At 37.2% G+C, this 72,089-nt stretch overlaps 1 protein-coding gene across 1 annotated transcript; it reads right to left on the bottom strand.

The window, feature by feature from the left end:
• Window positions 1-22,406: 22,406 nt before the first annotated feature.
• LOC131048413 (uncharacterized) lies at window positions 22,407-62,232 on the bottom strand. Its single transcript, XM_057982369.2, has 3 exons — window positions 61,791-62,232; window positions 54,388-54,699; window positions 22,407-22,739 (listed from the first exon to the last, which is right to left on the bottom strand). Exons 1-3 carry the CDS (start codon window positions 61,886-61,888, stop codon window positions 22,649-22,651), a joined length of 501 nt encoding a protein of 166 aa, XP_057838352.2. The 5' UTR covers window positions 61,889-62,232; the 3' UTR covers window positions 22,407-22,648.
• Between the last annotated feature and the right edge of the window lie 9,857 nt (window positions 62,233-72,089).

Genomic DNA, 72,089 nt, shown 5'->3' with positions numbered 1-72,089 from the left:
TGGTTTATTTTTACATACATTTGTGCAGTACATGAGGAACAATTGGTAGGCCATTTAGCAAATAATGTTGTTTGTCCAATAGAGGTCTCAATGGAGAAGAGAAAAGTGGGAGATAGAGAGTGGTAGAGATAGATATATGATATAAAAGAAAGAGATAACGATGTATAAGAAAAGGGATATATATATATATATATATATATAGAGAGAGAGAGAGAGAGAGAGAGAGAGAGAGAGCTTGGGAAAGATAGAGTGGCTAAGAGTCAAATATATATAGGATAGATGAAAGGACAAAATAAGAGGGAAAGAGAGAAATAGAGATAAAAAGAGGGAGACAATGAGACAAGGGGAGATGGAGATCTAGGAAGATGAATATTCGGGAAGCCATAAATAGATAGATATGTATAGAGAGGGAGACACACACACACATATGAGAGAGAGAGAGAGAGATGGATATAATGAAATATAGATAGAAAGGGAGAGGTGGGAAGATAAATATAGAGGGGTAAAGAGTGAAACGTAAAGGAGGTCATAAAGACAAGTAATAGAGATATTGAGGTAGAAGTAGGGTGTGTGTGTCTAAGAATGAGAGATACAAAAATAGAGAGGGAGAAGGAGAAATGGGGTGTGTGTAAGAGAGATGTGGAGATAGAGATAGAGATATATATATATATATATATATATATATATAAATAGAGAGAGAGAGAGAGATGGGTGGTAGAGGAGAAATAGAGAGATATAGAAAGAGAGAGAAATAGGGAGAGAGGGAGAGAGAGGGAGAGATGGAGAGATAATAACTAACCAAAATCTAGTTTCTCTCTCACTTTATAACTTTTAGTTTAGATCTGGAATTTGAATTTTTTTTGTATCGATTAATAGCTGGATAGGTCAGCACATGTATATTGATTATAGAAATAGTTACATATAAGGGAGGTGTTTGTATATCGTTGGCTAGCCAAACCAGAGAGGGAAAATCTGGTTATAGAACTTATCCACTATACTTCATAGTATTTACCAAAAACCCAAACATGCTACAAATTTTATTTCTCTCTCTGTCCAAACACTACCAAAAATGGATTCAAATAGTTGCTAACCTCTTGTACATACCCTAAACTACCATTATCATAGCTAATATAACAACTAATCCCAACAACTGTTCCTATTATATCTATTACTACCATAATGTGTAAATCAGAAAACAAAAAAGAGATTTTCAACAACACAGGTGAGGGAAACTTTTTCAATCTCCCGCAAATGAGCTCTGCTTGTTCTCATGCATCGGATGCGTTGCAATTTCTTTTTCTATCACTAGGCAATCCTGGCCACATTCAGTATGAGCCTCCCCTGCAACGATTTCTTCAATGAGCCTCCCATCGTCTGATATCCATAGCTCTATGATTCCAACTCCCCAGTCGTTCCCCTCCTCTTCCACCCCATTTTCATCCACTCCAATGTCCATGCGGCCCTGAAGTCCCTCTGCCCTCACAAATATCCCTAGATCATATGTATCAAGCCTCACCAAGTTGTTGGTCACAAAGAGTAGGAAGGCCAGGTTTTGATTCCTTTTCGCACAACTGTGATTGAAATTATCTAAATCCATAGTTTGTGCCACTGGGAATTTCTTGACCTCCCTACCTCCATTCAAAGACATGTAATATCGATGTGCCAAAGGGATGCGCTTATGCTCGTCAATGTTATCCAAAATTGCATCTATATTCTCACCCAGAAAGGAGTGTCAGAAGACCATCTAGAAGCCTTTATTTGTTCTAGGTTTGCAAATACCCATTTGTATGCAAAGTGCCATGAACATTGTTGGGATGTTCGAGATCACCTTGTATTTGTGGGTCGCCTTTAAGAATTCGACCCCCAGAACCTTCTTTACAACATGGAGAATCAAAGGGTGGCTTGACTCCAAAACCATGAGCAGCCTCTTCTCTGAGATTTCTCCCAGGAAGGCCATTTGTTTCTTGGTTGCTTCCAGTAAGATAGGGGTGTCCATTGCTACCACTACCGGCTCTCTCAAACCCAATATGGAAAGAATTGTCACTTCACCCATCCTTCTGTGAATAAATAGCCACGAACCAGAAAAGGTTGCAAGCTGAAATGAATTCATATCATAATGGTCGTTATTCCCAACTTGTACTTCATATGAGCCTAGTTGTTACCAACGCTTCTCATAATCATCATCTAATGACTTGGAAGCCCATGATTTTGCCACCTTGAAATCATACCATTTGTATCCTAAACCTGCATTTCTTATGATTTTGGTTGTATAATTGTCTTGACATTCGTCTTAAATGCCATGCGTGAATCCTCAAACGATGCGACATTGCTATCCCATCAAGATTTATCTAGCCATTTGGGGAGATTATCCCTACTGCCCTGTCATCATCATTGTGATCTTTCCAAGAATACTAGTATCTAGTCTTCCATATTCAAGCAACAATGTGATATAATTCAATAATTTCCCTCTTCCTAGTGGCCTGCTTTGCCAACTCATCTGCCACCTCGTTTCCCTCCCGGTAGATGTGGCTTAATTTGAATTCAGTGAAACCATTTAGTGTCTCCATAGTGGGAATGAGCCAATTTATCGACCATTTATTTCTGATAGCATTCATTTCTAGGAGTGATTCTCCTTCCAAGTGAATTCTCTCTACCCCTAGTTTTCTCCCCATTTCAAGCCCTTTAAGGGCAACCCTGATTTCGGCTACATTATTTGTTGTTTTTCCAATATATTCAGTCGATTTCGCTATGATTATTTCTTGTTTTGACACTAATATCTCCCTTGGCATTGCTTGATCCTTCAATATCCTCTAGTTTCTCTCCTTCCAGAGTTCCCAAGAACCAACCAAACCCAAGACCTCCCATGTAGGAGGCTCGCAGTTAACCACTGCGTTATGGGGTCATCCCTTCTACAATAATTAAAATATTAATAAGACAATAATTTAAGAATTTAATTAATTAAAATAGATTTTAATTATTATTTACAATTTCATAAAAATATATAAATAACTAAAAATAAATTTCAAACTTAATCTAAATTAGAAATCAAACTAAAATCAACTAAATGCAAATTAAACTACTTTTCACATTTATTAGAATGGAAATATTAATTATTATATAAATTAAAATACAAATTCAAATTTTTTTATTTTTTTTATATTGATATAGTTAATAAACCGGATTACAAACAAGTATGCAACTATTTTAGCAGTTTGTTATAACTGTACAAAATAGGAACAACTTGTTACTCAGTAACTGTACAAAATTGTGAGTAAGTGATTTGTCAGTAAACGTTATACGTCAGTCTAATTACAATAGTGACAAAAAAACAAAAAAATTGTTCATGGTGTATCCCTGGATTACATCCAGGTGATCCATCCTATAGGTCCTTCCATCCAGAAAAGCCTACGATCATCCATCATCCTGGCAGATTGGATCATCTGTTGTCTAACCTGGTGGCCATTGCCCCTGATTTCTTCCATGAGAGCGTCGAGGGCGTCCACAAAAGGAGTTCTTTTAGCATTGGTTCTTCCCCAAGTGTACCCATGGGATAGCTCAAAAATGAATACTGTGGCATGTCCATCTAAAAGGAACCTCCAAAACTTCTCTTTGTTAAGTCTGAACACCATAGTGACCTGTGTGCAGACAGAGTGGAGGGTGAGACTTCGAAAAGACTTAGTAAGGACCTTAACTTGCCGTTGAAATTTTTCTAAATTCCCAATTTTCCATAAATACCAAAGGATATCACCAGAAAGTAAATTCCAGAACACATTAGTATCTTTCTTAAGTCCTTTAATGACCCCTGTAACAACATCAAGAATATTACAATGCACATAACATAAGCCAAATTTCCTTAGAAACAATGCAATCAAAAAATATGTGTCTACTGGTTTCCCTGACTTTACAGATAGAACACAGGTCCTCTTTAGAGTAGTTCGATCTGGTAGGGAGCTTATCAAGAAGTAACAGCCATCTAAAGGCTTTCTTCCTCGGAGCCAATGGAGACCCCCATAGAGTTTTAAAAATATTACCCCATTGAGCACGCAACATGTCAAAATACCAAATCGAGTTGAGATGGTTGAGGATGTTGCAATTAGAGGAGAGGGTTTTATAAATAACAAGAGGTTTAAGGTTCCCAATCGGGCTTCCATCAGACCAAGTGAAGGAGAGAAGGCGTCTATCATCACAAGTAATGGGAGGCTAGAGGAAATTACATGCATTGCACAAGATGTTATATGTCCTCTTATTAGAAAGAGGCGGATTTAATTTGGCAGAGAGCTTGTCCCAAGGGATCGGAGTTTTGTTTGCTATGGTGTCTTTGAAACAACAAATACCTTTGTTGGCCCATTTTTTGGCCCAACACCCTTGAGTAAGGGCTAGAGGCTTATCTTTATGGGTTAAGTTCCACCAGATTGACCTATCCCCACACACTTGATTAACACGGCTGCTCCAACCATTGCCGGCATTAGATCTAATAATTTCCCATGTTTTCCAAATGGTTTTAAAGATAACAGAGCCAGCGGTAGAAACTGAAAAGGATCCAACTAGTAGATCACTAATGGGGAGGAACTTCCAAGATTTAGCATTCTTAGGAACCCCCATTCTAATATTATTACAAATGAGCACTTTCCATGGTTCATTACCTTCCAAAGCATGAAAAATCCATTTGGCAGCTAATGCAATCCCTTGGGTTTTCAGATCCTTAAGACCCAGACTACCAATAGATTTATCCATGCAGCACCAATCCCATTTGACTGAGTGAGCTTTTCTGTGACCTCTTCCATCTGACCACAGAAAGTCTCAGATGGTTTTCTGAATCTCATTGATCTGGTAGTTATTGAACATCCATACAGACGCATAGTAAATACTGTAAGATGAGAGAATCTTTTGGCACACTTGCATTCTTCCTGCCAACAATAAATAGTGCTTTTTCCCTTTGGAGAGCTTGGATTCAATCTTCCCCTTAATCCATGCCCACATGCCCTTAAGGCAAGGAGAGATTACAAAAGGGATCCCCAGATATCTGACAAATGTGTTTGGTCCTCCCCACTGATACTCAAAGGTAGAGAGCTAGTCTGGAGGTTTCTCAATCCATCCAAGCAGGGTAGATTTGGGCTGGGAGATCTTAGCCCCTGTGGCGTCATAGAACAAGGAGAGCTTGGATGATAGAGCATCCAAATTCTCTTTTGATAGTTCAAAAAAAAGGGCAGTGTCGTTTGCAAATTGGATGTTGATCAGCTCTGAGTCATCTGGGAGGGAGATTACCTTAACCCTAGGGGAGTGGGAGTTGTCCCTGAGTAGATAAAATAGAGCATCAAAGGCAATCACAAAAAGAGAAGGGGCAAGAGGGCAGCCCTCCCTAATAGATATACTGAGCTCGAATGGTTGAGAAATCAAACCATTCACTTCTACCTGGGCATGAGCATCCCTAAGAAGGACCTTAACAAACTAGCAAAAGATCTCGGGAAACCCAAAGGCTTGGAGCATAGTGGTACTGGTGATGAAACTCCATTCAATTATGTCATAGGATTTTTCAAAGTCTAACAAAAACATGGCCACCTTTTGATCTGAGACTCTAGCCCATTCCATAGCCTTCCAGCTTGTAATCAGATTTTCCAAGATGTATCTCCCTTTAATGAAGTCAGTTTGGTGGGGTATATAAAATTGGGGAAGATATTTTCGAGCCTTAAGACGAGCATTTTAGCAAGAATCTTGTAAGAGACATTGAGAAGAGTAATAGGGTGACAATTCTTGATTAGAGCCTTGTCCCCTTCTTTGGGAATAAGCTTGATCAATCCTCTATTAATGTTAATTCCCAGAGTCCCGGTCTTGATGTCTTCATTATAGACCTCAAGAAGATCATCAACGATCCATGCAATATTAGCCTTATAAAACTCTATGGTAAGCCCATCTGGTCCTAGGGCTTTGTCATTATGAAGAGAATTAATAGCTCTAATAATCTCCTCCAATGAAAAGGGTCTACTGAGAGAGATAGCCTCATTGGGAGATACAAGCTTAGGTAAAAGATCCTTACATTTGATCCCTGCAGTCCTTGAAGCGGGAGAGTCCTCGGAGGAGAACAACTGCTTGTAGAATTTTATGAACTCACTCAGGATTTCCCCATCAACAGAAATTTCCTTGCCATCCACCCATAGCTTATCAATATTTTCCTTACATTATTTTTGCTTCAGAATGTTAAAAAATAACTTAGAGCCTTTGTCTCCTTTGTCTAGCCAGAGCATCCTGGCTCTGGTTCAGGCACCTAGTGCCTTATGATGTTGCCTTTTCCGGAGTTCATCTCTAGCTATGGCCACTTGAAGATTTAGATGAGATTTGCTAGGGTCATTTTGAAGGGCTTTCTCTGCATTGAGCAGATTAGAGGATAGAACCAGCTCAACCTCTCTGGCATATTTGGCCTTCTTTTTGCCAATGGTGCCAATTATCTTCTGCCAACTTCTGACTGAGGCATCCCAATTGTTTATATAGGAGCCACTAGAGGGATTCCACTTATTAAACATTCTTACTATATGAATAGCCGCAAGAACATCCTGGTCTTTGAGGAGATTGCTATTGAGGATAAATTTACCTCCATTTTTACTATGAGGTGTGTTCGCACTCCTAGTAACAATTTCAACAAAGATGAGGTGGTGCTTCGAGAGGCAGGAAGGTTTGACCACCACAAGGCAGCCTTGGTGGTCCGTGATAAAGGAGAAGAAGTCCTTATTGATATAAAATCTATCCAATCTGGAGTAGATTCTGCTACCAACTTTCTGGAAATTGCCCCACGTAAACCATATGCCCTTATTAACATGCTTTAATCCTTCTAATGGATCAAACAATCTCATCATGATTTTCATTCTATCCCAGTGAATCTTTTCTCCACCTTTCCACTCATTTGCAATACCCCTTGACTTGTCATCCTTGTGTTCGACCATATTGAAGTCACCACCTAGGATCCAAGGGATGTCAGGAAGAGAAGCAAACCACTTCCAAAGCTCATATATATCCCTGTAGTCATTGGGAGTGTATATGTTGCACATCTCGAATGAAGAATCACCATGTTGGAAAGTAACCCACACAACTCTATTACAAGGGGAAACTCTGGAGCAAATGATAGAGTTTTTCTAATTAGGGTTAATAAGAATGGTAGCCCCTCCTTTGCCTTTCTCATGTTTAGTGAATAATTTGAGGGAGTCCTTCCATATGAAGTTTAGATTGATCTCTAAGGTGAAGTTAATAGCTTTAACTTCCTCAAGAAGGACAAAATCCAAATCCTTATGACTACTCAGCATTCTTCTCACAATATATTTCATGTCAGGGGATTCTAACCCCCGGATATTCCAGGATAGACATTTCATGGAGAACAGATAATTATTTTTCATTCTTGTTAGCCTTGAAGTTGTTAAAGCACTTAGGGATGCTCTCCTTTCGGTTAGATTTTTTGTGCGCGGGAGAGAGTTTATTTTTAGAACCTAAAGGCCTCCCTCTTTTCCTCCTGGTGAGAGCTCCACCCTCAGAGATTTCCTCATTTGTGAAATTTGCATCCTTTAGTTCCTCACCATTAATGGTCGATAGGTTGGATCTTAAATCAGTTTCTATCTCAGACTCATGAATGTCCATAGAGGAGGCATCTTCCTGGGAATCTCCTTCTGACATTCCTATCTCAGGAGCGTAATGGGTTCTAGAGTTGACAACTATTCGAGCAGTCGGGATAATCTCATAAAGGACATTATCATCATCAATCAAGGTCTTAGCTTTAATAGGAGCAGGGGTCGGGGATGTTATGAGGATAGGATGAGGGGAGCAATCCTCATTCCCTGGAGGGTCTAGCGAATCATTTTGCACAAGTGTCGGGTTGGATGGATTATCCCCAACTTGAGATTGACATGTTGTGAGAGCAGATTGAGGATCGTCAAGGGAAGGGGAGGTTGCAGCCCTACTCCTACTAGCATCATCTCCACGATCAATGCCTTCAAAATTCCTGACAATTGTCTTGACATGAGAGTCCTTGCGGGGGTTGATCTTTCCCAACTCCTTCAGAGGGGTATTAGACCCCTCTTGCTCTATGCCTGGTTTGACCGATTGAAAATTCTAATGCCCTCTAGCCCTAATCTTTTCCAGGGCTAGTTGTTGGGCATTCTTTTTTTTAGACCTTTTGTTTCCTCTTGAGATCACCTGGAAGCCAGAGTCATCGATATTTTCCATCTGAGAGACGACTGCAAAAACCGCTGAGTGGGGAGGGGGGTTCTGCATTAAAGGGATTGAAGTTGGAATTGCCATCAAAGTTAGGGGGATCAACGGGTTGAGTCTTAGGGGAGATAGCCACTACATTATTAATGGCTTTACTTAACAAATCCATCTTATCTTTAACAAACGGTTCATTTGAAGGCTTAACTGAAGGATTGGATGGAGCAGGGCCACCTTTATTCCCGCCAGACCCAAGCGGGTTATCGAAAGGTTTAGACATATTCAATAGAAAAGGGCAAGAGCGCCTGACCTGTCCTTCCCTTCTACAAAGGAAGCACGAATTCAGACCCCCTAGGGTTTCCAGAATGCAGGTGAAGGATTCATTCCGCAATTTAATGTCAAGAAATCTGGGAATGTCTACTCCCGAATTGATGGATATCAAGACTCTGGCATCCAAATTGGAGACGAGGTTCGTCGAATGATCTACTCTAACCACTTTCCCTATCGGATCAAGCAATTACGGAATAAAATTCCAAAAAATGAGAGGTAGATTCTTAATTAACAGCCACCGAGGGAAAGATATAGCCATAATTTCTTCATTAATCGCATCAAAAGACCATTTGAGGGCCCTGAAAGTGGTTTGGCCAATGACCCAGAATTGTTTATATAGAATCTCTAAATGTGATTTATTATCTTTAAAGAATATAACAAAAAGACCTTTCTAAATCATTCTACAAAAAGAGAAATTGAAACCTAGCTTTTTAATCCATACATTTTTCATCCAATCATCAAGGAATTTCCTCGTTGGACATTTATCCACATTAGTTACATCAAAGAAAATAGCTACGTCTTGGAGTCTTTTATTTTCAAGTTCTAGGGCATCAGCCAATAAAGAAAGTACAAGGAGCCAAGGCAGGGTCCTTACCTCGTCATTCGCCTTCACCATTACAGTCTGTAGTTGAAGCACTTACCAGAGCAAATTTAGCCTCTTTCGAGACCTGCACTGCATCACCAACGATTGCGTCTTGTAAGGACTTACCAATGAATGCTTCCTCGACGGCTTTCATAAAGGGCACATGGGTCGAGTCCGCCCCATTAATCCCTGCCTCCATCAAGCATTAACTGTCTTTGCCCTCCTTCGTACCTGCAATAAATGCACCCGACTCGGCAAGGGGCTAGGAAACAAGGCTTACCACCGTGGAGGAGGTCATACTCCTCCTCCACCCGCAGGGCTGCTAGGGGTCCACGTCAACCCTAGTTGCAAAGCGCTATCATATTTCTAATCAAAATATAATTTTTCTATAATAATTAAAATTTTAATAAAATAATAATTTTACTTTTTAATCATTAATTGTAATTTCATTTTTTTTAAATCACTTAATCTAAATTAATAAATAATGAAGTGTGTGTGTGTGTGTGTGTGTGTGTGTGTGTGTGTGTGTGTGTGTGTGTGTGTGTACATACCTGTTATATATATTAAAATCAATTTTATATATATATATAGTGATAGGTAATGGGCCAAAACCGATAAAGGTGTACATACCCTACCCCCTTGTGGGATTTGAACTTGTGACCTCTCTAACAAGAGCACAAGTTCTCCACCACTAACCCAACTCAGGATGTACTTATATTATAATATAATTATTATTAAAATAAATAAAACAATTTTTTTAAGTTTTAAATATATAATTTATTATTTATATAGTAAATATAATAATTATAAAAATCTAAAAAACGAGATGATATTTAAAAATCTCTAAATATATAACCATTTTCTTATTTTAGTTCAAATAAAAAATAACTAATATATAATTCTAATAATTATTTATATGTTATATTAATTATTTATATATATTATAATTAAAATAAATTTAAAACTTTATGTTTAAAAGTTAAAATTAAAATAAATAAATAATATGAACAACTTATTTAAAACGTTAATAATTGTCTATTTGTTAATGCATTAAATACACAACAAAACATTAAGTTTTAAATATATAAATTGTTATTTATATAGTATAATATAATAATTATAAAAATCTTAAAAACGAGATTATATTTAAAAATCTCTAAAAATATAACCATTTTCTTATTTTAATTCAATTAAAAAATAACTAATATATAATTCTAATAATTATTTATATATTATATTAATTATATATATATATATATATATATATATATATATATTATAATTAAAATAAATTTAAAACTTTATGTTTAAAAGTTAAAATTAAAAAATAATAATAATATGAACAACTTATTTAAAACATTAATAATTGTCTATTTGTTAATGCATTAAATACACAACAAAACATCTCGAGCATCAAATACTTATTTCAAAAATATATTGTGGATATCTTTTGCAGACATGAAAACAACCACTTTAAAAAGTATCAATGAAATAACGACAAATAGGAAAAAAATATTAATGAAATAACAAAAAAAATACGAAAAAAAATTGTTTTAGAATTTTTTAATCATCTTGCATTCATTCCCTGCACTACCAACCATTGATTTGAGAAAAGAGGTAGTCAACTTCATAAAGGGAACCCCTTTGAGATAATAACAAAATCAATAAAATTAAGAGATTACAGTTAACCTAGTAAGTTAAAAAAAACTAATAATAAAAAATACTTAAAAGGCTTTTTAAAAAATAGGATATAAAGCAAATCGTGACTAGAAAAGAGCAATGTCATTAATGAAAAGGCTAAACTAATGTTTGAATACATGTCCTAATGTGGGTCCAATGTCATATAAACACAACTTTTTTCTTCTTTTATTTCACACGGGGAAAAGGGGAAAAATAAAAAATGCAAGTGGGTCATTGAAGAAACCAAAACAATGTAGAACTAGCAGTTGCACCTTGGTGTGCAATGGGTACGCCGAAAAAGTGTGGAAGGTCAATTTGATATTTTTTTGTCTATTTTTTGCATACATTTGTGTAATACATGAGATCAATTGGTAGGTCCTTTAGAAAATGATTTTGTTTGTGTAACAATGGTCTCAATGGAAAAGTGATAGGTTCAAATCAGCTATGTATCCACTTAGAGGGATCCAAACATGATTTAAATTAAACCTCAAAATTAGGAAGCTAACAAGCTTCATTGCCAACAAACTCATGTTACATCTGCAAGAGGGACAAAGAGAAAGAGGGGGGGAGAGAGGGAGAGAGAATATAAAGAGGGGGAGATAGAGGGGGAAAGAGTGTGAGAGAGAGAGGAGTAAGGAGATAGAGATATAGAGGAACATTAAAATGGAGATGGAGATATAGAAAGATAAAGATAGAGATGGAAAGTGATATATAGATAGATGAAAGGAGGGTGATAGATATAGGTGTTTAGATAGATAGATATATAACAAGATAGACATAAAGGGATCTAGATGGAAGAAGAATGGATAGATGTAGATAGAGAGGTGAACATATATAGATATAGAGGTCTATGAAGATGGAAAGGGTGTGAGAGAGGGAGAGAAATGGATTGATAGAGAGAGGGAAGATTATAGTCTATTATCTACATATATTTGTGTAGTGCATCAAGTGAACTGGTAGACCATTTACCAAATGACATTGTTTGTCTAAAATGGGTCTCAATGAATAATTAATAGCTTCAAAACAACTATGCATCCACTTACAAGGATCCAAACATGACTAAAACAAAACCTCTAAATTAGGAAGATAATAAGGCTCCATTACCAAGAATTTCATATTATGTTTGCAATAGGGAGAGGGGAAATAATGGATAAAAATACATAGAGATAGAGGGGCGAAGAGTGTGATAGAAATGGGTAAGGAGATAGAGATAGGGATGGAGATGGAGATAGAGATGAATATAGAGATAAAGATGAAGACGGAGAGAGAGAGAGAGAGAGAGAGAGATGCATATATATGAAAATAAATAAATAGAGGGGGAGAGAGGGGGAGATAGAAGAAGAAATATGGAGAGTGGTAGAGAGAGACAAAGAGATATAGATATAGAGGTATAGGAAGAGGGAGAAGGAGAGAGGGAGAAGGAGAGAGATGTAAATATATAGACGTAGAGGGAGAAATGTGTCGAGATAGAGGGAGTAGAGGAAGATAGAGTGAGAGAGGAAGAGGGAGACAAAGAGAGAGAGAGAGAGAGAGAGAGAGAGAGAGAGAGAGAGAGAGAGAGAGAGAGAGAGAGAGAGAGAGAGAGAGAGAGAGAGAGAGAGAGAGAGGCGGATATAAAGAGAAAAATGTAAAGATATATAAAGGATGAGGGAGAGGGAGAGATAGAGATAGAGATATAAGGAGATATAGAGAGGGTGAGAGACTCAAAAATAAAGAGAAGTAGAGGAGACTGAGAGAAATAGGAGAGATAAAGAGAGAGGGGGAGAAAGAGGGAAAGAAAGAGATATATGGATGAGAAACAAAGAGAGATAAATATATATGGGAAGAGACTGGGAGGGAGGTAAAGATAGAGGGATAGAGGGAGGGAAAGGGATAAAGATATAGGTAGAAGAGGGGTGAGAGAGAAGAGAGGGGAGAAAGGGAGAAATAGCTCAAAATAAAAAGGCAAAGGGAGAGATACAAATAGAGGGTGCTATATAGAGATCAATTGGAATAGGGAAATAGATAGAAAGATAGAGAAATAGAGGTACATAAATATATTGATAGAAAGAGATAGAGAGAGGAGGGATGTGTAGATAGATAGAGAGGTAATTAGAGATAGAGATATAAAGTAGGATAGAAGTAGTGAATAAGAGAGACTAAGAAAGAATAAGAAAAAGAGATAGTGATATAGATAGAGCGAGGTAAATAAATAAAGGGATAGGGCGAGAGATAGAGAGATAGAGAGATAGAGGTAGAGAGGTACAGATAGAAGGATCTAGAGAGAAGGAGCAAGAGAAAGATAGAGGGAGAGAGAAATAGGAAGATAGTGTTCTAAAGTAGGAGAAATGGAGTGAATATAAGAGGGGTAGAGATATAAGAGATATATATATAGAGAGGGGGAGTGAGAGATAGGGATATAGAGATAGATAGGACACAAGTTAGAGAGAAAGATGACAAAGACAATTAATAGAGAGACAAAAACAAATATGGAGAGAAGAAAGATAGATAAAGATAGAGAGGGGGAAATATAGACATATAGAGAGAGAAGAGAGAGATAGAGGTAAAAGATAGTTAGAGATAACAATGAAAAAATAGAAAGTGTGTGTGAGAGAGTGAGAGAGATATAGAAATAGACTTAGGGAGGAAAAAACATAGTGTGCATGTGTGTTTGTAAGAGATGGGAGAAAAGAGAAAGAGTGGTAAGGAGGTAGAGATAAAGAGGGAAATATAGATGGAGTTGGGGATAAAAGAGAGAGGGGGTGATATAGAAAGAGGGAGATAGAAATAGATAGAGAGGAACACACAAAGAGACAGAGAGATACAAGAAGAGAGATATATATATAGAAATAAATAGAGGAACACAAAGAGAGATATGGAGACACAGATATAGAGGTAGAGAGATGTAGATAGAAAGAGAGTGAAGATGGAGAGAAGTATAGAGACAAAATAGGAGAGGCAGATATGATTAGATATAGATAAAGAGAGGGAGGGAGATAGAGATAGAGGCTCAACAATAGTTAGAGAGAAACAAGGCGACATGGACAAGTAATAGAGAGAGGTATATAGGGAGAGATAGAGAGGGGAAAGATAAAGAGATATGGAGAGAGGGATAGAGAGGAAGACAAATATATAAAAATAGATATAGAGGGAGGAAAAAGAAGTAGATAGATATAGAAAGGAATGATAGGGAGAGAGGGAGAGAGAGGTAGAAGTAGAAAGAGGGAGGGATGGGGATACAAAGGAGAGATAGAGAGATAGAAGTAACTTGGGAATGATAGAGGAGTGAGAGAGAAATATATAAAGAGTGAGAGATGGAAGGAGACATGAAGATAAAGAGGGAGTTGAATGCATATAGAAAGAGGGAGATAATGAGAATGGAAGATGGAGAGATAGAAAGGTAAAGATCCAGGAAGGGATAAATATAGGGAGAGATAGAGAGAGGAATATAAAGAGATTAAGAGAAAGAGAGGGATAGATGGAGTGAGTAATAGAAAGAGAGACAAAGATAATGAGATATAGATAGAGGGAGAGGGAGAGAAGGGAATATAGAGATAGGGGGTCAATAATATGATGTAAAGGAGTTAATAGAAACAAGTAATCTAGAGAGAGAGAGAGAGAGTGAAGGAGAAGCAAACAGTCTATGCGTTTGAGTGAGAAGGAGATATTAAAGTAAAAATAGGGATGGAGAAACATGAGGGGTGTGTGTGTGTGTGATAGATTAGGTGATAGAGATAGAAAGCGAGAGAGATGAAGAGAAATAGAGAGATGATAGCAAAGAAGTGGAGATATATAGAAAGTTTGAGTGATAATGAGAGAGAGGGAGAGGTAGGATAGAATGGAGATAGAGAGAGGGAGAAAATGAGAGGGGAGATGAGGAGATAGCAAAGTAAAGATATAAGATGTGATAACGAGAGAGAGAGAGAGAGAGAGAGAGAGAGAGAGAGAGAGAGAGAGAGATCAAAAGTTAGTCTCTTTCACTCTATAACTGTTAATTTATATTTTGTAGTTTAAAATTTACTTAAATGTTATATAAATAAAAATTCAAAATACAATTTTTATACAATGATTAATATTTTAATAAGACAAATAATTATAAATTAAATTAATTCGAATAACTTTGAATTATTATTTGTAATTTCATAAAAAAATATAAATTATTAAAAAATAATCAAACACAATTATAAATTATAAATTATAAATTAAAATAAATTAAATTAAATGCAAAGTCAAAATACGTCAAATTTCAAATACTTACAATACATAATAAATATTAAACTTATTAAGTTAATAAATAATGGAAAAAGATAAGCATAATTTTTAAATCTATTATAATTTAAATATCAATAATATCATATAAATTAAAGTGAAAACATAAATAATTAAAGGTTAAATTAATTCTAATAACTTTTACTTGTGATTTATAATTTCATAAAATGACATAAATAATTAAAACAATTTTTTAATCTAAACTTAAATTTAAATCAAAATTAGAATAAAAAACTAAATGCAAATTTAAAATATATTGAAATCTAAATATTAATAAAATAACAATTTTAAAATTAATATTTGATACTAAAAGAATATTAAATGAATAAACAATTAAAAATATATTTTTTAATTGAGAATATACTATCTCATATGTATTTGTCATATTAAAAAAAATTCATTTAATATATATTAAAATTAATTATAGATATAAATATATTATGTTTAAAATAAATAAATTAAAAAAGAAAAAGAAATTAACAATGTTTTAAAAATGAAATATATAATTAAAAACTATTTGTACTATGTATTCATGATATAAGTAAAAATTTAAAGATAATGCCCACCTTAAAAGAATATATAATGAGGAACTTTTTGTACTATGTACACATGGTGTACGTGAACTCAAAGTTATAAATGCCCACCTTGCCGCACAGTCAGCGAACATAATCGACGGCGTGCGGTAGCAAAAATAATAAACGACTCATATTTGTATCATTTCGCACCACTCTTTAAGAACATGCCAAACGAAGCGCACGTAGAACGGAAATCGAAACAACTAGAACCGTCTGACATATGTGAAAAGTATGAAAGAAAACTGACGGAAAAATAAACGATTACGATTTATTCAATCGTCTTGCAGTACTTTCAAGCAACTTTCAGCAGTCGATTTGAAAATAGAGGTTGTGCATCTCAAATAAGAGACACCTTCCGCGTAAAAATACAACGAACAAAAAGATGTGGACGATTGGCATTTATTGCATTGATGAACCTTTGAACATAATTTTTATTGAATATCGAAAAACTTTGTAGGCACCAAAAATTGGTATGAGACATATGACGAATTTGGTGGGCGTTCCCACCATGTATAGCCTATCGGCTATTTAAACTACAAAATAGGAACTAACATGCTACACCATTATGTATTTAATAGAAAAATATACACTCAAAAAACAAAGCTCAAAAAGGAGCTCATATGAGAAACTTATGAGAAAATAAAGTTTTAGAAAGCAGGATTAGAGAGAAAAATATTTGATAAACTTAATTTTTAAAAGCAGGAATTTAAAACTAAAAACACTTATGCTATCATGAATCTCCTTAAAAGTGGTATTTGAAAAAAAAACACCAAAATCGAACAAAATTTGTATGAGAACAAAACTCCTAAAATTTTAGTACAAATATAAAACTCCATTTGAGAGGACCTATTCGCCAAGTAGATTAGTAGTAGCATTTGAAAAATATAAAAAATACCACTAGACTTAGTAGAATCTACCATAAATGGCTAAATTGCTATAAATCTACTAAAGTAAAAAAAATCACTAGATAAATTTAGACGATAGCGAATTTAAGAGTCAATCAAAATTGTTGTCAAATGTAACAAACTTATCAAATACCCAACCGAAAATCAATTAAAGGGTTCTTATGGAGTAAATGGAATAATAAGAAAAGGCAGCCTATTGCTTCATGGTTGCATTATATTCAGCCAAAAAACAAAGGTGGTTTAGGAGTAATTGACCCTGATACTCAAGGGTTATGCTTGATAACCAAATGGATTATTAGAATTCTTCATGGAACAACACTACATAATTGCTACTACTAAAGTCAATAATGCTTGGAAAGAAGTTGGATAAAAAGATAAATTTCTCATGGCAAAATACTTTAAACCTCAAGTTTCTAGACAAGTTTTAAGCATATGGAAAGTGTGGCAACAAGTGTCTCCCCTTCTTGAATGTAGTGGACATGACCTTAGCTATTGGATGAGTTTCTCATCTTCATCTATCTAGTGGAATCAATTGATATCCATTCATAAACAACTTCTTGCTATTAAGGCTAATTTGCATAGTAAGTTATTATTCGAAAAAGGCATCACAAAATTCAGGAACATCCAAGATGGAAAAGTGACTTGCATTTTAAACATGAATTCAATGTGTCCAATGCTCTAATCAATGAAATCCACAAAGTACGTGAAGTCGTTCCTCTTATTCTGGAATTAAAATTTTCAACTCCCATTTCTTGTAACTTTTTTAAAGATTGGAGGTGGCTTCCAGGTTATAATATAACATATTTTCCTCTTAAGTTAATCTATCATAAACTTCTTTCCCCAATCCAAATCCAACCAAGATTAATCTTGAAATGGCAAGTGAATTGGTTTGAGGCAAAATGGTTTAGAAAATCATCTATCATAAGGTTGTTGTGGGTGAACGACTCAACTTTCTCTCTATTCATTCCAACAAATGTTTGTTCTATCACAAGTCCATTAAACATGTCTTTTGGTTATGTAAACATGCTCAGCTAATTTGGCAAAAAATTCTCTCTTTTATTTCCTATGACTTTTAACTAGAAAATTAGTTTGGAAATCAGCATAATTGGTGTTGCATTGCTCTCATAATATGTTATCAAAATCCTTTTCGTCAATGTATTTTGTTATATATATAGTTGCTAAGATGCAAAGCTGTTTTTTCTAATTCTTTCCCTCCTACAAAAGTAATTATACATGGTCCATTATCTTGCATTATTTTGCAACAATCCTCTCTTATAAAAGCTTTGAAAGAGAATATCAACATCAATCTAGATCTCAAGTTACAACTTCATCAAGTTCAATCCCAACTAGTAGCTATTCTTAATGACCACTTTGGATTTCTACATACTATTATATATTGCATTACAAAGGAGATTGTGCTTATACTCTTGAAAAAATGATGTCTTTATTATTGTGAATTGCAAGCTGCCCCTCTAATGTTTCACTATAAGGTGGTATGCTGATATGCAAATCATTGTAATACATCAATGTTATTTTAATATGTTATTTGCTCTTTTGTAGTCTCTCGAAGGGCATCTCCTTTGCATATTTATTTTATTAATAACTATATTTTTTCAATAATAAAAAAAGAAAATAATGATTTCCTACATATAGTTGAGAATCTTTAAAAATAGACTTAGACCTTTCAAAAAATAGTTTTCTAATAATTTTCTTCTAAATTTCGGGTGTAGATTATGGACTCAAAGATCATGTCGACTTGAAAGGTAGCCTATAGAAAGATGTGTGCCTTTCTATTAAGGTCAAAAGTCTTATGTAAAGTTGCACCTTTAATAAGGCATTTTTATTTAACTTTTTTAAAAAAATTGAAATTAATATTTTTATTAAAAAATAGTATAATATATAGGTTGTATAGTCTAATCAAATTTCTAAAATAGTCTTATTTATATACTTTTTTAATTTTGAAGATTGAAAAGTAAATCTTAATGTTTTTGGGCCTTTGGAACATGAGGATAGGCTTTATATTTCTTAGATACCCTAAAAACTAGTGTTTTTTTTAAGATGCAAATTTCAAAGAAAATATTGAGATCCTCCTTAAAAATATTGTTTGATAAGAAAAATCTTATTGTCAAACTTTATTTTTGTTTTATTTAATTCAACTATGCACTTAGATAGTGTCCATAAAAAAAAAAACAGAAAAAAAACTATGCACTTACAATTTTTTCTTAAATGATCCAATATTTGAACCAGCTACAAAATCGAAGCATGTAAACTCAAAAAAAATTCTAATTAAGACTTAGCTTTATAGAATCAAATTTTCATGAAATAAAATTCAATCCTAACTATTTCAATCCTTCTAGATATAATTACGAAGACTATATCATTGTATTAAACGCTAACCTAAGAACTAAGATTTCTCACCAGTTCTAAAAATAGGAAATATTGAATAAACTATGGCATCTTGGCTCAAATAGCATGTTAGTTTTTTTAATTAGCAAGAAATCGATAAATGCCCAATTTTATAATGATAAACACAAACCAAATAAATATATAATTATCTATCTCTACCATGGAGTCAATCAACCTAAACTCTCCCTACCTTCCTATTGTCCTTGGTTAGATCCTTTGAGAACGATAAACATTAATATATAAAAAAAGTTATGAAACTTTAATGCAGAAAGTCATATTGTAAAATATTGAACATAACAGTGACCAAAGCAAAGCTTGTAAGTCTGAAGAAAAATGCACACAAAAATCAAAGGAAGGGCATGGAGAAAAAGAGGAAACATAAACATTTACATCAAGGTCATCATATAGACAAGTGGAAAAAAGATTCACATCAATTAAGGTTCCAAGTTTAGGTAAAAAAAGGAAAGAAATAAATAAAATGTGCCATTGTGAAATGCAACAATCAAGGAGATATGGTACTACATAAAATCAAAAGTCAGTCACTTTGCATCTACGTGCAACCCAAAAAAAAATTACAAACATCACTAGGACCATAGAAGCAATGGCTGCGTCGAGCAAACCAAGAAGAATTAACATGGAGAAATACGGGATATGGCTACGTGGAGCAAACTACGAAGAATTTACATGGAGAATTATGAGATAATAGTGATGCAGCAAAATATGGATCACGGATGGGCTAACAATACCATCATGAACCCATTGAAAAGATCGCCTATGGATGCTTAGGTGATCGAGCATGACATCCTATATGTACAGATTCTCAATACTTCTACTTTCTGGTTGTTTATCATGTTTCGAGGATGGAATGTAATGTACCTAGGGATATAATAGTAGGTGTATTAAATAATAAATATGGATGGATACAATGGTTACTAGAATACATAAGCTTTGTAAATCAAAGCACTAGTTAATGGTCGATAGTACTTGAATATTATATGGGATGTTCTAACTTACAATTTATTTTATTTAGGGGAAGGGGCTCAATTACCCTTAGTATGATAACCATTAATTGGATTAATCATTTAGTAGGTCAATAGCCACCCACTGATAAATAGCAATAGTTAAAAAAATAGTTAGTAATTAGATCAATTGTGCAACTTTATTGGTCCTGACAGTGCACATTTACTGAGACATTTGTGCAAAGTATTGGATCTGTTGTGCAAATTTTGTGGTGGTCAAAGCAAACAGTTAATGGAGCAATAGAAAATATATAAGGGACATCAACTCAAAATGACCACTTTGTGACCCTTGTGCACCTAATGAATCTCACCACGTTCATGATAACTGTTCATGATAACTATCCAGTCACATACAAAAAAATCGAAAACAAAACTATCAAAACCCAATGTGCTATTTTGGAGCTTAGGATGCAGAATATAACTATACCAACTACTGCTATCTATACCTCCACCATGTAAACGATTTGAAAGCGATTGTTTCTATTTGTCCCCAATACAGTCAGTGTAATAGAGCAGCTGAATTTCTGGCAAATACCGATGGTAATCGGCAATAAGCTGGATGAGTACGGTAACTTATTTTCTACTAGTGCATGTTCAACCCCTTGTTAAAATATGCATATCTGATTTCCTCTGCCCCCTTACAAATCCTATCCTAATATCAATAATGACGTTCATAGGGAGGTTCAGATGCCTCATATTTCTTATGCAACACCCTGGGGGCTTTGTGCACATATAGCATTTATGTCTTGTCGTCATCGACCCATCCGGATTGAGGTTGTATTGAGTTGGAGCGTGCAAACAGCCGTTTAAAAGGCAACTGTTGCTTCTTTCCTTCTTACGATGTGATGCAGTTTATGCTGAGTTTTTCTTTCTTAATTGGAGGCAGAGAATTTCTGAATGCAGCACATGTTCTCTAGGGATTCAGCCTATGGAGAGGCTGTTTTGGATTTGTCTACGGTGCAAGACTTTCGCATTCCTGATTTTGATACCCCAAAATTTGTTTAATTGGTTCAATTGTGGAAGATTTCAAAATCGAATCGGATACTAGGCCTCCCAACAATGAGTAAGGATTGGATTTTAAACAGAATTCTTTGGGGCAGGAAGAGTGCTATTCTCTACAACAGATGAGGAGGGATTTGTGATTGTAGATGAAGACCCTACTCGTGTTCCAAGTAGACGGTAGCTCTGCAAAAGGAAACCCGGAGCATGTAATCTCAGAAAGAAGAGCTTGCTTGTTTAGTGGGGATTTGGCGTTATATCAACAGGCTGTGTGTTATTCAAACGAAGGCTGCTTACAGGTGTCGAACCTCTTCACATGCTAGCTCTATCCGAAAATGGAATTCTACAAGCTAGGAAGAGAATTTTTCAAGAATCAAGGTCTAGGTGATTTGAAGCGTAGATGTCAAGGGTTCTGATAAGGAGGCGGTGGGGTTCAATGTTGTTCTCGACATGGCCACAGAACCAAGCCCCTCTGACTTCTATAGATAATTTGTTAGTGGATGTGATTTTTGCTTGTTCGTGTGCGAGGAATCCCAAAAGTGGCCATTTTTTCTTGCTCGAGAGATTGTACTTTTCTATCTTCTGTAGGGGTGGCTTCTGGGTAGTTGTGCTCTATCCTGTAGATGCAGGAATTTTGTTTGGATTGTCGATAGCCATTTTTATGATATTTTGTCCCTTGGCTCTTCAAATGTAATATGTATTCTAAAATTCATTGGTGAGGGTTCACCAGTCAAAAGAACATCACTCAATATGAAAATCACGTCGAATTTAATGGTATCTCAAATTCATCTACAAACAAAAATTTCAAGCTTGCTCCACAAGACTAATAGAAACGACTATTAGAGTTCTATCACAAGAAAATATGAAAAGAATAATCGAACAAGTAATAGAGTAAAGCACTTAAACAGTCAAAAGCCAAAGCCAAAGCTGAACTTAAATTGAGCTGATTCAGTTTTAGAAACAAACAAGACTACTTTTGCAGGTAGACAAATTCAACGAATTAATCAATTCATTGTTTTCCGTCTTGAAGCTATAAATATGCCTGTACACAAGGAGACCCTCATTAATATGTAAAACAAAACGACGATATATTGTAAGTTGTAACAGCTTTTTTTTGAAGAAATATGTCTTATATTATGTCAAGGAGCACAAGGAAGATCTCTCCCTATAAATGCCAGAAAGATGAGCACCCTGTCTTGGGTTCCAATGGGGTAAGTATTGAATATATTTATAAAAATAGCATTGCCAAGTTTGAATGATCTAAAGAATGGAATTTCACTGGATCCAAAGTTTTCATAGACAAAATAGAACATAAGCATAATCTTGCTTAAGCCCAATTGAATGACAAAACAGAAAACGAAATGTTAAACACACAGCTGATTTGAAACAGTCCCTAGTATTTAGGGTCTCGCATAAACTATTACCTATACAATCAAGAATTAGATAAAAGAACACAATAAATGACACCAACTGCTGCATGGAAAACAGAAGCCATTTCTTCTTTGGCATACACAGTGTACAAACATTATTATTTGCATTGTAAGCGCAAAAAGTCTGACAGCCATTCTATGGTGATAGGGTATTACCTTGGCTCAAGTGAGAAAACTAAGAAGAGTTCAAATTAGAAGGCAATGTAATTTAGATCAGAAACTACCAGTACAATTTCTTCATGTTACAAGGAAAACATTCCATGAAAGAAGCTTTTATCTCCATTTACTAAATGGCAACTGAGGGAGCACTCCTATCATCCTCAGTTCTTTTTCTCCTCACAAACAGCTTGTCAATGTCTTCTGTTACCACATTGCTCCTGCAGATAGGCGATCTTTTGCATTAATAATTAGAGACATAAACCTTCAAAAATGGATGCTCTAATTTTAAAATCATAAAAAATAATAATTGGTATTCATCTTGTCTGCTTATCCACAAAAAATGGATAAGTTTCAATTTTAATAAGCATATTGGATTCTATATCTCATCATTTCACCGACTGACAGAAAATATTTCTTTGGCTCCCAGGAAACCATATTTGATACAAGCATTCAGCACAGAATAATAAAAACTAAATCCAATTATGTCTAGAAACTACTTCTAAAATCCTCCTGTCTCAATTCATATTAAACATAAACTCACTAGACAGGGCAACCATCCTAACATAAATAATTAGAAGCTACATAAGAAAGATATATTTTTTCTAACAAACAAGTTATCTTTTAAAGCCACAATGTATTCGTATTGCAAACTTTACATTTAAATTTCCAAAGCTAAATGAAAACTAGGTGAAATCCACATACTTCAAGCATGAAAAATGTCCATTAAAACCTATGAGTCCGTAGCTGTATTCTCCAGTAGAATTGAAAATCAAATCGAAGCTAAAAGATTAACTTATCAACAGCTGCAAAAGGCAAATAAGTTCGCATCCATAAATTCACTACTAAGAGATAAATCATTGTCACAAAATGGACATAAAGATGAGCACCTGCTTTGTGAAACTCTTTAAGATAGTAGCAAAATGCACAGAAACAGGCAATTGAAGTAAGATATGATACATAGTTTCACATATGCGTCAGCTCATTTCCTGGATCCATATAGAATGTTTCATGAAAGGGCAGCCGATTTCAAAAAGAAATTAGCTTTGGTCTCCATGGTCTATTTTACTGTCTATTCAAGCTACATACCATATTGTAGTTTGTATTTTCTTCAGTGGTGTGTCTTGTCAACCTTCATATCGTTCAAACTGATTCATTTCGTTTTCAAATTGTAAGTTGTGTGATTTCTTCTAGATGGCAAAGAGTCCTTGTATTTGCTGTAGTTGGTATCTCATAACATAGCATCCCTCCATTTTATAAGAGCACGCTACTACAAACGGCCTTGCTTATTCTATGTACCTTAGTAAACCATTATGTAGCACCCATTTCAAGGACACAGACACAGCTAGTGCATCTCTAGACTGTATTATTATTATTATTTTGCCTCCTGATGCTTAGTACGACTATTTCTTATATCTTGCTTCCCTATGCTTAGGACTTACATGTTTTGATTAAATTGGATTTTATTTCATACAGGCAGGCATGCTGAGACATGCTATGACTTTATAGGCTTTATTTGAATATCAAACATTGCATATGCAACATTTATCATGAATATCATATTTTATCAATTGAATTTATTTGAGTATTTAATGATTTGTGATAAGTTGATTTGTTCGATGTCTTGTGCTAGCATTTGGGATTTTCTTTTGTCATGTTATATTTGGGATACCATGATGACATCTAGCTTATGCACAGATAATGGGATCTGTACCAAGACTATTTGAATTGAATAGAGATACATATCTCCATGGGCACTAATGGAGACCAGAGCAAATAAACAGAAAAATTTTTTAATCCATTCCATCCTCTTCCTAAGATCATGAAATATGGAAGTATGGTGAGAGACATGGGAGGCCATGCAGACATCAATAAAAAACTACAAAATTTGTTGCCCTTTGGACCATGGAAAAGAAAGAGAAACAATACATACATTTTCATTATTCCTTCGTTTAGATAGACAGAGCAGATGTAAGAGTTTTCAGGGTTGAAAAATGCCACTTTAAGACGCAGCTACTACAGAGGAGAGTAACAGACCAGTTTGGATGATTGACTGAATAAAAGAAAGCCTGTGGCCCACCCTTCTATTGGTGACAGCTACTCAGTGTCTCCAACCTTCCTTGACCCACAAATCTTTAAAACTGGCCCATTTCAATTGGAGGTAATTTCTATTTTGTTATTCTCGCAGAGGCATGATAGTTTTTTTCTTCTCTCTTCTTTTATGTTGCAGAAGTTTGTTTGGTGTTGCTCTCTTCCTCCTGTTTCATTTAATTGTTTCCATTCTTCTGCGCGAGTGTGAGATGACTGGAAAGAAAGAAACTTAATTATAATGCAAACTCTGCATTCTTGTATTGGAAATTTTTATGTTGAACATAAAAAATTTATTTCAAGGCCTTGTTGGATGTGGAAGCCGGGGAAAGTTCCATTATATGTCTTACTGTTTGATCAACATAGGAGAGGGGGGGGAACCATCGCTACCTAATTCTAGAAAATTATATTGGGTGCGAAGTGAGCAAAAAATCCAATAGCAGCACCATTATTTCCATGCATAAGAGAAATGAGATTTCTATGTTGTGCTAGAGATAACTTTGTGCATGTCAAATGGCAACCAAAGGGCTTAATTCTTTACTGTATGTATATATTAATATGTGTGTGTGTGTGTGTGTTTATTTGGGTTGGTAAAACAACCCTTTTATAGAGATTTTAATGTCATCAGGATGATGGATCTTGTCAAACAATCCCTACATTTGAAGTAACCTACTGTAACCTAATTCTACTAACTGCAATGCATCAAGCTGAGTCATATGATCCCGGGCCTCCAAAGTGTGTTGTGCAAGATAGTTATGTTTTCTGTTACCTTCGTATGTGTGAAACCATGTCTAAGGAAACTTACAAAGAAGGATTACTTGATTAAGTCTAGAACCTAAACCTTTCACAATTTCATAACTAAATTACCAGGTTCACCCATCCTGGTCCACATAGCCCGCCTGAGCAGGTCCAGGTCCAGGTCCATGGTCCCTGAGAATCCACCACATGTACATCCCAGACAACCTTGGGTCTGCCCCAGGTCCCTGGGGTACCTAGGTCATCCAGGCAGTGCCCTGGGCAAACCCATTGGACATGGGCCCTCTGCAATTCACATTATCACTAACTTACACATTGGACATTTATCAGAGATGCTAACCATCACACCAGTTGCCAACCATCACCCTGCTGATCCAACCCTGTGACATTTATCTGCAGTCGTTGATTTTCAGCTTGGATTTGGTAAGATGGGTTGCAGTCTTGTAGCTACCAATAACATGCTGAACCCAGCCAGACTGCAAATGGAGCTTCAAAAATGTAACGGCCTGGACATCATAACACCCAAACCTACATTCCAAATATTTTAATGATGCATTTATTATATTTTGAGTGAGCACCAGCTGGGCCATTGAAACTTGCTTTCCAAATAAATATCTTTGGACTGGATATTAGACTAGCAAGATGGTGAATACTTTCTAGCTCAGACATCAAAGTGCAAAATGTAAAGAACATTTTAGGGAGTTGAAGCAGCTGGAATTTTGAAATTTGTGTGTGAGGGCAAAGAAAATATTGGATGAGTTATGACTACAATAAAATATGGTGAATGATGAAGTTGACACATGACAGAGGCAAACCCTGATTAGGGTTTTGTTCCAGAAGATCAGCTATAATATCAGTACCCATGTTCTCAGATTTCGAAAATAAGGTCTCCAAGTGCAAAAAGCAAAATGGAAATCCAGATTAGGGTTTTTGTTCAGATGAACCAGCAAGGTCTAAACATGGCATGAATACTGTTGACCAAAGTCAAAAGGAAGGCAAGAGAAATGGCACATTGAAAATTTCGCCCAAGCTGAAGAAGTAAAAATAGCAGACAAGTTCGACAAGGCTCAAGGTCAAGCAAAAGGAATGGCAGATGATCAGTCAAAATCGTCCAAGGATGTCAAGCATGGAAGATGTTTTAGCAGAATCAATGTCTGCCAAGGCATAGGAGAATTGTCCAAGTAAAACTGTCCGACAAATGTTAAAATCCTACCAAGGGTTAATTAATCCATGGCAAGAGTTATTCAAACTCCTACCTAAGGTGAAGCTTATTCATACATAAAAATGTCTGACAAATCTTAAGTGTACTTCATGGCCAAGCTAAAATTGTCCAACAAATGGCAAACTCCTACCAGGAGTCAACTAACTCATGGCGACAGTTAACAAACTCCTTCTCAAGGTTAAACAAACAAGAAACCAAGGCGTAAAAATGGTTAAGTATATGCAACTTTCACCATGTCCAACACTTTCAAAGTCCACCTTAAAAATATGGCACAAGGAATATAGTTGGCTCAAGAAAACATGTCCAAGATTATTCAAAGTTCGACTTGGCATAAACACTTAAAAATATGCCTAGGCAAGGTTGACCATGGCACAAGAAATATGAACAAGGTTCGCTAAAACTTGAAGAAGAATGTCTAAGGCAATGAAAGGCCCACTTAGGCGAAATTGAAGATGACATAGCAATAAAAGATGACATGGCATTCCAAAAGGATTGAAGATGGCAAAGATGATGACTTGGCAAATAAAGCAATAAAATATGTGACATGTCTTCCTCAAATTCGAACTTCTAGAAGGAGATTTAAAACAAATAAAACTTTCTAAAATATGATGGAAGCTTCTAAAGAGAAATTTGAACTTCTTCGAGGATGGAATAAAGCATTAAAACTTTCTAAATTTGCAACTCCCTTCTAGAAGAAAGCAAAGAGAGTTCGAACTTCTAGATGAAACAATAAAGCTTCTAGAAGCAATCCAAGAAGCCATAAAGACGAGGTTTTACCATCACTTCTCTTTGCCAAGTTCAAGAAGCATAAGTTTATCTCCAAAATCGCTGAAGAGTGATCAGGGAAAGCAGCTCAAAACATAAAAGATTATCAGATTCATGTCAAAATCTGATCATATTATCAGATTAGCCTTTCAGAAGTAAAGCGAATTCAAGGGTTTGAAGGAAAGAAGTTCGAATTCTTCCTAAAAATCACTCCGAAGTCTGATTAGATTTTCAAAAGGATTGGCCATATAAAGAAAATCTAAGGGTTTGGAGGAGACAGTCAAGAGGATCAACAAGTCCACCATTTACAGCAGACTGAAGGTTTGTTGATAATATTCTGATTCCATCATTAATCATTCTTGAATCCGCCTTGGGAGAGAGAGAGAATCCAAATCTGTGCGCAGTCTTCTTAATAATCATTCAAGCCTGCACTTCACCCTGTCCAGAAGACTATTGAATCTGCCTTTGATAAAGAAGACAAATCTGGAGAAAGATACATATTTAAAACTCATCCAAGATCATCATAAACAGCAAATTGAGGGTTTGCTAAAGATAAAGCTTTCATAAATTCGCCTTGTTTGCCATAAAGAAAGAAAAAAATTCTGACAGATTCCTTGATCCTCTTCCAAGTAAAAAACGAAATTGTCTATCCAAGGTTTATAAAATCACTTAACTGTTGCAATCCAAATTTGCCATGATCAGCAAGGAGATAGCAGATTGAAGCTTTAAAAGTCCTCTAAACCCGCCTTGGAAGAGAAAGATTGTTCAAACCTGTCTAGAGCCTATAAAATTTGCCATGGAGATGAGAAATAAAGCACCCCAAGGGTTTGGAAAACAAACACAAAATTCGTCCAAGAAATTGAGAACTTCGCCTTGTCAAGAGGAAGACATTCAAACATAAAAACTTTTCCATAAAAATTTGACATCATCCAAGTCCGCCTAGGGTCGGACAAAATGAAGCATCACACAAAAATGAAATAAAAGATATGACGAGAAGAAAGACAAACTGTCTGATCCATCTTGAAATTCACCATGGACAGCAAGCACAATATCAAGAACAACTCCCACAATTCGCTAAGTACAATAAGGTTGGTTCATGACAAAGGGAAAGATGATTGTCCAAGCTCACCAAGACATGCTGAATGAAGATTCACCTAAAGATAACTATCCAAAAGTTCTTCCAAGAATCGATCCAAGACAATCCAAGACATGAATTGTTAGGACAAACAAGATTCAAAATCAAGAAAGTTAGGGAAAGATGATAAATTCCTTCCAAACCCAAGGCATGAACAAATTGTCCAAAACCTTGCAAGACACATCGATTCATTCACGCATAAATGGAATATGTGAAGATACCTAGCCACAGACTCAAAATTGAGAACAAGTTTGCCATGCCAGAAAGATGAAATTCTGATCACAATTCACATAAAATCAGACCAGCAAGTTGGAAAATAATTCTATTTTCCAAATTATTTTCGACGCTTAGAAAAAAATTTCAAAGTTCAAAATTTCTAGAAAATTCTAGAAGATTCTTGGATAAAATCGAATTTTTGAGAGAAATAAAACTTTCCATTTTGGAAAGATTAAAACAATAAAACAATAAAAAAATTATTCAAAAATTAAAACAAAAAACAAAAAAACAAATCAAAAACTTCTAAATTTAAGAACCCTAAACTCTATATATTTTCAACCAATTCACTTTCACAATTCATTATTCAGGTTGAAAATTTTGGAGAGCATTAAAAAGAAGTTTTCTCTCATATTTCATAAATTTTGGATTTTTGAAGAAGAATTGTCCAAAAGAACATTCTTCTAAGTGTCAAGGGTCTAGAAATTAAGTACTTTTCTCTGATTCTAAGGCAGATTTTCAGAATCAGAGGTAAATTTCAGTCATAAAGAGGATTCAAAAGCTCAATTTGACTGAATTTCCTCATCTTTCTGTCTTATTTTTCATTATTTTCTTGACCAAACCCTTCAAAGACACAGCCTTTTAACAGGCTGAAAGTAAAATTTTCATAAAAGAGTTTAAAATCAGAATTAAATTCTGAAAATAACATGGAGTTTTTATGTGTTTTTACAGGTGACAATGAAGTTCGCCAGCAAGGGAGTGCAATTGAAGTCCAAACTCAAGTCCGAGTGGAAGAATATCACTAACACAGATCTTGGGCATGTATGGAAGAATTTAAGAAAAGAATGTATGGACATGATGGACACATTCCCACACCTATTGCTCGCAAGATGATGCAAAACGGAATTGTCCAGGCAGCTGGATTCCCACAAGCCAAAGAGTGTGTCGAGCTGATTGTCAAATGTGCCTTGCACTATAAAGCACAATCTAGAGACTTCATTGCACCAGATGGAAGGGTCCTGGCTAATCTTTCAAAATTGTCCATCCAGGAGACATCTAGTATACCAAAGCACAGCAAAACCACCTATAAGACTAAGGACCAGGCCCAGAGGGTCTATGATAGTCAATCTAAACTTTGTGCTATGAATGTAAACAAGTCTTGGCTTGAGAAGAAAAGACCTCAAGGGAAGGTGCCGAAGTATTTATTGCGTCCATTCTTCAAGGAAAAGTATGGTGATATCATCCTATTGTTGAATAGAGTAATGGGCAGCCCTAAGGGTCAGCTATTTGAGACATGGATGTACTATTTCATGGATGAAATCACCTCAAGAACCAAGATATTCAACTGGTCTCGCATAATCAACGATAGCCTTCACGAACAGTTGATGAACTTGGAAAGGACAAAGACATTCCACATGATTTCCTACATAATTTATTTGCTGGCAGCAACTTACAGATATTCAGGATTGATTTGCAAAGGCATAGTAGGAGGTGGTAAGAACGAATTCCGATCATATGATTGTTATCCTCAACTGCAGCTCAAGGAGAAAAAATTTCGAGCCCATGACGCATTCTTGATGTACATAACAAGAGCACTGCAAGGAGGCACTCATAACCGACTTTCTCATGAATCCAAAAGTTTGATCAGCCGATATGGATCCTGGTTTATCCAGTTTCCGAAGTTCACCTATATCAAAATCCAAGGTTTCACTGGCCGTCCTTACCGATTCCCAATCTACCTAACCAACAGGATGGTCCTGCTAGAAGTTCTCAAACAATTGGAGACATATCAAAGTTTCAAAAGAATAAGGCGAAAGGCAGCCATATCTTTTCCATTCTTCATTGGAAACATGGAAGAATCTTGTTCAACTGCGGTGCCAGGCTTGAAATGCAGTGGTATCCTTTTACCTTCTACCAATCCAAAACCAATTATGATCCTCACAATAACATCAGATCAGTAAAGGAGGAAAGATTCAAGCATAGAGTAGATACAGAAGATTTCTGGGCAAATGCGGCTGATGAGTACGAAATCAGGAAAAGGTTACATTCCAGGCTATCTGTGAATTTCATCAAAGAAACTCAACCTTATCTCATACCAGATCAATTAGAAGATAATGGAGAGAATACTCAACTTGGTTTTGATGAGCATGCACCTCTTCCTCCTATCAAGTGGTCAGAGTCGGATCATGCAGACTTAGCTACCCTAATGCGGCTAGTCATGAAATATACCAAGTGGTAGGTTAATCAACAGTGTCACAAGCTGAAGCAGAAGAATATAACTTTGACATATAATCTGATGGGAGTAGCAGAAGGATATTCTTCAAATGAAGAAGCAACACAAAATGCCAGATCAAGCGAGAATGCTAAAAGGAAGGGGAAGGCAATTGAGAATGAAGAACCTGCTCAAAAAAGGCAGAGGATGGAACCATCTCATTCCGCCACATCAAGGAATGAGAAATACATATTAAATATTGATGAACCATTAGTTGAACTAGAAATTCCTTCTTTAGTTCATGAGGAAAATGCAGAATTGGTCCATTAGGAAGATGAATAGCCACCATCACTTACTGGCACAAAAATCCTAGAATCAGAGCATGACACAAATATTGAAGAGGAAGAGTTCCAAGAAGGGATGATTTCTGCTCTCCAGGGGATTGCACGTGACAATAGAAACAAAGGATGACCAAGAGGTAGAAGGCATTGAGCAGCCCACAGTTCCTGAATGGCTGAAAGAAAGATTGAAGATGAACATGCCAGTAATAGAAGAACAAGAAGAGGATGACATGGCAGACTTCTTGGCTAGGTTAGAGCAAACTACTGTGAAGAAGCCAGCCAAGAGATATTCTACCATCCAAAGAGACGAGACAGGCAACCGCACGGTGCAAATAATTGTGCCTAAGGTGAACAAAGCAAAGGGAGACATTGCTCCTCATGAGTTCGAGATCACCACTTTTGACTTGGGCCCTATCACAAAGACCCAAGCAAAAGATGACTTAGATAATTCAGTTGCTTCCATAAAGGCAAAAGTGGATGAGGAGACGGAAAAGAAGAATGAGCATAAGAGAGAAGTAGAGCGCCTAAAAGAGTATATTCAGCAGTTAACTACTAAGCCACTTGATCAAGCCAACCCATAAGCTCTCTTACTTTTGGATTCACAGCAGGTAGTCAAAAATTCTAAGGAAGACGCAGTGACAACCAGAGAAACCGGGGATTGGATGGAAAGTACAAAAGAAGACTCAGCTAAGTTCATGGAAGAAATATCATCAGCATATGAGCAAAGTTCTTCTTTGCTTTCCAGGATTGAGAACATGGCAGAAATGTGGGCCGACTTCCAGGATGCCCAGGAAAGAATCATTTCATGCCTTCGAGAACTCAAAGGAATCTCATCCCAAGAGTTGATTAATCACAAGATAATTGAAGCAGGGGCTGCTTATGATTTTCACAGTTGGCTCTAGACATTGGTTGCACGGAATGAGGTCTTGGAAAAGGTGCGGATTGATGCTGATAAAAAAGAGGAGCTGATAAGGGCCTTTCAGGATAAGATTTTTCTTATAGTTGCAAAAATACTTGAGAAAGAAACAATCCGAGAAAGGGATATGCAGCTGGAGAATCTAAAGATCAAAATACAGGATATCTTCTTTGCCATCACAGGACCGGCCTTGAAGAGCAACCTGGCTAAAGCATCGAACCTCCTTTCAATCAGAGATGCCTTTCAGAAGCAGCAACCAGACTAGGAATTCACCTTTGCTCTTTGTGCAGATGACTTAGAAGGATTGGAATTCAAGGTCAACTTATTGCCACATGTCACAATGGAGGAAGTGGACCGAATTGTGTCCAAGTTCAATGAATATCAAAAGAAAGGGATACAATCCTAAAAAAAAGCATCTTGTGACACTTGTCTCTTTTGTAATTGATCTTTGATATTATTTTGGGAAACTCTATCTAGGGTTGGGTTCTTTAGATCTTAGTCGTTGATCTTAGATCGATCTCGGCCATTCATTTTTCTTTCAAAACTATATATAAACCCCCATTCTCTCATTTCATTGTGTTGTGGAGAGATTTATGAAATTGTTGCACACAGCTATTTGAGTAATAAAATATTCATTATCAGTATTGTTTTGAAATCTTTTTATTGCAAAATGGTTGCATGGTTACATATTCCCTTCAACAATTAGATTAGATTTGCTTAAGTAATTTGTTTTCAGATTTGATTAGATGAATGATAGATCTGATAGTATTGATTGGTGAAATCTTGCTTAAACTTTTGTTGGATGGATGATTTCCTTTCAATGTGCAAAGTTAGTCTGAGTTGTTTTAAATATGGATGTTTAACTTCTACTTGGAATGATATTGTCCAATTGTTGGTATTTTTCCTAAGTGTGAAAATCTTAAGCATAACCCTAGAAGATTGCACCCGCTTTGTGTAGTTGTCCAAGTGTGGCGAAACAAAGCATCGTTACCAGTTTCACCCAATCTTTACTGTCTCTTGAGTTCATAGGAATAGCCTAGAAGTAGCATAGAATCCCTAAACCCTCATTCCTAAACCAGAAAATCCAAAAACATAGAGCATAAATTGTAAAATCTGCCTAAGTTCAACTTGTGAACGTCACCAGTCGATAAATGTAAGTCCCTCTTGAGATTTTCAGCACACACTACCCAAGCAGCTATCCCACTAAAGTCGCTTGTTCGCACATATAGACCTTGGAGTCGCCTTGTGGTCTTTCTCGCAATCTTGGCACAAGTAGTGATTGAGGAGAGGATAGAGTATCCTCGTGGTATTTTATTCTAAGTGTTTGGTATATGATAAAACGTACACCAACAGGCCAAAGAACACAGAATTCAATGAAAGACGCACAGCAACTCTCTGCAGTTGCACAAAACCTGTTCGTCACCTACACACAGAGATGGGGGGAAATGTCGGGGTTGTATAGTGGTTTGCCTCATACAGACGCCCGCTTTGGTGTTTCCACCTCCACGGACAGCCAAATAGATAGATTGGAAAAAAGATAATAGATAAACATGCAAATAGAAACTATACTTCCCTTAATGGAAGCAAACCCCTATTGCAAGTATATAAAATGATATATATTGATAAGCTAAATGTACCTAGATGATAGATACACTTAGAGATATGATAGATAAGTTGCAAGCAATGATAAAAGATAGATAAATGATAAAGAGAAGACAAGGCGTGTAGCCAAACCCTCCTTTTCGAGATACAAGCGTGATGAAGCTCAAGATATGTGCTTGTTGCAAGATGATTGCAAGAGTGTTGTAGATAGAAGTTGCTTGATAGCGCTTGTAGGGCCTTCAAGAGAGCATCAATGAAAGAGATCTAAGAGAGCCAAAGAGTAGAGCCAATTGGGAGAAAATAGAATAGAAGCCAAAAAGGTAAAATGTCCTTCCAAATGAGCAAAGAAAGACTTTTAAAGTTGGGAAGAGGCATGGATGACCGTTACAGCCGCAAGGCGTCTAACCAGATGCATGATGCAAGATTCCACAAATCTATTGGGAAGTTAGCGCAGCGCGCAAACGTCTTCTCAAAGATAGGCCCAAATGGGGTTTTAGGGAAAATGGGGGCACTTTGTCTTCGGGGCCCATGATGTCAAAATGATGGGATTTTGATCATGGACCTGCCATTAATGCACCAAGTGCCATGCATAAGTGTCATGAATGCACTAGGCGCAATTTAGGACACTACATTTTGCCCCCACTTTAGTTGACTGATCGACTCAGGGAATCAGGCACACTAACGTAGTTTCAAAAAGATGAATTCATTAAGCCCATGCAGTGCAATGAATGTTATAAATGCAATAAATACTTAGCCCAAAAAGGATATTGTAGAGGCCGCAGAGGTCAAGTCGGCAATCACAGACGATGCCCCCAAGTCTCCACAAGAATCCATAGTATTTAACGTGATAAGTTCCATACTAAAAAATTTGAAAATTTGTCAATGCAAAAAATGGAGGAAACTACTTTGACGAGAAGAATGCTTAAGGAGTGTTAGTATGGATAGAAACGAAAAATCAAATAAAGGCAACTATATGCCCCCTCATGTTTTACCCCCAACGAGGTGGGGAAAATAGGAAGGAAAACGAGCCAAGATTGTCCCAAAATGGTCAAGAAAAATTTAGACGAAAATTAGGCTATATACTCGAAAGTGGGCCTCGGGAAAGGCCATTTTCACTATTCACTGTGAGCATTTGAGCTGAGATTTATATAGTCTGGGCGAAAATGCCACGCAAACAAGAGCACAGGATGAGCACGATCGAGGAGCTTCACACCACAATGGAGCAGGGCAATGAGCCCGAGCAAGTAAGCCTCAAACCGTATTCTTATGCTTGGGTTTGTGCATTTTTTTAGCATTTTCATTTTTTATGCTGAGTAGGCATCCAGGGGACGCATTCAGGTTCTGGCATCGCGCGTCCGTCCAGGGCACGCGCTATCGTTCGAAGACTGCGCGTTGGTTCCTTCGAGACACTGGCGTCCATGATATGTGCTGACGTCTCCATGACGCGTTGTAGTCCTGAGCAGAGGGTTGATAGTCTGATGAGAATTTCATGTTTTCATGCAAACCTTGCCGAGATGCGAGAGAACACGTCGAGACATTTGATACAAACATTGCGGGACCGAGGGGAGAAGTTGTCAGCCACAGACAGACAACTACTCCAGAGAGTAAGCTTGTGGTGGACTTTTCGCCTACTAGAGTTCCAGTTTCACGCACCGATGTTGCGAGCCCTGATGGAGAGATGGGGCACAGATACCATGTCCTTCCATCTTCCCACAGGGGAGATGACTGTGACCTTGATCGGTGTCTACCGCATCCTCCCACTACTTATCCAGGGGCAGAGAGTATCTCCCGCCATCCAGTAAGGAGCAAAATTAGGGAGACAGCAGGAGTGGACCCTCAGTCAAAGAGTTGATGCGGCCAAGCACATTTACCTGCGACCGTTGGGCAAGGGCAGAGTTCCGATTCCCCTAGTTCGACACATCATAATAGCTACCGTGGCGCATCGAGTGCTAACTGATGGTTGTGGATGAGAGTTGACTGTCCGATTCGTGCCGCTAATCCAAGAGATGGAGGAGTGCGAGACTGTAAATGCGTGGGGGCAAAGCATGCTCGCACATCTTTACTACAAGCTCTCTCGCTATGTCCACCACGAATACCAGAGCCTGACAACATGCACCCTGCTGCAGGTTTGGATCTTTGAGCATATCACGTGCACATGACCAGTTGGATTCCTAGTGTCGATGCCTCTAGACATGCCAAGGGTACACGGCTATCCATTGCGGCGCGGCGAATGGCCGACCGGGAACCTCACATACTGGAGGGTCACCATCGATCAACTCAGGATTGGTGACGTCATATGGCAGCCATTCCGTGATATGGGGGTCAAGACCATAGACCGCATCTAGCTCCCGCGGATGCAACATGATCGCTTCCTGCTCAGTCGCCAGGACCATATTGTGATGCCCTACTACTAGCGACGGTGTATGCAGTAGTTCGAGCAGGTGCAGATCATCCCACCTGTCATGCCCACATATGTTCATTCGGCCAGAAGCGCGGTGCGACTGCAAGACCTGCCTTGCCCCACCATTGGAGATGTTTATGACAACTCCGAGGGCAATGACGATGATGACATCGCACCACAACTAGATATTGATGATGTTGGAGTCACCTAGAACTTCGCAGACTGGTGGTGCACAATAGGGCCTACTCCGATTTTCCCACCGAACTCAACAAGAGGAGAGGTCGGAGCTCTGGGAGGAGACAGCGACAACTAGTCCTCCTTGGGCAATGAGGATGAGAGGTTGGCACAAAGACAGCAGGTGGGGAGCCCGAGTCCAAAGAGACCAGCGCCTGTAGTGAGAGGGCTCCCACCATCACCTGTTGCACCATCATCTGCACCACCAGCGTGGGCACTAACGCCAGCAGTAGCCGCGAGGGCATCCGCTAGTAGGGTGCCTCCGTGGGATCTAGATTGGCAAAGGGGCGATCCTAGTATGTATTATGATTTCAGTTTGTACATTTCAGTCTTTCTCATACATGCTTTGATACATATGTATATACATGCAAAGATTTTGATGCCATTGATACTGATAGATTGATATGTTTTGTGTTTGCAAAGGGTGTTGCCAAGTGGCTGAGCTTTATTCACCAGGCACTCGCAGAGATCGTCCCTGACGTGCAGACCTGGGGCCCTGTACTGGATAGCTACCGGCCCCTCCGGACAGCAAGGAGACATGCCCACCTGTTCGAGCTAGTAGCACGGCTTCGAACAAGATATGAGGAGGGCCAGGTGGAGCTGGTGCAGGGAGCAACACAGCTGGCCATTGTGACAGGGCAAAGGGATTAGGCTTTGCTAGAGGTCCGCTTTGTCCTCAAAACGCAGTGAGAGACCGTGGCGGAGTTGTGCGAAGAGCTGAGGGGCTTGTGGTCACAAAGCACTACTGTTGTGAGATCGCAACCCACCTCAGTAAGACAACCATCACGCCGAGATCAGGATACTCCGACTCCTACGACCTCAAGGACCCATCCTCCTCGGGGGTCATTAGACATTTTGAGTTGTACAGATTGATTCATTTTTTATTCATCAAATGTACAGCATTCTTTTGATTTATATATGGATGTACTTATGTAGTTCGGAGACACATATGCCAGCATCACATGTTTTTGTAGTGATGTGATACATGTACATTGATAAATTACATTGACATCATACATATATATATGAGATTCAGTGTTCCGATCTTATCTTGTGTCATTATGGATGGATGTACTTTTTGCTTTATATACTTATTATGTATGCTCATGTGATGGATGATTTAGAGTAGATGTACATCATGATTTAATTTACATATTGTTGTTTATATGCATGATGATCATTGTATAGATGTTTTTGAGATATAGAGAGAACATGTATACACACACACACACACATACGCGCAAAACTATATATGCATAGTCACTTCATAACACAGATAATTACGCAGTGTTGATGAAGATATATCATGACATGACTACCATAGAAATCTAAGCATCATGCACATGATACACAGAGCTTTTCTTCTATGCATAATATCTACACAGGTGCAAAGCATTGACAGATTCCTTGAGGTGTATCATCCATATGAGATAAACCATAAGCACCAGAACCATAGACGGAGGTGACAATGTACGGACCCAACCAGTTCGAGCTAAACTTCCCTCTTTGAGAAGGTGGCGCAATGACACTTCTCTGATTCTCACAAAGAACCAGGTCATCTATCTTAAAGGTTCAAGGTAGCACACTTTGGTTATATTGTTTGACTTTGGACAAAGACTTTTGATAAGCTTGAAGATATTGAAGGGCCTTCAGACGGTGCTCATCCAACAACTCAAGTTGATTGAGACGAAGGATACGATAAGAATTCATCAATAAGCCCTTTCAGAGAGATGCGCAATGATGGAATTTCAAACTCAAGAGGCATGATAGCATCAGCACCATACACGAGGTTGTAAGGCGTTGTCCCTGTAGCCGTTCATACACTCGTGCGATAGGAACACAATGCATATACCAACTGAGTATGCCAATCTTTACCATGTTTAGTAACGGTCTTACATAGAATTTGTTCAATAGTCTTGTTAGATGCTTCCGCTTGACCATTAGATTGAGGGTAATAAGGTGTAGAAAAGCGATATTGGATGTGAAAGTTTTCGAGAAATTGCTTAACCTCCTTGTTCTTAAATGGTGTAACATTATCAGAAACAAGGGTAGCAGGTAAGCCAAAGCGAGAAATGATGTTATACATAATGAAGCCACAAACCATATCGGCAGTGATGGATCTCAATGGTATAGCTTTGACCCATTTTGTGAAATAATCAGTAGCAGTGATGCTAAAGGTATTGCGGCACGCAGTCCAACAATTAAGGCTTTGTACTCGGCGATATTATCAATGCAATGAAATTCTAAACGGAATGAAAGAGGGACAAGTTTTCCTTCAGGCGAGACCAAGACCACACCCGCTCTTGAACCATTTTGACATCTTGATCCATCAAAATACATATCCCATACAGGTTCTTGACCAATGGTTAATAAATCTTCATCAAGGAAAAGATCTAAGGTAGGAAAAGATTTTTCAGATGGGGCATCAGCCAACTGATCAGCGATGACTTGCCCTTTAATTGTCTTCTAAGTTATGAGCTTTAGGTCAAACTCAGAGAGCAGCATCACCCATTTAGCCAACCTTCCTGAAGGATCGGACTTTGAAAAGAGATGCTTAAGGATATCATTTTTAGCAATAACTCGTGTTTTTGCATTAAGGATGTAATGTCTTAATTTATGCGTTGCAAAGACGAGAGATAGACATTGTTTCTCCACAGCAGAGTATCGAGTCTCATACTCTTTCAAAGTATGACTAATGTAATATGCGGCCTTCGTCATCACGCTGAGCTAACAAAGCTGCTAGAGCGTGAGACGAGGCAGAGATGTACAAAAAGAAAGGTCTATCAAACATAGCCGGCATTAGGATAGGAGGATTAGCCAAGTAATTTTTAATAGAATCGAAAGCTTCTTAACATTCCTCATTCCATTTGAAATGAACATCTTTCTTCAACAATCGTGTAAAAGGAAGGGTACGATCAGCCAACTGCGCCATGAACCTGCGAATGGCCCGAATCTTCCCTTGCAGACTACGAAGTTGAGAGACGTTTTTAGGTGGAGGCATGTTTACAATTAAGTCGATTTTATAAGTGTCTATCTTGATTCCTCAACAACAGACAATGAATCCCAAAAGTTTCCCGGCATCCACGCCGAAGACACATTTAAGGGGATTTAGTCTCATCTTGTATAATCAAAGCCTTTCAAAGACAAATCGAATATTTACAATATGTTCTGGACGAGCAAGAGATTTTACCAAGATATCATCGACATAATCTTCCAAGATTTTATGGATGAAATCATGGAATATTAGGGTCATGGCTCGTTGGCAGGTTGCTCCTGCATTTATCAACCCAAACGGCATGACAACATAGCCAAAGGTTCCCCAAGGAGTCGTGAAGGCAATTTTATACTAATCTTTTGGATTAATATGAATTTGATTGTACCCCGAGAAACCATCCATGAAGGAGAGCAAAGCGTAACTTGCGGTTGAATCCACAATCGTGACAATGTTCAAGAGCGGAAAATCATCTTTGAAAGAAGCTTTATTCAAATCCTGAAAGTCAATGGAGATGCGGATTCAACCATCAGGTTTGCTAACTAGAACAATGTTCGAGATCCAATGCGAATAGTCAATAGGACAAATAAAACCAGCCTTTAAGAGCTTTTCTATCTCGGTCTTGACTAATAAAGCCACCTTGGGATACATTTTTTGAATCTTTTGCTTCACAAGTTTAGCATCAGGACTAAGTACAGTATTATGTACCACACTTGACTCATCAATGCTTGGCATTTCTTCATAAGACCAAGCAAAGATGTCAGGGAACTGATGTAGAAGATCAGAATATTCTTTGAATTCTTCGAGGATAAACACTTCCTAAGCTTGATGACCTTATCTGGAGTTTTATCACTCATAATGACATCAGTAGTTTCTCCACTAAGGAGTGCACTACGATCTTCTAGATGAGACATGGGTATATGCTCTTGGATTCCCCAAAATGCGCTTGGATATTCAAACAATAAGGGAATCGACATTTATGGTGATAAGAGGGCAAATCACTATAGGCGCCTAGAAATTCCTTCAAGGATTCTTTCGAAGGAAAAAGGTCCAAGGGAATCTCATTAGGTGGTACACCATTATCAATGAGTTCTGGATGAATAAGCTTAAGAGGAAGAGGATCGACAAAAAACCATGTTAAAAATTTAATATGGCTTCGTCCTTCGACCTGTATGGCGATATCCTAATCCAATGTTGTGGTGACGAGGTTCGGCTTCCAAAGGAATTCGAATACCTTGTTCATTAGGTCCACAACCTTTTCCATCATAGCTGAGTTGTAATACAAGCTTATACACAGGACCATAAATATCATGCAACTCCTTAAAGGAAGGAGGCTTTGTATAGAAAAGGTGATCAACATGATAAGCGTCACCTGGCTTTATAGACACATAATCATCTTTTGTGGCCGAGGTGTATGAAATCTTAGGAAACTTCAGTTGGACAGGATCCACCTTATATTCACCGACATGAGAATCAATGAAATCTAGGGAACCCCAATCATCACCCAAGCATGCATTCACTTTGGATGGAGAAAGTGATTTGTTAGGAGTAGACTCCAAGGCTTGTACTCCAAGGGATCTACTTTCGGGGAGTCTTCTTTTAGAGAATCCTACTCCCTAGGTAGTTTTTCCTTCACGGAATCTTGCTTCTTAGAAACTTCCTCCTTCGGGACTTCTTCACTCTTCTACTCTTCCTTTTTAGGGGATGAAACAGAAATAGAAGTCGTCACTAAAGATGACAAGGTAGGTATACAATTTTGAAAAGAAGGTGCAACCGAGGCTTGACCAGCTGCTGCTATTTGACAAAAGCGCATAGCTTTGGGGTCAGCCCTGATTGTGACAACTTGGTTGTTAGCTACAAACTTTACAAATCCATGAAGAGTAGAAGATACAGCCCCCAAGGCGTGAAGCCATGGTCTACCCAAAAGAAGATTGTAAGACAAAGGACCTGGCATCACATGTACAAGGGTTGGAATAGTGATAGGTCCAACCTTCAAGGACAATATGATCGTTCCCACTGCGGTTTTACCACTGTTATCGAATCCTCAAATAAACAGGGAAGAAGCTTCCAAGGTGTTTGGATCCACCTTTATTTTTAGTAACAAATCCAAGCTACAGACATTAAGTGTCGAGTTTGTGTCAATGAGCGTTCATCTAATACCAACACCGTTTGCACGAACAATTATCATTAGAGGATCTGCCAAATTTCTCACTTCTGGAGGTGGAAGCTCATGAGGATAGAAAGTGATATTTGGCAAATCCGTACGAATATGATCCATCAACACATTCACATCCGCTGGTCTCACCGAAGAGGGCAATAAAATCTTTTGCAAAGCTTCCTGTAGCATACCTTGATACATCGGAGCAATTTGAAGCAAATCCCATAGTGAGATCTTAGCGGGAGTAACCTTAAATTGCTCGATAAGATCATAATCACTAGTTTGCTTATCTGTCGATAAAGGTGCTTGAGGAAGACTAGGCTGAGAGGGTGGTAAAGAAACTTGTGGTTGATTAAGAGTTTGCTTATTCCTTTGAGTATTATACGTATGAGCTATGGTGTTGTAAGATAACTGTTTAGATTGCATAAACCTATTGTATAAATCAGAAGTTCCTCCTTTAAAAGGTTTTCCATTGATGGTTTTTACTTTCTTTGGAGGACTTGTTGCGGTCACATGAATGTAAGGTCTCTTAGGCCTTTGGGGGGCTGCGGAAACAACAATAACATTCATGGACTTATCATCTTCGAATGAGGATGTCGTGGAGGATGACACTTCTTTTGCATCTCTTTTGGAGAGAGGTGCTTCTAAGAAGTCATCTAAAACTTCATCCAACAAATCAAAGTCATCCTTAGAGAATGCCTTGTCAAAAGCATCAAACTCTAAGAGAAAGAGATCCAACATTAGGCAGCCGCATCAGGTTCACCAAAATGTAGAGGAGGAGATTTGTCACCTCTAAGATGATAAATCCTAGAGAGCAAATCAGTCTGCCACTACCTCACTTATACTGGCGCTAAGGGTGAGCCAGGGGATAACAACAAAATAAAAACTATACTAATAGGGGAACAATTAAACGATTAAAGTGCAAAAACGATGAAATATAGAAATCTGAACTAACGGTGCGATACAAAAATTAAAAGTAGGTTATACCACAGAACTAGGAAGGTCTCAGGTCTCGGGCGCCAACGTGGTGTGCGGACGACAGCGCGGCGCACTGTCGTCTGTACGGCCAGAGAACACAGAATTCAATGAAAGACGCACAACTCTTTGCAGCTGCACAAAACCTGTTCGTCACCTACACACACAAAGACGGGGGAAAATGTTGAGGTTGTATAGGGGTCTACCTCAATCAAACCCCCGCTTTGGTGTTTCCACTTCCACGGACACCCAAATAGATAGATTGGATAAAAGATAATAGATAAACATGCAAATAGAAACTATACTCCACTTAATGGAAGCAAACCCCTATTGCAAGTAGATAAAATGATATGTATTGATAAGCTAAATGCACCTAGATGATAGATACACTTAGAGATATGATAGATAAATTGCATGCAATGATAAAAGATAGATAAATGATAAAGAGAAGACAAGGCATGTAGCCAAACCCCCCTTTTCGAGATACGAGCATGATGAAGCTCAAGATACGTGTTTGTTGCAAGATGATTGCAAGAGTGTTGTAGATAGAAGTTGCTTGATAGCACTTGTAGGGCCTTCAAGAGAGCATCAATGAAAGAGATCTAAGAGAGCCAAAGAGTAGAGCCAACCAGGAGAAAATAGAAGAAGTAATAGAAGCCAAAGAGGTAAAAAGTCCTTCCAAATGAGCAAAGAAAGACTTTTAAAGCTGGGAAGAGGCGCGGATGACCGTTACAGCCAGAAACAAGGCATAGGACACTTGTTGGAAGGCGTCTCACCAGCTGCAAGACACGAGATTCCGCAGATCTATCAGGACATTAGCGCGGAGCGCTACCGTCTTCTCAAATATAGGCCCAAATGGGGTTTTAGGGCAAACAGGGGCACTTTGTCTTCGGGGCCCATGATGTCAAGATTATGGGATTTTCATCATGGACCTACCATTAATGCACCGGGCGCCATGCATAAGTGTCATGAATGCACTAGGCGCAATTCAGGACACTACATTATCGTAGTTGCACAAACATCTGTGTAGGCATGCTAATATCCCACAACAATATTTGCTTTGTTTGGCATCCAAAATCCATATCTTGTTGACTTTCATTTTGTTCATAATAACCTAACCTTCAGAATTTCCAACAATCTTTCTCTAATTCTTTTACCAAATATTGCCTCTTTATTAATTTAGAACTTGAATTGGCATTCTTCCTCCATGCTTTGAAACTGGTTTTTGGCTCCAAGTCTTCTTCTCCTCCAATCTTCTACAAGACTCTACAGCATTCTAACACTCTATAGCAGCTCTTTGCTTTTATGAGCATCCTCCACTAGCATTGTGAAACTTTTTATAAACCATTGATCTTGGGACAGTTTATTGTTCTTTTTTCTCTTTCCTTGTTATTGCTATATTGTATTGTTCACTTGGTGCTTTTGGACTCTACAACTCCCAACACTCTTCCATACATGGTATTGTGAGCATTCTCCACTACTATTGTGAAGTTTTTTACACACAATTGATCTTTGTTTTCTTGGGTAAGTTTGTTGTTCTATTTATCTTTCCTTTTTATTTCTGTATTCTATCGTTCACTTAGTATTTTTGGATTCTATATCTGTATTTTATTTTTTGCTTGGTATTTTTGGATTCTACATCTCCCAACTCTCTTCCATATACACAGGGATAGTAATAGACACAGTTATTATTGTTCCTTTATCATTTACATTAATGATCTTAGTCCTAGATGCACTTAGGATGGGGGTGCATATTCCCCAATCTTACCTTTGACTGTTTGTGGAATTCAAAGGACCACACTAGGGGCTTGACCATATTGATACAGATACAGATATTTCTAATTTTCTAAAGATCTTCACACAGGGAGCATTTCTGTTCGTAACTTTTCTTTGTCATTTCATCGTTTGATTTAAATAAATCTAGAAAAGATTGATTCATTATTATTCTCCAACCTTCTGTGTATTATCTGTATCATGTGCTTTTTGTTTCCATTTTCCTCAAGTGCAGACATCCCAACTTCAGTGCAATTATCTTATTTTTCCAGTAGCTCCGGATTCCAACAAACCTCTAGGACTACAATGCAACTCACAAGCAACAGTGCAACAGGAGGACTTCAGCACAGGCGTGATAGATTCTGAACAAAAAACCCTCCAGGTTTATTCTCCCAATTTTCATTCAGTCTAAGTTTAAACTCCACAGCTCATTTTTTAAATTTGCTCTCCATTACCAGATCTCTCATTTTCCTTGGTCAATAATATTTCCTTTTCTTAAATACAAAAGCAAAAAACAATTTTAACTCCATATGTTTTAATCAGGTCAAATTGTTAGTCTAGTAAGAAAGTAATAAACAAGCATAACTTTTTTAATTAGGCCTAGTAAGAAAATGTTCACTCCATGTGTTTTAGTTAGGCCGATTTGATATAAGAAAGTAATAATCAAGCAAAACTTGTCTGATACTGCTATAGGCTATAGCAGCCTCTGACATTAATCATCTCTTGAGCTCTTCCAGTGTATTAATATAATGTCCTAATTATGATGTTATCTTTTACTAGCTTGTTTAGTTGTTGATATACAGACAAGGCACAAACTCTCTTAAGTGCACCAAGATGTCTTCAAACACAGTGATTATCTGATGACTAATGTGCAACTGCGCCACCACATTTGACAGATTTAGGTGTCTCCGGTCTGCAGGCAACTTTCAGACAAACGCTCCTCTGGCATTGCAAATTGAATTGGCAAAGGACTATGGAATGCATCATGTTAGCTTGTCAACTTGTTACTATAAGCTACTAATGGAATGCTTCTATCATTATATGAATATATAAGATGTTCTAATGTAGCTTCTTGTTAACAGAAAGAACCTAGTTATAATTAAGAAAAATGAAGTGTTTTTCATTACCTGAAGCCCAGAATTTTTTTTATATTTAATGGGTGGTGAGTGTGTCTATAGTTGCGATGACATCACAAGCACACACAGTCACAACCCATGTTAATTTAATTACACATGTATGGGCATTCTTTCATGACTGAAAATGAGTAAAGAAACCTTGTACCAAGGTGAGAAAACTCGTGTGATAATTAGATCTATATTCTGAATGCAGATTTATGAGAAGCATTTAATCTTGCTCCAATAAAGAGAATCATCACAACTACGTACATGCACACCCCATGTTATGCTTCCACCAAAATAAGAAGACTCTCTTGTGATCTCTGAATTTATATTATGAAAGGTAGTCGATTCTTACTCTAATATAGTTACATGGTTGGTTATAACACGAGATATTAAACAATTTACTAGCTTCATAGTGCTGCATTGACAATTATGATCATCGAGATACAAACAATAAATTGAGCATGGTTGGTTCCATTGGTACAAATGATTCATAAACAAGTTGTAAGGCCTTAGGCCTGTCATGGACACTTGTCATAGTATAGTGAACCATTATGCAATATATATTTCTTATTATCATTATGTGTGTGCATTGGTGTGTTTAGTTTATTGATGGCAACTTCTACAAAAAGCAACAATTCTCTAATAAGACTACAGTTACTCATGAGAAAGAAGCATCGATCAGAAAGTTTTTTCTTTGGAGAGAAGATAGGATGCAATGAATTGTTGTTTTGTTCAACTTGAAGTGGCAGTTTGTTCAAATTGCTGCCTCCATATCTTATCTTTGCTACTTATTTCTATTCTATTTCAATTTAACTTTGTCAGAAAAATGGACTAAATACAATTGTCTAATTACGAATCTGAAATGTAATAATGTTCATTACAAACCTTGGAACTTTACACTGCTTAGCTTGAGGGTTCAATTACTTGGTTACTATGAGTGAACTTTTGATACAAGAATATGTTTAGAAATTCACTGACATTAAATATAATTTGTGAAGTAGTGAGCTTGCATATATTTAGAAATTCAGCGACATTGGTAATAGTTTGTGAAATAGTGAGCATGCATTATATCTATACTTGACTTCGGCTAATTTTTATGGAAGGATTTTAGATCAGGTACTGCAAGATTTGATTATAGACTCTATAGCAAGAAAGGAAGCAAGTAGTTCAAGAATGTGCTTCATAATGCCAGTTTAAATAGCATATTGGGCTGTCAAAAAGTTACAGCACTGTAACTTAGAAACTGAGCTTGAAAACAAATTATCCTTGTGATTGGCCAATGGGATAAGTAAATGAATATGCTCAGGCCTTCCCAATAACATAGCCATTTGGCTTGTGTGATATTGTAAATTTGGAAAAACAATTCAAACTTCATCTAGCAAGCTATAGTATAAACCATGACACAGATAAGGGAACATTTATAAAATATGGACTTCACCTGCATTTGTGAGTAGATAATGTACTCATCGTTGTCCTGAATACATTAGCAGAAATTCTTTTATGTACAAGTTATTCACTTGAGACTGCAAAGTATCTAGTTTACTGTTTTATTATAGGAAAAATACCATCTTTTAGTTGTGGCATTGGCTAACATTTACAAATCTGCTGAACTTCATTAGCACACGATCATTCAACGAGGCATGAAACCGTTCTTTTCAGAAAGCACGAGTGGCTAAATTAGATGTTATTAATACTCATATAAATGCTCGTCTTTCAAAATTCTTAATCTAAATAAATATTGAATGGGTTGGCATAAAAGCTTCCTAGAGAAATGCTATACCAAAACAAAGATTTATATGATTCTTCCAAAGGCCAGGTAATCTTAGATGTACATATAAACTATGACTACTCCACATATACTAAGCACATTTTTTGCAATAAAGGACTGTTCGATGACCTTCTGTCCAGCTATCTACTTGTACTCTTGGTTAGAGGTAAATGTTCTTGTACAGTCTTATGGATTACTGTGTTAGTTAAGTGTTTGGCACTACTTTCCCCATGCTATTGATCATTCTTTAAAGTGTTTATATTAAATAGGACATCATAACCTGTTCTACATTGCTAGCATTGGACTGAATTAGCATTAATAGCATTAATATCCCTGAAATGGGTTTGTGTTATCTATCTCACAATGTAAATTTGTGACTGAGCAAAAGAGATATCAAACCTGCAATTATTATCGACAGTTGAGAGAAGAATCCATTTGAATCTACAACAAATGCAGACCAGCAATTACTAACTTGCCTCGGATTACCTTGTGTAGTTAAAGTAGGCAATGAACTGGTACTTGTAAGGACTTTAGTGATGTATGTTATTGTTGCGATAGGATTGTGAGGACAAGATTTAGTTAAGACTTAATGAACAAATGGTGCATTACAATAAGATAAATGCTGGGTTGTAAGTTAAAATGTAAATGTAGGCTGATTAACACCTGCAGGGTAATGAGTTTTGTGGCCCTTGTGGTGGCTACGTTTGACCTTGCTCTGCCCTACGTCTATGGGTGTGAAGCTGATTCGGAGGATGGCTTGATCTTTCAGATTGCTCGGTTATGGGAGGGTGTTTCAAGTGCAACTTCTGCCGGAGGTCCTGCTGGGGTTGTTATTCCCTCATGCGCTTTTGGGTATGTGGCCTTGCGCCCACCTTGGCTTGGATGGGCTGTTTGGGACCCAGGTGGCTGCAGATTTATTAACAATATGGCCATTGGTTGGTTTCTGAAGCTGCAGGGGACCTCTGTTCTAGAGGTCTGCCTGTCTTTGTTTTGTTTTCTCTATGGGTTCCTTCTTGCTGTGTTTGAATACGCCTCTCTTTCTATCCTTTGCAAGAGGTTGCAGGATGCCTTTTTTCAACTGTCCTCAGTCCGTCCTATTGAGGAGGACCTTTCCTCTATTACGGGGAAGCGTTGGCTAAGCTGGTTGGGATGGTTCCTGTTGGGGGTTTTGATAGCCCTTTTTCTCGAGGCTGGTGTGCTTTTTTATCTTTCCTTGTTGCTGGGTCTCTTTCCTATTTCTCCTATAGAGGTGGAGAGTTTGGTGGAGCCAGTCTGCAGAGATTTTGATTGGATCAGGCCTCTTCTTTTTTGTAAGGTTGTGGGTGCCTTTTCAAAACCCAGCTGTCCAGCAAAGCTTCACTGTGCCTTCTCGTGGTTGCTGGATTTTGGTTTGTGGCCAGCAGATTGGGTCTCTCTACGGATGATTTCCCTCTTTTCAGCCCCTATGGAGGTGAGTCACTATCCTATAGAGGTGGATGGGTGTTTTGTTGTTAAAGGTGCGATCAGATACTTTGGGATTGTTGGTTGTTTCTTGGTGGTTTTGGAAGCCATTTTAAAACCCAAATCGAAGGTTAGGGGAGCCTTTCAAAACCCCCTTGCTTATGTCTAGCTGGATGCTGATAGTTTTGAAGGGCCCAGCTTAGATAGTGTTAGTTTTTGGTTAAGGGCCGAGCTAGCCTTTTGCTGCCTGAATTTTCTGTATATGGGTTGGGGAACCCGGAAAATCCCTAATGTTTGGATGAGGGAGTCTATTGACTTCAGCTAAAGGCTTAGGCTGTGTTGCCAGCAAGTTTTGTAATGATTTTCTCTTAGTTTGGCTGGCTTATTTCTGCTTGTGGTTGTGCTAGCTTTTGACTGGCACTAGCCAAATTTGTTGAAGTGGTTTGCTGATTTTAGTTGCCTATCTTTTTTGGCAGAAGTTTCATTGTAGGTTCCAGATCCTGGTAAAATCTGAAGGTTTCGGGTCCCTTCAAAAACTGTTGTATGGGTTTTGGGTCACCCTCAAAACCTGTTTTTCCCTTAATCAAAAACGATGCTACCTTATGTCAGAGACAATATTTTCACTTGGGTTTAAATTTACTATGGAATGAACCCCAACAACAATACATAATTTTGAAGATGACAACAATAATTGATTTTGATGACACTACCTTGTGTCAAAGACAACGTTTTCACCTAGGTTTACAGTATAAACTTGGTGTGCTTCATCTTCTTTAGATTTAAATAAATAAATTGTTGGTCTTTTAAATTGAAGTCTACTCATGCACAAAACATAACATAGTAATTACTTTCCAATTATCACTTAACAATGATAAAGGATTGTCCCTCCAGACCAACTTAGTCAATTCAATGTTGTGTAAAATGTAACATATTGACTTAAGACGTTTTGAGGACGTGAGAACATAATGAGGACATCAACCAGCATCCCTTTTTTCCTGAACTTTTTACTCAAATCCTGGAAGAGTTTCAGCATTTTTTTGGCATTCTTGGTGTGTTTCCTCTTTCAAGAGACTTATTGGGGATGCCCAAGCTTCACAAAGATGTCAACAGATGTATCCAATCTATTGGTGGCTTACTTGGAACATCCTGCCACCCCCCACACACCTGTTGTTGTTTAAAAGAAGGATTAAAGAAGTTATAACATGTAAGACAAAAATATGAGGGGCATTTCCATACATTTATTTTCATGATAATTGATAAATAACCAATCAAGTGTTCATATTTCAATGTCAATTTCCAAGGATCAATGTTCAATGCCATAGATGTCAATTACCAACTTCGGGATAGGAGATTAAGTGATTCAGTTAGATATATAAGGTCATATATATAAACACGTGTACTTACATATATATAAGTTTTTTACATAATGTATATATAAAAATATTTTCTTTTGCAGATATATATATATTAATTATAATTTTTGTATTTACATATACATAAATTTGTGTATATATATATGGCTGAGTTGGTTTCCTGTTAGGACCACACGTGCCATCCGCATCGTATTGGCTAGCGGCAGATTAATTATGACTAGCAGTGCGAATACTTTAACCACCCCATAATTGACTCTTACGCACATGCCGGAGTATACTATCATAATCTTGCAAGGTGTAAGATATTGCACAATAACTCCAAGAAATGGTTGCTATTAATAAAAGAGCAAAGTAGGACTTCTTCATTCGGTTCTATTGTCACTTCATAGATGTTAGGTTCTGCTAAAATCAGAATCATGGAGTCAGCCATCTGCCTGAACCCAGAAGATGACAGTAGGATGATGGCTTTTAGGGGTAGGGTAAAGCAAGAGAGATGGAGCAGAATTATTAACAAGCTAGATGACTTGGCTATGAGGGCTGTAAAAGAGATTATGGGGGAAGAAACAATTAACTATGACTATAGGTCCAGGGTAAAGTGTGATATCCCTGCAACCTTTGTGTCTATCCTTCTAGTCATGGAAATTCCGAAAGATGAGGCAATTCAGCTCTGCAAAGATATTTTTAGACGAGATTTGCTCGAGGGCTTAGACCAGGCAGTGCTGAGCGTCGATGATAATCTCATGATACCCTACCTGGAAGATTATGAGAACAATAATCTAGAGGAAGGGCGGGATAGGGGAGTAGAGGTTCCGAAATGCCCAATCCTGATTATTAAGGATGTGGAGACCTTTGAAGCAAGAAAGTCCGCCATTCTCAGGAATATCAATTTCTTGCAAAAATGGCTGCACTTGAAGCCAGCCTTGGGATCAAAATGGTGGTTAAATTACATGCAGAAGGAGGGTTTTGAACCTCCCCAAGAATTCCCAGATTTAGGGGTGAAAAGGCTCCAAGTTCTGCCAATGCTGATCATTAGGGCCACCCATCTCCAAGACGGGTCTGAGAAGACTGGAAAAACTTCTAAGAGGAAGTTGGCGGCATCCAAGGAACCAGCAGAATCATCTGGTGCTGCAGCAAGGAATTACCCTCCTCATGATGACCGTGTCTATGTGGAACGTAGTTTGATGGATTAGTTTTCCGAAGTAAAGTCTTTTAGGTTTCAGGCCATCCTCTGCTTAGTCAGCAAGGGTAGTTAACACTGTTTCAGCCTATTTTGTACTCACCCTTTGTGGAATTTTCAATATATCCACCATATAGTTGAAAAATAAATTGAATGAATGATTCAATAATCGGATGATGTATTCAACAATATACAAGCGTATATATAGAGATTACAAGACGACGTTCTAAATTAAGAACAAGTCGTTTAAAGTGAACTACTAAAAAGCTAAACACTAAATAGAGCTTAAAAGCTAATTAATTAAAAAGAAAAAGCTAAATGCTAAATAAAGCTTAAAAGCTAAATGACCATTAAACAAGGAACTAAATATAGGTGACTAAAATATAATTAAATATTCTAATAATAGTAAGTGCTGTTTTTCCGCTTATGGACTTATTTCTGGCTATGTTACCCCGAGTTTCCGGGATGGGGACGACAGGGGACAAGGGTACACGTTTCCGGGACGGTGATTTTTTTTGCCAAATTTGGGGACAGCTAGGGGACGACAAAGGGGACAACCATATAAAAATAGGGAAAATTAAAATATATAGGGAAATTTAAAATATTCATATGAAAACATGGATAAAGCATGCACATATACATTACAGAACCTTAACATATAGAAACTAGCAGAGTTCTTATGCCAAATTTGTGTTAAATTGAGAGTCAAAGTCGAATTGCTTATAGAATTCATTGTCAAAATTCACTGTCAATATGCAGAATTTATGGGGACGTCCCCTAGAAGTCCCCTGTCCCCAGGACGGGGACGCCTGAAAAAATACTGGGGACACGTCCCCGGGTAACATAGATTTCTGATCTTAGCGTTTTTCCAGTTTAGACATTTCAGCATTTTGGCTTCCTATCCTATTAGGCCACTTTTTGCTGGTTAGACCTTGTATGACACCATAACTGGTTTAAGTATGCTTAGTATTAACAGTTTACAGTTTTATGGATTGTAAAGGAAGTAATCTATAACACAGAATACATTATGAATTCTCTTGGGCTTATTAAAGATTTTGTGGAATACTATCTGGCTCATGTATGATTTTATGGATAGCAAATTTGATTTAGATATGGTTAAATATTTTAGGAAGGCACGTACAAATAGCTTATGTTATCTTGAGAATTATCATGACTATACCTGTATGTTTCCTGACTATGGGTGAATCGGCCTAATATGATAACAGAATTCATTACCTCATTTCTGCTTCGGACATACGGACTAATTCAAGCAGTATTTATTTATAAACATATTTTCTCTTACATATATATATATATATATATATATATATATATATATATATATATATGTTGGATGATCGAATATATTATTTAGATGAAATGTATTAACTGTGGTCTCAATGTCGTTCTTCCGCATTTATGATCAATGGTTATAAACTCTGCCGGTTTTTAAGATGCAGTGTATTGCACGGACGGTTTGTAATTTCCCAGATGAGATTGGTGGTTGGTTGGATCAGCAAATATGTAGAGAAGACTGAGTTTTACTTTGATCCATGTCATAAATCTGGTGCAGGTATAAGGTAGTATCATCTATTAGCAGTTATAGAATATTTCGATATCAATATGAAATTATGAATACAGTAGAGGATTATTAGGTATCAGTTCAAACTCTCTGATCCTTGGCTTCTACTGTAGTATGCTCTTCTGCTCCATTACCCATGAATCTATACATACATACATATCTATACACTATGATCTCCTTAATATACTAATATATATATATATATATAAAGGTATACACACACACACATATATATATCGGATAATGGATAATTCGAAAAACAGAGAACATTATTTATCTTCTGTCTCGGACATATGGTGTGATAGTTGGATCCATCTATCATATGATGGAATCATTATTTGCAAGGTCAAGAATAATGGTTTGACATATGGATCCCTTTCAAGAGCATTGGACAATCAGGCGACATTGGTAGAATATATATGTATATTCTATTTTAATTTAAAGCTCTAATCTGCAAAGAGGACCTCCTGGGAAGTGCTAAGTTAAGTTACAGAATGGAACATTACCTCATCAGTTCAGAGGTATTCTGTCAATATAGTGGTATGTTGTTTTAGAAATGTGGAAAGACTCAGTAGGTAAAATAAGACTCAAATAGTTAATGGATGTCTATTACGGAGATAGAAATGGTCACTTGTAGTATGATTAGCATCTCCTTTATACTGCAGTTTTGGTAAGTTGGAAAATGAATATATTTGAAATAGCTAATCTTCAAACAGTTTATTTCATGACTTTCTCTAAACTAGAATAAAAATATTATGAAGGGTTTTGTTATGAAATAAGAAAAGGTGCTGTTTATGGTTTTCGATTACACTAATGCTGTTCTAACCTGCGAATTCAAGTTGTTTAGTGTACTTGAAACAGGATCTCAAGAACCAAGAAGAAGCAACAGGTCTTCTATTCTTTGTAAAGGTGGTGTACAAATGGTTCGGAGGCAGCTTAATAGCTTCTATTAGTATCTTGTACTAAATGTATGGGTGGCTGGCCTATTGTTTTGGGTTTGTACTATCTGGTTGTAATCAAACACACCTTTGTTTCTGGGCTCGGCAATATGCCATCTTGATGTAATCATGTTTAGTTTTTAGGTTTATCTGAGCTACAACCAGAGGTTTTCTTCCCGGTTCTTTCCTGCAGATATGCTCTCTTGAACCAGGACTGCTGTAAAATTCTTACATTTGATAAATAATAAAATCTCGGCTATGGCCCCTTATCTATCAAAAAAAAAAAAAGTTTAATCATATAATAGAAAAGCTATGATTGGATTGCAGTTTGATGCACACGATTACATCACTTTCTTTAAACTATACATTTGCAATATGCTATAAAATTATCTGAATTTGTTTCCAACTGCCTTTAAAAGATCTCACACAAAAGCCATTTTAACAAGATTTTCTTGTGTTCCAAGTTTCTTATCTCCTAATGATGGATAATGGAGTGTGATCCAAAATGTTGATTCAAAAACAAGCCTTTGAACTGATTCACTGTGACTAAGCAGGACACACTGTTATCCTTAATGAGAAAAATGTACCTTGAGAAAGCTCATGAACATTTGCCACTTCATTACCACCCAAACTTGCAACAAAAAGAATAATAAGCCATAAGAAGAATATGTAGGTAGAAAGACTAACCTGCCTCTCAGTTGAGGTGGTATCAAAACACCTCCTGAAGCATCAGAGGGAAGCCTTGAAGGTGACAAGCTCTGCCTTGGGAGCTTTCTGTATGGCAATGGTCCAACAGAACCATTTGTCTCTGGCCTCTTCCTGGATGCACTTGCTGCCATAGCTGCAGCAACCCTAGAAGAATGGTCATTACCTATCAAATTAGCTGGCCCTGTTAGTGACCCGAGCAACACCGAAGCATCTGGAAGTTCTGTTATGGGCCCTGTGGGAGAATTCTCTGCTGCTTCTGATAGTTGACCTTGTAATGAGCCTGTTAGATTACTAAACATGCCAACACCATCACTCAGCATCAGAACAACTATAAAGTGAATTTGAAAACCATATAAATCAGTAATCATTATGTGGAGATGGCAAGCATGTGGAGGCAGTCATTCTCGCATTTTCTTGATGCAAAACATATTACAAGAACATCATTATAATCAATAAAGGGCACAGGAAAAAATATCTAAAAAAGGTGTACCATGGAACAAGTCAAAATTTCTTGCATCTAGGTAAACTTAGGACTTAGAACATTATTATGCTCTTAAAATAATTATTACAAAATATTTGGTAACCATGGAAATACAATCAGAAATATGGTACAGTAAAAAACTACAAGCTGTTTTCGCAGTGTTGCACCCAATGTTCAATGGCATATGTACCTGAACATCTCTCTACATCAGAGATGTTCCAGGGTAAAATTAACTCTTACTTGTAGCCACAAAAATTAATAACCATAGGCAAACAAATACATAATAGAAACTAGTATGGCAGCTCTAGAGATAAGCATGATAAGCATATTTATAATAATGTTAAGTAATAATGTTAAGTAAGTTTCATAAGATTGGCACAAAAAGAATTTCAACAGCCTACAGGTCATAACTACCACAGACCAAGTAATGTACAACACCATCTGGTTTACTCGGAATATAGGCAGACCAATCACAACAGCATGGCTCTATCCAAAAGATGCCCAAAACTCTTGTGTTGACTAAGGCAATAAGATTCTAAATGAAAATTCCCTCCATTAAGAAAGCTCTATTTATGTAGGGAATCAGAACTATTAAAGCCTATAACATTCTATTTTCAGTTTTGAGTTGCATCTTTTGTCTATTTAAATGGATTGTTTACCTTATTGCAAACATAGACATATCATGCTTTTCTTATTTGTTTAATTATTTGTATTGATCAAATCTGATGTTTGAATTTGAAATAAACAAACTCATTTGTTGCTAAAGATTGAATATCTTTTCATTTGCAGGTTAATCAGAATGTTTGTTGCACTTGTCTACATAGACAAGGACTTCACATTTGTACAATCTATTCTCTAGAAACAAAATATGAATGTATGTGTCTGTGTATGTGTGTGTACATGTGTTTGAGTGCATGGGTATGTGTGTGGAATTTAACAATATCTATGTATGTATGTATGTATGCCTGCATGTAGAACTTAACCAATATATATGTTATGTATGAGTGAGTGTGCATGCAACTGTGCTCATGTGTTTGCATGAGTTTGTGCATGCCTATCGTCCTTAATGAATTGCCAAGATTTTCTAAAATGCTAAATTGTAATATTGCTATTGATCATAGTTTATAAGCATATACTATTTAGGGCCTTACATAACAACTGTTTTGGTATCATACAACCTGATGCTTAAATCAGCAATCATCTTGACCTCCATTGCACATTTAATTGACCTACACTCAAAGAGGTGTTGGTGGTGCAACATAGAAAAACATAATGATCTAGAATTACATGTCCAACTATTGGATCAAAAGAATAAACAAATTTGCACATGAATATACAAACTGTTATTGCTCAACCCATATTGGCACTCAAAACTTGAATTGCAAAAACCCCAACCTTCATTATGTAGCCTAACATGGAAAATCAAAACCTGAGTGAGCATCATTGCCACTATTTAGCTCTCCTGTTCAGCTGCAACCCCAGCCAGTGGTGGACTTGCTTGACAAATGTCAGGATGTACATCCCTTCTTATATTCTCAATTTCAATGTATAAACTCTTTACAATACTCATATATCACTTTTTAAAACAAAGACAACAACTCATTAACCTTTAATCAATCCTTCAAGCACCTCTTGTAGGGTACACCAAGATACTTGGCTGGTTTTGCAAAGTACACCACTTTGAAATGCAGAAAGAAGTGCTTCAGATTATGTCTGGTTTTTTAAACTTGTTCAATGACTTAGGTGTATAACTTTGGGAGACGTTTTATACACTACCTCACTTGTTGAACCCTGTATTTTATATCATTATGTCCTACAAAATCCACTGACTACTTTGGAGTTTGGACAGTTCAACCTTTTCAAGATACATTCATAATTTCATAGTAGTCGGAACTGACATGGGAAAAATATTATAATATCAATAAAAAATTACTGATCTGAAGATCAACATCAATAACTCCCTAAATGACAAGGAACTTGAAAGAGTTATTAAGATGTCAGAACTAAAATAGGTCAAATTCATGTGTTACAACCCCAATTTTCAGGTTAAGCCTGCCTAAAATGACACCTCTAGACTCTCAATGTGTTATAAACTTATACATTTGGATCTATAACTCAAAACCTAAATGGGGAAAAGAGAGTGTCAAATAACATGGCGAGTGGGGATCAATAACAAGGTATAAAGATAAAGAAGACAGATAATGAAGCACCACCCTTAATCCAACAAATAGAAAACAAGGAAAGTTTACATGTAAGAGAGAGCACTCGCCTTTGCAGTCAACATAAGTCAAAAGAGAATATTGAAAAATATGCTGTAATGAGAAAGAAGAAGATCTCTAGGCATAAACCCTAGGTATTCTTGAAGGATTTTAAACTCCTATTATCAACATTCCTAGAGTCTGTTACATGACTTTTGCATGGATTTTACACATTTGATGCAAGGATTCAAGTATGTGCAGCAGATAAAAAAGGTATTTGCAGGGGTAGCGATAGCTAATCAGAAGAGGGGGAAGTCCGGTGCTTGATTTAGCACAGAACCTTATTTTGATTTGGCAGAATGGATTTTAGTTCTCTTACCTGCAGGTATCAAAGGCTCCTAAGGAAACCCTCCTATCCCATAGATCAAAACTGAAATAATCCTCAGCACTTTCACAAAAAGCATTTCCTGTGGCATATGTCATGTATTTGGGCCATGGCTACAGTGACACATTAAAAGATCCGCAGTAGCTTTCAAAAAATGTAGTGTTTCAGTTTTTAAAAATGTGATGGAGGAGTTACAATTATATAACTTGGCAATAGCATCTCTTTTATTCTCAGTTGCATTAATTTTCAAAAAGACATTCATGGGGCCTTTAGCTGTAGAGCCATGAAATGTGCCACAGCATTAGAAAAACATGTCCAACATTAGATTGTAGATGGTTATTGTTGTCATTTTATGACACCCTTGGTCCATCAGTAAGAACCGATCAGAGATATGTTTCATGGACCAGCGCTGCCCCAGTTGATCAAGGATAAAGGCCGTAGAATCATGGTTTGAAGTGTTGCCTTGTCGAAAGTCCCTGGGCCCTCTCTTTCCCTTTCTCCAGAACTCCGAAACCCCGAGGTTCCGAAGTTCTTTGCCCTTGTCTCCTTCCTTCTTCCCGCTCCAGAACTTCGGAACCCCGAGGTTCCGAAGTTCTTTGCCTTAGCCGCTTTCTTTCCTACTCCAGAACCCCGAGGTTCCGAAGTTCTCTTCCTTCCTTGGCTTAGCCCCTCTTCTCCTTAGCCTTTCTCCCTCTTTCTCCGGAACCCCAAGATTCTGAAGTTCCTTCTTTTCTTCTCCCCTTTCCCGGAACCCCAAGGTTCCGAAGTTCCCTTCCCTTGCCTTCCTCCAGAACCCCAAGGTTCTGAAGTTCCCTCCTAGCCCTTCTTCCTTCTTTTCTTCGAAACTCCGGAACCCAGAGGTTCCGAAGTCCTCTTCCTCGCTTCCCCTTCTTCTCTCCGGAACTTTGGAACCCCGAGGTTTCGAGGTTCCTTTTCTTCTCTTCCTCTCTCTATCCCGGAACTCCGGAACCCCGAGGTTCCGAGTTCTTTTCTTAGCCTCTTGAAGTTCTCCGAAACTCCGGAACCCCGAGGTTCCAAAGTTCCTTGCTCCTTCCCTTGTCTTCCTCACTTCGGGAGTCCGAGCTTCCAAAGTCTCCAGACTTCCTTCCGACTGGCGACACTTCCGGATGGCGCGATCAGCACTCAAGGCTTTTAATGCTCCAACAGTTTTGGTGACTTGTGCACTTTCTTTTGTGGAGCCACAAGGGTGCATTAAATGTTTTTGGCAGGATTTCCATCAAGGGAGGTACGGGGCCATGCTTGGTGACTTATGTCATGTCTGCCTTTGGAAGGTCAGTCAATCAATCTTCTCAGGATTGCCCTTTGGTGGTATGGCTAGGTTGCGTGCATGTACAAGTCAAGTGCATGCACTTCCCTGCACTCCCACACTGACATGCAGGGGTAATAATCACCCTTGTAACCTTTTTTCTATATAAGGTTGTTAAGCCTCATTGTAAACGGTTCTCTCCCTACTGGCTTGAGCTTTCTTATGCTCTTTCTCTTCTCTTGAAGACTTGTAATTATTTTTGCATTTCTGCAACTGTAAGATTGGCTTTTGGCCTTATAATTAATTAAAAATCACCATTCTTGCCTCCTTCTAACCTATGTATGTTGTGTATGCTTTTCTTACCTTCATCATAGGTGTATGTCTTGTGGCTTTTCTCTCCATATATGCTGTGTTAACTTGTTTTCTGAGTGTGACTTGTGGGAATCCTTCTCCCCTCTTGACACTTAGCAAATTCTAACCTCCATACATGCATTTGGGTCACTTATGCAATTGAAGTTGTCCATCTCTTGGGTTTTTTAGTTGGTTCCTTGTGCCATTTCGGTAGGGAGAGAAACAATCTCTTCTTGGTGCATCACCTCCTTTCATTTCAAGCATTCTCTCTCCCCTTTACCTCTGCAAATTGTTAGGATAGGCTTAGGAGTCAGCTTTAAAGTGTTGAGTTGGTTCAACACCTGCACCTATTTGAAGAAGGAAGTTGGCCTTCTCCGGAGATTCAACCCCTTGCGCAAGGTCCCACACTTCGGGGTTGTTTCCATGTTTCACAAGGTTGCTGAGTTGATAGCTTAGCAAGGGTGCAAGCTTTTGTGATAACAATTATATACAATGAAACCATACAAGGTCGAGTTGCTCAATTGTCCTGAATGGGTAAATAGAAAATTTGATTGAAGTGGAGTCATAAGAACTAAACATTTTAAAGTGGAGTTCTTCAAGATGATATAAAGCATTCAACATGGTATAGGTGATAACTAATGCAACTATTTCCTGTTGTATACCTGGTTTAATGGCCCACAGTAGGAACAAAGATATTTTGACATATTAGACCCCATGTTGTGAGCATGTGCTCAAAAACAAATCATAATACATTTTGGAGGATTCCGTAGAAATTTGATTTGATATTTGCTGCTAGGAATTGGGATTTGGATTGTAAATAAAAACACATCATAGTACATTTTGGAGGATTCCGTAGAAATTTGATTTGGTATTTGCCGCTAGGAATCAGGATTTGGATTGTAAATATGGTTATCTTCAACCAGCATTTCTTCCTAAGTAATTACTGAAATTGTTATAGCACTGAAATTCCCAAACCCAAAATCAACCAGATACAAAATAGCTTACATTTTCTGGAAAGAATGATGAAGGTGGAAGAGTCCTTTCTCTCTACAATAATGTCAAGTTCAACTGACCGCTTAAGTGGAGGGAGTCTAAGGCAAAGCATGTGAAAAGGTGAAAACCACCAATCACTAAGGCACCTATCATTAAAAATCATATTCTTAGTCTCAAAGAAATATATCCACCATCTGACAGCATGCTTGGACATGTTACATCCATCATCTATTACTGATTTTAATGACAAACTTAGAAACACTATACGATAGAGGTAGAAACAGAAATGACAGTCTAGGATAGAAACGTTGATTTAATTTGAATACAAAATGGAAAACATTATATGATAGAGGTAGAAACAGAGATGGCAGTCAAGGGTAGAACAACGATTTGATTTGAATACAAAATAGAAATTCCTTTTAAAGAAAAACATTCTTTCCAGGGAATTTGCAGCACTTTGGGGATGGGGACAATAAAAACATCTACACTACATCCTATACATAAGGCATAAACAGGGATGTTCCCTATTGTCCGTTGATCCCTACTCTCTCAGGGAAAGAGGGATATGTTCCTCAGCTTCAAGGATGCATCCCCATAACGCATGGTTTTCTGGTAAGTAATAAAATTTCTTGTAGATGATTTTCTATTGTATTTTATGAGAGCTCCTAATATCCCTATAATTGCAGCCTAAAAGGCTATGCTGTATCAAATTATGATATAAGAAGAAAATGTCTGATGGGAAATGATAATTTGGGCACAAAAGGCCTAAAGAGCAAACCAAGTGGCTCAACTCTTTATTGTACACTGAAAAACTAACACTTGCTGACAGAGAGCAACCTTCGTTCATCTCAAAGGTATTTTAAATTCCAAAAAGCGTAAGTTTCATGGGACGTAAGATGTGTTTTAACCCCTCAGCACCTAGGAAATGCATCCCCATCCACCATCCATCCCCGCACCTGTGATACCTAACTAGGATTCTGTGGGAATTTTCCCGAGTCTCCTTTTCGTGTCCTAGTGTTCTTACATTCCTCCAAAAAGGGGACTCTGGTATAATTGCAATGTTCCTCGTAAGGAAGATGATATCTACATTAAATGTTTTATTTTGAGCTGAGGGGATTCAGAACCCTTATTTTATTCCATGATTATTATGATGCCAAATTTTAGAACTTGCCTATGGAGAAATCTTTGAGCATAAGTACACACTAGCGGACAAAGGAGGGAATTCAGATAATAAGTACCATTAGATGTTTCATCCTCCTCCTCCTCTCGCGTACCTGTGTGCCTTGTAGATCCCTTAACTTGCTCGTAAGTGTTCAAAAAGTATTAGAAGCTTTTTCCAAGCGAAGTAGCATATACGACTAGTTGAGGATTTATTTCCACTAATATACCCTAACTTTCTTTCCACTACACTACCTAACTTTATCTAGCTAGAAATAAGTGCAATGAAAACAGTGCTGTTATAACAATTAAATAACAATTCGGATCAAAGCACTTGTCAATCGGTGGAATGAATACATTCGAAGCAAAGGCGCACACTCTACTTGAAATGGAACTTAAACAATTAAAAACAGAACAAAACATCAAAATACCAGATGTTTTTGCTCAATTTTAACATTAAAAAAAATAGTAAATAATGACCAGATAAGCAATTAAACAGAATGACCTAAAATTCAACAACAGATGATAATTGATAGATTGAGCACTTACTCGCTATAAGATTGTTGCGGGCCTTGTTCTTTGACTTCTTCATGTTGCTGTTCTTCAATTTCCTCGTCGGATGAAGATGCGTAATCCACCAACGACATGGTTAGAGTTATGGCCTTACCGTTACACACATGACAAATACAGAAAACCCTTCAGATTTGAACAGTATGTGAGGTTTTTTCAGAGGATAAATATGGCTTTAGCAGACCCTAAGCATCAAAGTTTTGAGATGTGTCCAGACTCGAAGAGAGATAGCAATTACCCAGAAACGAAAACGCAACCTTCCATCTAAAATTATGACGTAAAGGTTTTTAAAATAAAAATAAGATAATTGTATTAATAAATATACCAAATAGATAACAAGAGCTGTGAGACAGCATGAGTCCCTGCCTTCAGCTAAAAACATGCTAGCAATGCAGTTTCAGTTGTCATTAGGTCACAAATGTATATAAAGAGGAAGAGATAGAAGCAAACTAAAACTATTATCTAGATCATGGCATAGTTTTGACATTTTAAAGAAAGATTAAAAACTACAAGTTGTACCAAAATGAGGTACAATGGTTAAGTTGGTAGTAAAATATACTTCGAATTAATTTTAGAATATAATTCTATCATTTAAGTTAAAATTAAACTAAAAATATTTAAACAAGACAATAAACATAATTGAAGTCCTTTGGATGTTTAAACAAGACACAAACACAATGTATACTTTTGATAAATAATAAGTCAAAATCTTGTAATAAATTTATCAAGATTATATATGACAATGACAGTTACATAAAATTTACTAACATACCAAATAAATTAAAAAAAATAAAAAATTAGATTATAACTTGAATAATAGAATAAAATCAATTTTTTATATTTATTTATTAAATATAATATTATAAATTAGATTAAAAAAATTGATTTATAATTTTTATTTATTTTAATATTGTTGATTATATTATCATTATGATATTATTTTTTTAATAAATATGACATTATTATTATTTTTTTGATAGGTAATTGGCCGAAGCCTTGAATAGATTTTGACTGGAGCTATGAACCAGTGGGGCCACAGTAGGGGGCCCCATCCCCATTACATATATTTGAATTATTATTATTATTATTATGATGTTTGATTAGATTGACCCCAAGAGCTTCCCCATCCTTTGGAAGGTCAAGAGTCACAATTTAGAATTTCACTTTAGATGTCCCTATTCGGAATTGAACTTGGGTCTCCACAATGAGAACCCAGTGTTTTAACCAGTTAAGCTCAACCCCTTGGACAAATATGACATTATTATTATTTTCTTATATAATTATTAAAAACCCAAAGTGTATTGCATATCTTGGAAGTGTCCTTTCTTTTCCTTTATTACCATAAATCAATTCGAAATGACGAGAGTAATGTAAATTTACTGCAAGCTTCATTTAAATTTTCTTTAACCAACTTAAATTTTCTTTAATTTCTTTTTTATATAAAATAATATTAATTTAATAAAATAATTTGTAAATATTACATTTACATATATATTATCTCATATAAGATTTCAAGATAATAAAAAATTTAAAAATAAACTTTTATAGAACATGAGGAAATTAACTTTGTGACAGATGTGCATCAAACTAAGAGGGAAAGAAATTTAAAATGTTTAATATTTTTAAATTTTTCTTCAACCAATTTAAAATTTCTTTAATTTCTTTTGAAAAGTGCATGCAAGCTTCAACGTGTTATGGCATTTAATTCTGCTATAAAGCACCCCTCACCTGAACAAATTTCCGGTGCTTTGTATCTGTTTCAAAGCTCCTCGAACAATGTATAAGGTCTCACAGACAGTAAGAGCTGGTGAAATAAATGCGCTCGTACCTTAGTAATTAATGAATTCCGTGGAGAATGAGTGCGTATAATAAATTTGTCAATATCCATTATATGTCATGATCAATAGTTTTATAGCAAATATTAAAAATAAATAAATAAATAAAATATACCCCAGCAAAAAATGAAACAGCCAATGACAAATCAAAAAATTAATAATTTTTAAAATAGTTTAATAAGAATAAAAATGAAACTTTGATATAAGATTTAATTTTTCAATTTACACAGTTATCAAAGCATACTAATGTTGGAGATGAAAACATTAGTTCCCTGCTTAAGGTAGGGACTAATAATTGTTTGATAAATATACCAAATAGTGAGACTATATTTATGTAAATGAATGAGCAATTCACTTAATTGCAGTATCTCATAGTATCTCATAATTTTAGTCTAATTCGTGATTAAAAGAAATTCTTTTGTAGCAGTTAGAATGTATGTTTTTATTTTATTAGAAAATTGATTTCTTTTTATAGTGTTTCTTAAGTTTGTGAAAATTATTTTTTGACTATTTAATTGGTCAAAATATAGACTCTTAACAACCTCACTTGCTGATTTATCTTAGTGATCGTGATGTTATTGAGAATTTGAATTTGGGGAAAGCAGTGGGGTTTTAATAGCTAGTAAAAGACCTCAACATGCAAAGCAGAAGATTCTTCGAAAAGGAAGATGGCTTCCTTTTTTTAGAAGAGTCTTAAAAGCTAATGTTGATGGGTCCTCTCGTGGGAATCTTGGTCATACTAGGATCGGAGGCATTGGGAGGGGTAGTGATAGTGGTGTGGTGTTCTTTTTCTCTATTTATAAAGGACAACTTTCTAATAATTTGATGGAGGATCTTACTATTTTACATGTTATTGAGAGAGGATGTTCCCTTGGTTGGAAAAGGATTATTTGTGAGTCTAATTCTCAAATTATTATGGATTTATTGAATGATCATATGCTGGATGTGGCAGCTTGCTTCTATGGCTAATCAAATTTGGCATCTTTGCAACTTGTTAGATTCTATTTCTTTCTGTCATGTTCCTAGGGAATGGAACAAGGTGTGCAGATTGTTTCCCTAAATGGGCTTTTGAGCATGGTGAGGGTTGGGATGTTGGGGATTGGGGGTTGTTACCTCCAAATTATTCAGAAACTTTGGAAAAGCTAATTATGGAGGATGAAAATATGTAGTTCTACGTCTGGTTGTTTTTCCTGCTTTATATTGAATAAATTTTACCTCTCTTTTTCAAAACAAAAAACAAAAAACAACCTAGTGTTGCTAAGAAGTTGTCAAATTGTGGCAAGATAATTTTGTTAAGAAATCTAGTGCCTTAAAGATAAAGTTATAAATTTAATTCATTTTTCAAATAATATTTGTTATAGTTAATATATTTATTTGAAAAGGATTTAATTAGATAATTTTTTTAAAAATAATTAAAGTATTATATAGATTCATTTTATATATGATGTCATGGTTATGGATTGATTTGGTTTTAAGTAGCCAATGTGTCCCATGCAACTTTTTATTTACAGGAAAAGGATAAATTGGAATCTCTCCCTATTTTAGTGGAGCAGCTAATGCTTAGAAATTAAAAATAAGCTTTGTAAAAAAATGGGGGTTGGAAATAAGGAGTAACTGCTTATGAAAAACATGATATGTGGCTCCACAAATTTATTTCCCTCATTTTTATATGCCTCCAATCTTTTCTCCTAAATTTACTCCATAAATTATTATTAATGCTTTTATCTAAAAATAAAATTTAAGACAATAGTTTAAAACATAAGCAACAAAAATAGATATACATGGAGCCACCAACTACACAAATTGCTCCTAAAAATATTGAGTAGTGGCTCCTAGCAAAAATAAGCTAAGTAGAAGCATGGGGACCTGCCCTTAGTTCACAATTTTAATAATAAGTTTAAGTAATAAAAATAATAATATAATATAATAATAACATAGTATAATATGATAATAATATTATAATAATTAATAACATGTAATAGTAATATTATTATTATAATATTAATATATAATATATTTTTTTAGTGAAATATGTTTAATATATAATTAAGCTAAAAATAAAAAAAATGCTATATTGATAATACTTACACAACAAAGAAGAAAGTATATCGCTCTACAACTTTCCCACTCTACCTGTGTTTGAATTTGAATCCCCGCATGTATGTTGTCTCGAGGGAGGATCCTTCCTCCCTACAACCTGACCCCCCCCCCCCAAAAATCGTTGTCAAATCACATGTTCCTCATGAGGACCCAGTGTCTGCCTCTGGGACCCCACTGTCTGCGAGTACTTCAGAAAAGTTTGACAAGAACGGAGTTTCTGGTAGTTCATCCCCTTCGGTACTGACGGAATCTGGTCAAAAGGATGCGGACATAAAAAAGGTTAACCTTGAAGAGGGTAACAATAAATCCCCTTCTATCGGGTCGAAAAATGTTTATGGTCATAAGGATGCAAAAGTGGATAAAAATGGGTCTAAGTCCAACTGGAAAAGTGCCCTTGTTGGCTCTTCAAATACGACTCTAGAGACAGCCTTAGCTAACTTTATCCAAACTGAGGAGGGGATGGAGATTAAACTACTTGATAATCTCATGGATAAAATTGCTTCATCCCTACATCTGGCACTCGTTGGACGTTTCTTCTCCTTCAAACCATCTATTGACATGGTTAGACGTTGGGCTGGTGCAAGGTGGAAATTAAAGGGAAGAATGGATATCTTGGCTATGTCGAGAGGTCTCTTCCTTTTCAATTTTAATACTGAGGAAGACCTGATCTTTGTCCTATCAGGCTCTTGGGCATATGGGAAACATATTTTAACTCTCTCCAAATGGGAGCCTGGTTTCGACCCCTCTGCTGAGCTCAATCGTATGGCCCCTGTTTGGGTCAGGCTTTCTGGCCTCCTGCTGGAATTTTGGGATGATCAGATCTTCTGCTGGATTGGGAACTCCTTTGGCAGCTATGTCACTGCTGATTTGATCACCCTTGCTAAATCCAGGTTAGTTTATGTATGTTTATGTGTTAATGTTGCTATTAACAAAGCATTACCCAACTTTGTGTCCCTCAAATCAAAATGGGGTAAATGGTCTCAGTCTGTTGTCTATGAAAATGCTACTCTTTTTTGCCATAAATGTGCTAAGTAGGGGCACACTATTGCTGACTGTAAAGCCCCATATACTTATGAGCCCAATCTTAAAGAGAAGATTATTGCTAATGATGATCCTATTAGCCCAAGCGCTCCTTCTTCTTCAACCCCTATGGGGATGACTAATCCCTATGCGATGTCTGATGACTACCCCCACACAAACAAGATCCTGGACATTATCAAAACTCTTGTGGATTCGGTGAAGATGATGAGGTCAGTGGAGACTCTTTAAGATGGGGAAATCCCCCCGATGATTGGCCTATGTTTATCTCCCAATATTTCTTCCTCCCCCTCTCTAATCAAGGATGATGTTCCCCACTCCCCTTGCCCCATGGGTGAAGCCAGCCCCTCGCTTCCCCATTCCCCCCATATAACCTGTGATGTAAAAGTTCCTTGTTTTTCACCTCCACCCCAGTCCCCCAATAGTTCGATGATTTTGGAGGATTTATCCAAGTATTTCCTATTGACATCTAATGTGAAAACCTCCCCACTTTGCCTTCCTTCTGCGGATAATGAGGATTGGCTAACACAGAAGAAAAAAACTAGGACTAAGAAGGCGGATGTAGGCAATGACAACATAGTGGGAAGACCAACTGAGAGAGTGTTGAGGCAGAAAGCTATGGAAAGGGATATTGCAAGGGGGCAACAGTTGACCCTTGATGGAAATAACAAAACCAAGAAATGAAGTTCCTCTCCTGGAACATACAGGGACTCAATAGACCCCAAAAGCAAATGGCCACAAAACAATATATTTTAGATATGAAGATTGATATTTGTTTACTTCAAGAAGTCAAAATGTCCTACCAAACCTTTGCAATGACTATTTGCAAACTCTAGTCGGGTGCGGTGTTTCTTTATGTGGAGGCGTTAGGGGTGTCTGGTGGAATTGCTACCCTTTGGAACCCTTACAAGCCCCAAGGTAATGTTCATGTTAGCTCACAGAACTATCTGGCGGTAACCTTCCAAGTTGGTGATCTCTGCTGGCACGTGTTCAATATTTATGCTCCCAATTCCAAGATGGGAAGGTGTCTGGTTTGGGAGAAAATTGTTGTTAGCATCCTTGAGAATCTGAATTCCTTTTGCACGATGGTTGGTGACTTCAACACCCCTCTCTACCCTTCTGATAAATGTGGTGGTCTTGTGGATTATTCTAATAGTATCAGGGATCTGGCCAATCTTATAAATGCTACTAGTCTTTTTTATTTAGACCTTCAAGGTGTCCCCTTCAACTAGTCTAATAATAGGAAAGGGAATCACCTAATCCAAGTCAAACTGGACAGATTCTTAGTCTCTGATAATTGTGATATTGATCACAGGTCCTACCTAAGGGCACTCCCAAGGATTACTTCTTACCATAGCCCTCTCCTCCTCCACTGGGCTGACAGACCCCCTTTGGGTCCTTACCCCTTTTATTATGAGATTATGTGGGCCTCCCACCCGGACTTTAGAGCTCTGGTTAGGAGGTGGTGGGCCTCCCCTATTCAAGGGACTGCTATGTTCGGGGTAGCTAAGAAACTAAACCTCATCCGACGGGAAGTGAAAGGTTGGAACAGAGCTACTTTTGGTAACATATTCAAGAAGAAGAAGGATCTATTCTCCAGGCTGGAATAGATTCAAAATTTTATGGCCTCTGGTGATCCCCCTCACTCCCTCCTTATTGAAGAAGAAGACTACAGAAAAAAATTGGAAGGAAATTCTGTCTAAGGAGGAAATCTATTGGAAACAGAGATCCAGAATTCAATGGCTGAAGGAGGGAGATAGGAACTCTTCCTTCTTCCATCGCTCAACTAGCATTCACAAAAAAAGGAACATGATCAAATGTCTAAGGGATGACAATGGAAAGGAGATCACGGATGAAGCCCAAATCGACCAATTTGCCACTGACTTCTTTATCTGTATGTATACTGAGTTTGGAGGAGGAAGTGAGGCTCTTCAAGATAGACTTCTGAGTAAATTACTTACTGCTATTGGTGAGGAGGATAACTGCCAACTTCTTTCACCTATTTTCTCAAAGGAGGTCCGGTTGGCAATCTTTGCGATGGGTGCTTACAAGACACCGGGTCCAAATGGCTTCCCCCAGCTTTCTTCCAGGAATATTGGGACATTATTAGCTTTGATGTCACTAGAGTTGTGAAGGATTTCTTTAGGACTGGTAAATTGCTGAAAATTTTGAATAACACTTTCATTGTTCTTGTTCCTAAGTCTCAGGACCCTAGATGCATGAAGGATTTTTGACCTATAAGTCTCTGTAATACTGTTTATAAGATCATATCAAAGGTCTTAGTGAATAGAATCAAACGGTTGCTTTCTATGTTTATCAGCCCCTCTCAAAAAGGCTTTATCTCAGGTCGTCAAATCTTGGATGGGGCCATTGCCACACATGAAATTATCCACTCCATGGATAAAAGCAGATCTCCAGGTATGGCTTTTAAACTGGACATCTCAAAAGATTATGATAGTCAATTGGGGTTTCATGTTTAAAATTCTTTTTAAAACGGGTTTTAATCCTAAAATTGTTGATTTGATTCGGGAGTATGTGTCTACGGTTCAGTTTGTTGTCTTGATCAATGGGGTTCATAAGGGGTTTTTCAAAATAGAAAAAGGTATTAGACAAGGGGACCCCCTGTCCCCGTACCTCTTCATTATGGTTGTGAGGTTTTGGGCAGAAATTTCTTGGATATGTTGGCCAATGGGAAACTATAGGGTGTCAAGGTTGCTACTACTATTCCCCCTTATGTGATCCAGCAATTTGTGGATGACACCTTCCTATTTGGAAAATCCTTTGTGATAGAAGCTAAACTCTGGAAGAACCTTCTTTTTGACTATGCCTCTGCTTCAAGTCAATGTATCAACTATAATAAAAGCAACCTTTTCTTTTTCAACACCCCCATGGACTTACAATAAAAAATTCTTAATATTCTTGGGTGCCATTCTGCCAATTTACCGGGTACTTGCCTAGGTCTCCCTCTCACTGTTAAAGAGGTTACTCCTACCTTCTAGAATTCTATCCTTGAAAGATTACAGAAGAAACTTGCAGGTTGGAAAGCTAAATTTCTTAGTAGTGCGGGGAAACTCCAACTCCTTGCAACTTCCCTCCAGGCTATCCCTATTTATTTCCTCTCCATGTTCAAAATTTTGGGCGCCATGGGGGAGAAGCTCAAGAACATCCAAAGAACCTTCCTCTGGACGGGTTTGGAAGAAAAGAAACGCCTCTATCTGGTTAATTGGGATATTGTTTGATTACCTAAGACCATGGGGGGTCTAGGTATCAGAAAGATAAATGTCTTGAACAAAGCCTTAATGGCCAAAGTGGGCTAGAACCTAGCTAAAGGGGAGATAGATTAGTGTAACATTATCAGAGCCAAGTACCTGGAAAGGGAGCAATTCTGCTTCAAATTGAGTTCTATTGGCCTACCTCCTGGTTCTAAATTGTGGAACAACATTCTCAAGCTTAGACCTATTATCAGAGAGAGACTAAAGTAGCAAATTGGAAATGGTAGAAAGATCAGATTTTGGGAGAATTCATGGTTGGAAGATAAACCTCTGGCTGAAACACACTTCTGCCAATTAATGAACACTTTGAATGACCATTTTGGTAATTTTATTGCTGGCTACATTATGTCGGGAGGAGGTAAGTGCAGAAACATCTCTCTGATCTTTTCTGATTGGTCTGACCTATCGCCTAGGGCCCTTGAACTCCAGGAACTCATGTGCACGATGCAGATACCTCTATCTCCACATGAGGATAATTTCATCTAGAAGGGGACTTAGTTTGGAGATTTCTCAGTCAAATCTACTTACAAACAACTCCTGAGATTTAGTGGGGATAGTGAATGCTGGAAAAAGATTTGGAACCCGCATCTTATTCCAAAGATTTGTTTTTTCTGGTGGACCCTTATGCATGGTAAAGTTTTGACTCGGGATAACTTGAGAAGAAGGGGCTTCCAATTACTGAATAGATGCATCCTTTGTAAATAAGAGGAGGAATCTATTAAGCATATATTTATCCACTACTCCTTTCCTAGACACTTGTGGTCTATTACCCTTGATAAATGTGGCCTCCAATGGGTGTTCCGTGAAGACATACACCAATTTGTGAATGATTGGTCATCACCTTCCCATCACCCCCTAGTTATTTAGTTGTGGAAGCAGATCCCTCCTCATAAATGCTAGAGTGTTTGGAAAGAAAGAAATAAACAAAATATTCAGGGATTCTCAAACCTCCCCAGATAATGTTTTTAATAGTTGCTTCAAGATGATCATTGACAATATCTCAATGACTAGATGGAAAATCCCCTCCAACCCCCCTAACCCGGCTGATTGGAGAATTGTTGAACATTGGAAACTTCCCTTGGAGTTTAAGTTATTTAACAACACTAAAAAGATCAACAGGGAAGCCCCAAGTCCCTCGTGGCACGAATTAAACTTTGACGGGGCAGCCCACAATAACAAGCAAGTGGGAGGTGGTGTTATACGGGATCATCAGGGTGGTCTTATTGTTGTCTTTGAAGGAATCCTAAGGAATCATATTGTCGATCAAGCTAAGGGAATGGCTCTTTTATGGGGAATGAAGTTTGCCACTACCATAGGTATCAGATGACTTGAAATTGAAGGGGATTCAAAAATAATTATTGAGGCTATCAAGGGTAGAACTGTGGTAGGTTGGAAGGTGGATGCGATTTTGAGGGATACCAAAATTCTTCTAGCTAATCTCGACGGCTTCACTATCCGCCACATTTATAGAGAAGGAAATGTGATTGTTGTCGACATGCTGCAAGAAGGCTTATGGTGTTGAAGGAGCACTGATCCGCTGCCAGTGATCACTAATGAGATCTTGGAGAAAGAAAAGAGTCTCTTAATGTTGACCCCCCTCCCTCTGCTTTTCCCTTTAATGAGTTATTATCTGATGAGGATCATAAATTACTAAATTTTGAATTTGAAGTCGGATCCCGCCAATGGTGGGATGGATATGCCACGTAGCGGCATATGGCCTAGTCATCTTTCCCAAAATAATTCAGGTGGATTAATTAATGATTTTATCTACTTGTGGAGTACCAATATCGGAAAAGGCAATATTTTTTTAATCATCCGATCTAATGATATTGGCAGTGATGAAGGCAATAACTTGTCTTGGCTAAGTTACATTGGGTGGATTGATGGTTCGCACGAGCAAAATAGATCTAAGCCTTGGGAGATATGCTCAAATGCTACTTGTAATAATCAGGCTAATTATTACACTGGTTTATATCGAAATTTGTTGGGTCTACTTCTAGACTCTTCTTTGGCTATTGAGTGACTCTGTTTTC

This window comes from Cryptomeria japonica, chromosome 8 (genome assembly GCF_030272615.1).
Source record: "Cryptomeria japonica chromosome 8, Sugi_1.0, whole genome shotgun sequence".
Classification (NCBI taxonomy): Eukaryota; Viridiplantae; Streptophyta; class Pinopsida; order Cupressales; family Cupressaceae; genus Cryptomeria; species Cryptomeria japonica.
This window is presented reverse-complemented; position numbering and strand designations above follow the sequence as displayed.

What these genes read in the sequence shown, in the direction of transcription:
- LOC131048413 (XM_057982369.2), bottom strand. Translation starts at nt 61,888, where the DNA reads ATGTCGTTGGTGGATTACGCATCTTCATCCGACGAGGAAATTGAAGAA. An exon ending in CCGCAACAATCTTATAGCGA is followed by an intron (nt 54,700 to 61,790) that starts GTAAGTGCTCAA and finishes TGGCATGTTTAG; the next exon opens with TAATCTAACAGGCTCATTAC. An exon ending in CCACCTCAACTGAGAGGCAG is followed by an intron (nt 22,740 to 54,387) that starts GTTAGTCTTTCT and finishes GCCTATCTGCAG; the next exon opens with GAGCAATGTGGTAACAGAAG.